Source organism: Martes martes, assembly GCF_963455335.1.
Source record: "Martes martes genome assembly, chromosome: 15".
In the NCBI taxonomy this organism is placed as follows: domain Eukaryota; kingdom Metazoa; phylum Chordata; class Mammalia; order Carnivora; family Mustelidae; genus Martes; species Martes martes.
In genome coordinates this window covers 33,768,568-33,839,946 of record NC_137903.1, presented here as the reverse complement: position 1 = coordinate 33,839,946, position 71,379 = coordinate 33,768,568, and the positions used below count along the sequence as shown (strand labels likewise).

The 71,379-nt window shown below is 45.6% G+C and overlaps 1 protein-coding gene and 1 long non-coding RNA gene across 4 annotated transcripts; one reads left to right on the top strand and one right to left on the bottom strand.

The window, feature by feature from the left end:
* Positions 1-33,716: 33,716 nt before the first annotated feature.
* Positions 33,717-42,604, bottom strand: LOC308355835. The gene is made up of 4 exons (XR_013968019.1): positions 42,545-42,604; positions 40,475-40,635; positions 36,359-36,522; positions 33,717-34,401 (listed from the first exon to the last, which is right to left on the bottom strand). It is a non-coding gene; the product is annotated as an uncharacterized lncRNA (long non-coding RNA).
* CD34 (CD34 molecule) lies at positions 42,483-66,279 on the top strand. Of its 3 annotated transcripts, none has more exons than XM_080824371.1 (8): positions 42,483-42,867; positions 52,919-53,101; positions 53,751-54,004; positions 55,226-55,306; positions 63,138-63,288; positions 63,524-63,576; positions 63,885-64,049; positions 64,754-66,279. In XM_080824371.1, exons 1-8 carry the CDS (start codon positions 42,789-42,791, stop codon positions 64,937-64,939), a joined length of 1,152 nt encoding a protein of 383 aa, XP_080680497.1. In that variant the 5' UTR covers positions 42,483-42,788; the 3' UTR covers positions 64,940-66,279. The 3 variants fall into 3 exon arrangements, with proteins under 3 accessions (XP_080680497.1, XP_080680498.1, XP_080680499.1); XM_080824372.1 differs by having other exon boundaries at positions 64,614-66,279; XM_080824373.1 differs by lacking the exon at positions 42,483-42,867 and adding an exon at positions 48,371-48,526 and having other exon boundaries at positions 64,614-66,279.
* Positions 66,280-71,379: the final 5,100 nt, after the last annotated feature.

Sequence of the window (71,379 nt, the reverse complement as noted above, 5' to 3'; positions counted from 1 at the left end):
CGGGTCCTTCTGTCCCCAGCATCTCACCCATTTCATCTGCAATGTGAATTCTTTTTTTTTTAAAATATATTTATTTATTTATTTGACAGACAGAAATCACAAGTAGGCAGAGAGGCAGGCAGAGAGAGAGGAGGAAGCAGGCTCTCCATGGAGCGGAGAGCCCAATGCGGGGCTCTATCCCAGGACCCTGGGATCATGACCTGAGCCGAAGGCAGAGGTTTTAACCCACTGAGCCACCCAGGCGCCCCTGCAATGTGAATTCTTAACCACAGATGAGAAAGTTGAGGCGCTGCCAGCCTCGCAGGGGGTCCTGAGACTGAGTGAGCGCTGGGCCACCCAGAGTGACTTTGTGAAAATCCTTGGGCTTCTAACCTTGAACATGGGAGAAAAAAATCCCTTTGCCCAAGATTGTGGGGGGAAGGAAAACTCCACAGTAGTGAAGCTCATCCTGCCTCTCGAGGACATAGAGCAGTCAGCTGGATGGGAAGAAGGGTCACCCCCTAGTTCCAGGTGGGGTACGGAGGCCAGGCTGTCAGGGGTCCCCTGTCTGAGCCCCTCCTGTTCCCCAGCTGTCCTAAGGAGGCTCTGCTGTGAAGGTTAGCAGGAGGAATGGTCATGCTTCTGGCCTGGACTTCAGGGCCTGGCTGAAGTTCGAGTCGGAAGAGAATGGTATCCATAATTCTTTGGATGCCATCCACATCCTCACAGAGCCAGCACTGTCTCGGGTTAGAGACAGTTTTGGGTAGTGGATCCCAGATCCGTGGTCTAAGCTTGACAAGTCAATTTGCCTGGATTCCACTTCCTCTGTAGAATGTGGGTAACACCTATTCTGCAAATCGTTGAGATTTAAAAATTAAATATGGAAAATAGGAAGCGCTCAAATGATAGCTATATTATTTACAGTCAAGCAAAGATTTCTCAAAGTTGGCCAACTGGTAAGTGGAACCAAGATCCCGTCTTCAACCCAAGTCTTCAGTTTCTCTTCCAAAGGCCCATTTCTCGGAGCGTTCTGTGGCCCAGCGTGGGACCCCCAAGACAAAGCTTTCCCGTCCCGGCTCACACACAGAGCAACAGGGGCTGCTTCTGGGCGCGGCTCCCACCCAGAACCCGCTGGAAGCCGAGCGCCGCACAGCTGCACACATCTGGCACCCCGCCCGGCTGGAGCCCCGATGGGCGCGCCGCGACCCGAAACCTCTGCTCGGGGAGACGCCTGGGCGGCCGCGTGTGTCTCCTCCTTGCAGCCGCTGCCCCTACCCCTGCCCGGGAGCAGAGGGGCCCTGAGCCGGCGGTCCGGGCGGACCCCGGGGCGGCGCCAGGCACTGCCTAGCTGGGGACGCTCCCCGCGCGCCTCCGCTGGGGGTGCGGGCTCTTCGAGCGGGGCAGCCCAGGGTAGCGGGGAGGGACGGGGAGCGCGGGGAGCGCAGGGAGCCAGGGCGCTCGCACGTCGGCCAACCCTGAAGCAAAGCCCTCGCTCTGCAAGCGTGGCGGATCGGCACGAGGCCCGGGCGGGAGGAACCCGGAGCGGCCCGGGGAGGCCCCGCGAAGACGGCCCCGGGCGGCCGGGAGGCGACGGGAGAGGGGCCTGGCCCGCCGCCCGCAGGGTTCAGACGGGGCCAAGGCAGCCAAAAGGCGGCCGGCTCGCGCCAGCGCCCGGAGCCAAGGCTGACGCGGGGTGCTGAATAATGTTTGGCGGGCCGGCGCAGCCCCCGAGCCCGGCGGGGACGCGCGGCAGGGGCGGGCGGCCTCCCTCGGCGCCCCTGCCCTGCCCGCGCCGCCCGCTCCAGCGGCGGGACCACTCCCGTCCCGGGCAGCACGCGCTTCCTCCCGCACTCAGCCCCTGGGGCTCCGGGCTCGAGCCTGGGAATCCCTGAGTAGACGGTGGGAGGCGAGGAATTGCGGGCCCCAGTCTTCACGAAAGCAACCCACACGCCCCACGCGTGCTCCCGGGTCGGGCTGACCCGGAGCGCAGGGCTGAGATCGGCGTGCGCGCACAACTTCCAGAAAGTGGGCACCTGCTTGGGGGGGGGGGGATCACAAGCACAGGAAACCCTGAAATTCATCTGTGCGGAGCCCCAAAGGGTTTAGTCCCCTGATTTAGTCCCCTACGGTCCTTAGGGGATTTAGTCCCCTACTGTGGACCTAGATGACCTGCGCACTTTCAATTCCTCCCTCGTCTGTTTCCTCACAGCTGCCCGCAAAGCGGGCAGAGCCGGTACCTATTCGTGTTACAGGTGCGGAAGCACAGGGGTGGGAAAGGTCCCATTTGTGCCCATTTGCCCCGCTAGGCTCTGTCAGCCGAAGCTAAACCCCTACCCTCTTCCCCCTCCCTCCTTCCCTCTGTCCCTCAGCGGGAGGCCAAGTGTTCCTGAAGAGGGGTGACCTCTATTTCTCTGGGAATTATTAGGCCTTCTACTCACTGCTGCCTGGGAGGTGGTGATAGCAAGTGACAGGGAAGAAGGGTCTCCCTCCTTCAGGACAAATTCTGCAGTGGCCTTCTTAGAGGCTTTGGATCCTTGTGCTAGAGCAGTGGTTCTCAAAGTCTTGTCCCAGACTGGCAGCAGGAACATCACTCAGAACCCGTAAGAAGTTCACGTCCTCTGCTCCACCTCAGGAATCCTGAATCAGACACTCTGGAGGCAGAGCCTGGCCATTTTGTTTTCAGGAACCCTCCGGCCAGTTATGTGATATTCGAGAAGTTCTAAGAACCACTAGAAAAGCCTCTATATAGGCCAGAAGCAGATTCTACACCCAAGAGGCCGACTGCCACACTGCCAGGGAGGCCCAAGAGGGCGAGGAATGAGCCAGTCCAGTGGTTAGCAGCAGTGTGATAGGTCTGTTCCTTGGATCCTCTTGTGTGTGTGTGTGTGTGTGTGTGTGTGTGTGTGTGTGTAAACCTTTGAGGTCACATACGGTATTGGAAAGTAATGGAGGCTTCTAGGACCTCATGTAATATTGCATTCACATACACACGTGACTCCCAAACACTGAGTGCCCCTGCTGTGGACCAGTCCCTCAGCTCTCTAACGATGATCTGGGTGTTCACTGATTGTTTGAGTTGAAAGAAACAGATGCAACCAGGTCATGTCATGAAATGGAACAGTATTGTTGGGTGTGAGGAAGTAAGTAGAGCAGACACAGCTGTTTCATTCTCCCTGGCTGACGGAAAGCTGACCCTGACCCGGTTGGGGTGCAGAACCAGCCTGTGCTGGGGCGGGGGGGTGCTGGGAGGGGTTCAGGCTGTGCTCCTCCCAGCTGGCCCCAGTGATTGATATAGGAAGAAGTACCAGGTAGGATTTGAACCAGTGACATGGCCGGGAAGCTTGCTGGGAAGTCAATGGAAAAATTTCCTCTCTTTTTGAAAGGGTACAAGAGACACACATTTTCTCTTTTTTTGTCTCTAGATGTCATCACCCAGAACCACCACTGTCTTTCCGAAAAGACAATGAAAGAGATTAGACTAGAAGAGGGGACAGCATATTGAGGGTGACAGCGAAGAAAGTCAGGAAACACTCAGGATCTTCAGGACATTGTTAAACCACTGAGTTAATGGACCTGGAGAGGTGGGGACGGGTGTGTCATTTGGGGTCTCTGACAACTCTAGGCACTAGATCATTTGGTCTCCCGCACCTGTCTCAGGAGTGCCCTGTCCCACCACCGATGTGGCTCTGTTGCTTTTGCTGTCCACCCCTTTTTGTGTCTGTCGCCTCCACTTTCTATCAGCTGACTGGTGCTCACTGCGGTTTCCCATCCAAATTTTCGAGAAGGAGAACCTGGTTGGCCTCATCAAGCACCACAGCTTCTGATAGGAAAGAAGTTCTCACTCCAGGCATCCTCAAGGGTCACCAGTAATCCGTGGATTGGCTGTCATTGAATCAGGGTCCCACTCCTCATCTGATCATCCGTGGTAAGGAGAGTGGTCGCAGATCGTGGCCAGCCCCACTCAGCCTGGGGCGGAGGCCGTGGGCGGGGAAGGTTCCCGAGTAAACAAAGCCCTTGGCAGGTACTGAGACTGACGCCCCAGCACTGACCTCGTGGGGAGCAATAAAATGGCAGTGCCGAGCCAACCAGGGTCAGAGCAAAGGAATCCGTTGCAACCACAGCCCCTCTCTGCTGTTGATCTGTTAGACACACAAGAGTCAGGGGGGTGTCCAGCCAGAATGTCTGCCCGGGTGCCTCGCTCTGCCCCCAGACACACAGTCCTGCTGCTCAGACACTGTCCCCCTCCTTCCCAGGTTGTCCCCACAGGAAGCAGACACAGCTGCTGTCCCAAAGGCACACAGCACACGCGATTTTTCCATACGGCTCTTCGCGGCAACTGTTTTCCAAGTTGTTTCGCTGTGTGAGGCGTTTGGGGAGCCTGCAAGGCAAGCCTGGTGCCGGGATGTGCGAGCGGCAGCTGCGCCGATAGGGCTGGAAGCAGCCGTGACAGCGAAAGGACCGCCGCAGACGGTTCCCTAAATCAAAGCTTTTAAAAAGCATATGGGATACAAGCCACGAGGAGCCGACGTGGGAGACCGCGACGCGGTTTCTGCTGTGTTTGTGGCATTCTGAGAGTGTGTGTTACTCTTTCCTTAAGAGTGAGCAATCACAGGAATGGAAGAGGCGCCAAGTGAGGTGTTTCTGTCGCTTATTAGTTCTATATCCTCAGGCAAATTGTTTGAACTTTCTGAGCTTCAGTGTCTTTGTTGGTAAAATGTGTCTAATACGACTCCCCTTGCAGGCTTGCTGCATTCTTTATATACGGTAAGGCACCTGAGAAAACGTTGAGCACATGCCAGGATGACATTTTAAAGCCGAGACTCTAAACGACCCCTTCCCCCAGGGCAGGTGGGCTCTCGGGTCACTCTCAGAGGATCATCGTCCAGACCGTGGTATTGACTGAGCCCTGTGATGTCTGTCACCCGCCTCAACAAACAAGCTTGGAATTCACTGTGCTCATCCGATCAGAAATGAGGAATGGCTGGGAGGTGCCTGGCAGACAGGGCGTCTGGGGAAGAGGACATTAATTGATGCTAATCTGACCGGGACCTGGAGAGGAAGCCGAAGTAACTTCGAGAGCTGAGCCCGGGTGTCATTCATCTGCTTATGTGACATGGGAAGTGAGATAGGACCCAGGCCTGATACCGGCTAGGGGTTCCGAGGGAAGAGTCAGAGGCCACTGTCACCAGCCAGCAAATGATGCTGAGGCAGACCACCCTGGGCACTAAGAGAGAGGTCAGCAATAAGAATGGGACTTGCCGGATTTGGGAGCCAAAGGACCTTTAGGGGAGTGATATGTATATTTAGGAATTCTCGGGACCAGAGTCAAGAAGGATCCACTAGACATCTAAGAGTGAGCACGCGGAAGTCCAGCCACACTCAAAGAGAAAATCAACGAGAGCCGGAGAGGTTTTAGGGATCCCTGAAGTCCTCACAATAGGGGTACGAGACACTGTGGTATTATTTTCAATGATGAGGAAGAACAAAACATTGTGGAAAACAATGTTTCCTCCAGAGGACGGAAGGAACTCTAAAAGGTGTTTCAGCCTCCAGACCCCGCATGCCCCTACACATCCTGCAAAATCCTTAGAACTGCGGAGTTGGTGGACTTTCCTGCCATCATTAGGTTGTGTTAAAATGCACAGTTGGCCTCAAAATAGGAAGAGTATCCAGGTGGGTCGGACCTAATCCTCAAAGCCCCTTCAAAACATAGAGTTTCCCTTAGCTGGTGACAGAAGGGGGCGTCAAGGATCTCAGGCAGAAGGATTCAAGACACCGCTGATGGCTTGAAGATGGAGGGGGCCGCTCGTCAAGAAATGTGGCGGCTTCTAGGAGAAGCAGCTCTGGTGGCCCCCAGGAAGGAAAAAGGATCTCAGTCCTGCAACCACAAGGAACTGAACTCTGCTACCACCAAGAATGAGCTGGGATAGGTGTTCTTCCCCGGAGCCCCTAGATGAGAGCCAGGCTGGTCAACACCTGGGTTTTAGCCTTGGGAGCCTCTGAGCGGGACCCCAGCCTCTCCGTACCAGATTCAAACCCTGACTTGTGCCATCCTAAGCGGGTGTTGTTTTAAGCTGTTAAATTTGTAAGGATTCCGTATGCAACAATAGGAACCTGATACAGATCAGTGAGGAAAGATATAGTTCAGACTCAGGGCTTAGAAATGTGTCCATCATCTAATTTATACTTTGGTTCTTCCCACCTTTATTTCCTTTTTGTTTCCTATTACCCTCTTTATCGTTTTTTCCTGTGCCAATTTACTATCTGATTACTAGGAATCAGAAAGAATTTGACTAACCTAAGTGCTGATAAAATATAAGAAAAATGTGAAGTCTGTCCCTGTTTCTGCCCCTTAGTTTGTGCGGTTTGGGGAAATTTATTTCAGCCTCCTTCTATCTCAATTTCCCATCTGTAAATAGGGTTTGTAAAACTTACTGCACTGAAGTTAGACTCAAGTCACATGATGTATTTCAATGTGCCCTATGAAGTATAAAGCTGTCTACAAGGGTGAGTGACTATTTCCATGAAGCCAGAACAACCAACGGGCTGCCTGGGGCAGCCAGGTGAGCCAGCAGCGGTGAAAGTCCCCGCTAAGATACCAAGAAACCTAATAGAGAGGAGAAAATGAATAAGAAGAGCCCTTGGAGAAAGCGTTGGGGCAATAGTTGCAAGGACTCTCCTTTTGAGTGTCTTCATTCTGTAAGTAAAAAAGAGCAGACTGGGAAGCTTGTGAAATTAACTCTCAGTATCACCGATAAGAGGGTTTAAAATCCTAGATGGGGGGGGGAAAAAAAGGTAATATGACCCCCAGAATGGCCGACCCAATTGTTCAGAAAGCTAAAGAGAAAAGGCAGCCACACTGCGATGAGGACATTGCATCATGAGGACATTAAACAGGACACATGAATGAAATCGAACACCTATAAAATAGAGGAGAAGCAGAAGGAAATTTCTTGGGGGAAATGTTGTCATTGGCTAAAGACAGAACACGCCTATGTTTCACAATAGTGTATGAACCATCTTAACACAGTAAAGAGCTGGAAAGGAAGGCTACAGGCACTGTGGGGCAGCATGTGGAAATTCAATCTATAACAAAGAAAATCAGACAAGAGACGGCTGCTAAGCACACCCATGACGGACAAAAAGACAGATGTAAAAGTCTGATGAGTTCTCCCCACGACTAACAGCACCCAAATCAGCAGAATGTTTATCGTTGATCAGATTACAATAGCTACCCAGAGAAATACTTTGGAGAAGATTCAGCAAAGGAAGAACTAGCACCAATGCTATATTTACTCAACAATAACAACAAAGTGTTTTGTTTCCTGACTGTTCCATTGTTTATTGACAAGGAAGCTGCATTTTAAAAACATGAACCCAGATAGTATGAAAACACGCACACGCAAAAGATAAATTTACAGAAATAATTAAAAGCTTTCGCTAGCACACTAAATTTTGTGATCATCCTAGAGATGGCCATAACTGAGACCCAGTTCCAGGAAATACCCTTGTGCCCCCAGAGGAGATCCGTGTTCAAGACCTTGAGTGTACTTGAGAAAAGGCACAGGCTTGAGCTGTACTATTTATCCTTTGTGTAATACTGAGCATTTAAAATCAGCCTCTCTGAGCATCAGTTTCTTGGTCTGTAAAACTGACACCATGGGGTTTTGGAGAGGACTCCGTGGAATATTATATGTAAATGTCTGGCATACAGTCAACGATAAAAAATGGTGACTAATTTTTAAACTACTAACGTCTTCTTAGCTAAGTATACTCAGGATCCTTTTCACCTTTAATGTCTTATGGTTCTACCCTTTACATTATTGGTAGGAATATAAAATGATTCAGTTGCTGCGGAAAACAGTTTGGAGGTTCCTCAACAAGCTATACATAGTCTTATCAGACACCCCAGCAATTCTCAAAAGAAATGATAGTGGGGACTTACACAGCTACCTGTACACTGGTGTTTATTACAGCATTTTTTAAAGTAGCCAAAATGTGGAAACTACCCAGTATCCGTTAACAGATAAATGGATAAACAAAATGTGTGATACCATGTAATATCATTCAGCTGTAAAGAAAAATGCAGTTCTGTTACGTGCTAGGACACAGATGAACCTTGCAGACCTTATGGTAGGTGGAATGAGCCAGAGACAACATATATTGTATGATTCCCTTCCTATGAAATATATAAACCAGGAAATGTCATAGAAACAGAAGGTAGAGCTTACCATGGGAGGGGGAAGCGTAAGGGGGAGTTACTGCTTAATGGGTACTGCGTTTCTGTTTGGAATGATGGACGTGTGTTTGGAAACAGATTGTGGTGATGGTTGCATACAGTATGAATGTGATCGATGCTGCTGAATTGTACACGTAGAAATGGTTAAAGTGGCATCCTTTATGTTATATACATTTTTTTCCCCACAAAAAAAAAAGTGTGGTTCTATCTTTCAGACTCTTTTCCTGTGATATGGTAACATCTAAATTAGATAAATGAATGCTACCTGCCTTTTTTTTAAAGATTTTATTTATTTATTTGACAGACAGAGATCACAAGTAGGCAGAGAGGCAGGCAGAGAGAGGGGGGGAAAGCAGGCTCCCCGCTCAGCAGAGAGCACGATGTGGGGCTTGATCCCAGGACCCTGGGATCATGACCCGAGCCGAAGGCAGAGGCTTTAACCCACTGAGCCACCCAGGTGCCCCTGCTACCTGCCTTTTTACATTCCCTACAGTCATAGGTGTGGGCTCTGGAGACAGCTTGCGCAGGTTCAGACCCTCCCGTCACTTTGGCGAGCTGCTCTAATTTTTTGAGCTTCAGTTTTCCTTTGAAGTAAAATGAGAGAAAAATAATCCCTACCTCACAGACACTGCTCACATCGTCCCTGCTATGAAGAAAGTACTTATGAAACACAGTTTCTTACTATTCCTTGATAAGTACCACTAAAGTGGAAGGTAGAGAGTGTCAGAGTGGGGTGCCTAGGGGTGCCGGGGCCAGAGCTCCTATCCTGATTTTCCAAGACGCTGCTCATTGAGGTGGAAACACTTGGCTCTAGTCCCCAGATGATCAGAAGACAACATAGTGCTCCACGAAGCTCTACCTCAAGCCCACTCCTGCCTTCCCACTTCAGGCAGAGATCATTCTAATCCTTCAGTAGGTACCATCTCCCAGCTCTTCTGTCCAGTGCAAGCTTGTGAATACCCCTTTCTGCTCCAACCATAGTAACCTGCTTACAGCTCCACCCGGAAACCTTCTACCTTGCCACCTCCCCTGGCTCTCTGCTCCCCATCCTTTCAGTCTGACTCACTAGGGCTGGGTTAGATGTTTCTCCCATGAGTTCATGTCATGCTTCTTCCTCTATCCCTGCCATCGCACACTCACTCTGATGTTATTATCTGCTTTCTTATCATCTCTTATTAAGCTCCTTGTGCTATTAACCCTTTTATCCACAGTGCCTAGCACAGCGCCTGCAGCGCCTGGCTCATGGGAGTGCATGCAACTTGAATACATGAATGGATTCGAATTGATGGAAGAACAGACGGCTGCATGACCCGGCATTGGTTCTATAAATTGCATCAGGTTGTAACACGGCAATATCAGCTTCTATAAACCGTTGGCCTCTTTCAGAACTTTATCAGACCATTACAGACCCTTGGCATCATGCCAATATTAATGGGAAATAATAAGTGACAGCCCAAGTCCCAAACAAGGGAGGTGGGCAACTGCTCGGGTTTTTTTGGTTTTTTTTTTTTTGTTTTTTTTTTTTTTTTAGAATTTACTGCCACCTACTGTCTATTTTCAAATAGATTTCTACGGGTGGTTTCAGTCCCTCCACCATCCAAACCGACCTGGTTCTTAATTTTCCTACTTCTCCTGGCGGTGCCACCATTATCTGAGCTACTAAAACTTAAAATCCTTTTATCTTTGACTCTCCCGTAGCCCCTCAGATCTCTGCAGTCCCTCAGCCAACTAATGTGACCTCCTATCTACACCCACTTTCCTATTCCTACTATTACTATTAAAAAGTGCTTTGTATAAGGACAAAGCTCTATTAAAGACTGTTTTCCTCTACATTGGGAAATCATCAAGGACACCCGGGCCACTCAACGTCATTTAATACGTAACACTGACTTGAGGCTAACCTCCGTTTCTCTAGCACCTCTGGGAAAACAGCACTCTTAGACTAGTTAGAGTCTCATGGCAGAAACAGTACCAATTTTACATGGCACCAAGTGGGGCAATGACCCAGCACAGCTCCTTTTTTAATCTTCGTAATACTAGGAAAATTAGGGGCATGTCCCTCTGCCTTAGGAAACAGGAAGGCTAGCCTTTCTCCTTTGAACCAGGGGCATTGTTTTATTGTCTTTGACTAGGAAAGGTCTTAAGCAACAATTGAATTTGTACTTTAGCTATTGCCAGAAGGAACATTAATTAATATAAATTACACCATAATTAAATCATAGAAATAAGTAAGCATTCATCAAAATTTAAAAAGAGCAATTTTATTTAATCTTCTCCAACTGTTTAAATCGAATCACTCGACTATTTAAGTTGCTTTTTCACACTATTACTTATTTGGGTCGCCTAATAGACACCTTCTTCAGCAAAAAGTACAGAATGATAGAGAAGTTTGCTTTGGGAAGGTATAGACACGTGATCACAGCTGAAACCAGTTGTCAAGGGAAGTCTTGGTTTGCCGAGTAGTACGGACTAGAATTCCCGAGTCTATCCATTTAGTACCGCTCTCTGTTAAGAGTAGGACCTCCACGCTCAAGGATACTTATAGGTGACCTCTGATCTCCCTGAGCTTTCAAGGTCCTTATCTGAAGAGTGCAGGAAATAATGATGTCTCCTTCACAGGGTTATTTAGAACAGGGCCCAGGACATTATCCAAGTATGATTCCAAGCCCTCCCCGCCCTTTGCCCCACCCTGTGTGGCTCATGCCTGTCTGCAGGGGTCAGCCTGTCTGAGAAAAGAGTTCAAGTCCAGCTCTTACTTACTATTAACAGCACAGAAGGACATGTTACTTTCCCGTCTTGTGTCTGAATTGGATAGCCATCATTCTAACAAACAGTTCAGAAAAGTCCGTATTGTTCAGAGGCTGTAGTTGTTACTTCTAAGTATTTAGCATGCACATGGGGGATTGGAGAGGGTCCAAGCTTGTAAACCACTCCAGGTTCTACTCATGGGATTTTAGGCCTGGAAGGAAGGACAGGATCACATGTTTTCAGCCTGCGGAGGTGCCTTACCAAGTAGCAGGTTAGATGTGAGGGCAGCTGCTCTTCTTTAAGAACAAGATGGGAACCAACTGAGGGACTCTTCTGTGCCACATAAAACCAGGGTTAGGTACCTTCCATGGTGTTGCCTAATTCCCTTTATTTAAAGGTCCCTACATTAATTCTGTCTTGAGCTGTCTAAGGCTGAGTTTTAGTCTTCTTATTGTCAGAAAATGGAAACTATGTCATCTAAATGTGTTTGGCATTTGTGTTCACTTCCAGAAAGCTGATAGCCAGCTCACTGCCCACGCGTGCCCATCCGTTCAACGTGAGCATCTGGTTGGCCACTCTCTTTGCATCCTTTGACCGTACTCTGCAGGACTTTGCTGTGAACTACCTTATCTTGCACTGCATTTTCTTTCCGACTCCGTTCTGAAAATAGGGTTTTTAAGCTTAAATGAAAAAAACGAAATAGCAACATCAATAAAAGCAAAAATACTAGGTATTATAAGCAAATGTGAGTAAATCACTGGATGGTATTCAAGATTTCTGTTCAGAAGGTATTAAATAGAAGCAATGAGTAAAAAATACTGGAGATGTTTTATATAGGCACATATAATATATAGATAGAGATAAAGATGTATCTATATATGGATATATACACAGGTATCCTATATTGATACATATCCAATAAATCATGTATTTTTATGTAAATACTATATATGCATATGCAAAGTTCTCAGATTCTAAAGTCAGACTGTCTAGGTTTGAAATCCTAGCCACACCCTCCACCAGCTCTATGTTCTTGGGCGAGAGATTTATTGTCTCATTCTCAGGTTCATCATTTCAAAATAACAGATAAAAATACTCCCAATAAATGTTGCTTTGAGGATGAATGAGATAGTTATGATGTGGCAAGGTTTCAATAAATACCGGGTTTTACTCTTATAACTCCCTTTTACTCATTTATAATAACAATGTTCCTGACAATGTTTGCAAGTCCAGTATCCAGAATTTAAAGAACACGCTAGCATGTTTTAAGGCGGTATCTTCCCCAAATGCTAAGGGTTGAAAAGTCCTTAACTGTACTTCCTATAAATATTGCCTCACTCAAACTCCAGTAATCTATAACATATGAAGATCTTTAACAGGCACAGCTGGCTAGGACAGAAGCAGCTGTTATTAGGAAAGAGGGGCTTAAGGCTTAGTAACCCAGAGCAGCCCCCTTCCTTCTGCAGGTCTCTCAGGATACACAAGGATCATGGTAGAGGGAAAAAGATTTTTTTTTTTTTTTTTGCTTCCAGAACAGTAGCTGCATGAAGACTTGCTTTGCTGTTTCCTCCGACCTCACCAGGGTCGGGTCTTCCACTCACTGGCCAGCCTTCCAGGTATATGTGGTCAGAGGAGGGGGCCTAGCAAGATAGCAGCCTGGGATGATGAGCTCCTATGCTGAACAAGCCTCACACCCTGACAGTCAGAGACAGGGTCACAGGGTGGGGTCGGTGGGCGGATGTTGACAAGGACATCTGCTACCTTACAAGCCCAGGCTCAGCTCTTGAACACCCGCCTTGGTCCCCACCTCCCACATCCACCCCAACAGCCAATGCACAACACCCCCAAGTCCTTTTGGCTCAAAATCATCAGCAATCAGATGACACAGGGAAAAAACAAACAAGTGGGTTGCTTACTATGTTTTATTGTGTTAAATGGTTTAGGTGGAACAGCCTATTTAATATAATATGTAATAAACAAAAATGGGGTGGAACTTGTGAAAGCTAGGTTTCTGAAAGTTGTTTCTTTCTTTTTTTAAAGATTTTATTTATTTATTTGACAGAAAGAGTGAGAGAGCACTAGCAGGCAGAGCAGCAGAGGGAGAGGGAGAAGCAGGTTCCACACTGAGCGGGGAGCCCAATCTGATGCAGGACTCGATCCCAGGACGCTGGGATCATGACCTGAACGGAAGGCAGTTGCTTAGCCCACTGAGCCACCCAGGCGCCCGAGTTTTCTTAATTCTTAATTTATATTGTTATTTCATCACATCCTTATTTAAGGAGCCACATAAATTACAGTGTAATTATATTTTTAAAGAATTGGTTCATGAGTGGTTTTGAATATTCACTGAAGGGAATGGAATCCAAATCCCCTGCTGGAGGGACTGGAGATCCAGCTAGGAGTCTGCCAGGGCTAGCTACTACATAATCTGAGACTGTACTATCCAGTCCAGTGACCACTGGCCACACGCGGCCACGGCACCCACAATGCGGCTAGCACCACCAGGGCACCACATCTTTTATTTTCCTTCATTGCTGTAATTTGCATTCCGAAAACTGAAGTAGTACAAAATATTTTTCTAATAACACCCCTTGATCATTTTGGCAGGACCACACTTCACGTCAACCATTTCTCTGGCGTGATGGCGTACATGGTAAGCACGTGTGCTGTTTCTAGTATTACTTGTAAGCATCTCCCTGACCCTGCTGGTGGCCACCTATGGATTAAATTAAAATGACTTTTTTCTGGGGCACCTGGGTGGCTCAGTGGGTTAAAGCCTCTGCCTTCGGCTCAAGTCATGATCTCAGGGTCCTGGGATGGAGCACCACATCAGGCTCTCTGCTCAGCGGGGAGCCTGCTTCCCCCTCTCTCTCTGCCTGCCTCTCTGGCTACTTGTGATCTCTGTCTGTCAAATAAATAAATAAAATCTTTTTAAAAAATGACTTTTTGGGGAGCTGGGTGGCTCAGTGAGTTAAAGCCTCTGCCTTCGGCTCAGGTCATGATCCCAGGATCCTGGGATCGAGCCCCGCGTTGGGCTCTCTGCTTGGCGGGGAGCCTCCTCCTCCTCTCTCTCTGCCTGCCTCTCTGCCTACTTGTGATCTCCGTCTGTCAAATAAATAAATAAAATCTTAAAAAAAAAAAAAAAGAAAATCTTAAAAAAAATGACTTTTTAATGTATGCCAGCAGAATATTATGATGTGCTTATTTGAATGTTCTGTGTAGACAGTACAGGGATACCCATAAATCTAATTGGTAGTTAAATCAAAAATATTATTTTAGTTTTAACACAATTTTTATTTTTTAATTCAAAGTGAGGCTGTACGACTGGTGCTGCATTGCTTAGAGGTCCAGGAGTTAGTACTGTCATGGAAAAGATCTGTTGTAAATGTCACAATGAATGGCAATCATCATTTACTGAAGTGGTACAAGATGAGAAAGCTGATTTTTGCATAAAAGTTCTTAAAAGATAACTAAATGTGCAAAAGTAAGAGACATTTTCACCAAACATGTGGTGAATTTGGTAAGTTTCCTCTCAGTATTAAAAAAAAATTGTTGAAATTATACTTCAAACTAGAATCAAATATTTAAGATTTTTTTTTTCTTTTTTCCCTTTGTAGACAATCTATTTTCTTTCTTTAAAGTTTTTAATTTGGGGGGTGTCTGGTAGCTCCACCAGTTACGTGTCTGACTCTTAATTTAGACTCAGGTCATGATCTCAGCGTCATGGGATCCAGCCCAGGGTCAGGCTCCCTGCTCAGCAGGGAGTCTGCTTGGGATTCATTCTCTCTCTCCCCATTTGACCCTCCCCCACTCACACTCTATGAATAAATAAGTAAATAAATAAATAAATCTTTAAAGTTTTTAATTTTGTTTTTATCTGATGAATTTGACATGTTGCAATTAAGTATTTAAGGTGTACGGCATGTTTCTTTGATACCTTTATATAGAGTCATATGATTGCTGTTGAAGCAATATTTATCACATTCTGTCATGATAGTACAGCATTACCGACTGTATTCATTATAGCGTGCATTAGATCTCTATGGCTTATTCACCACTGGTTATAAGTTCATACCCTTAAGCACCGTCAATCTCCCCAATCCCCATCACCTGGTAACCGCCATTTTACTGGTTTGACTTGCATAGGTTCCTCATATCTTTTTTTTTCTTTTTTACAGCTTTATTGAGGTATAATTGAAATTTTTAAAACTGCACATACTTAAATGTAAATAATTTGATGAATTTGGTTGTATGTAGACACCTGTAATATCACTACAGTCAATGAAATAAACATATTATCACCTCCCAAAGTCTCCCTGTGTCCCTTTGCTGTGTGTGTGAGTGTGTTAAAAACACTTAACATGAGATCTATCATCCTAATGATTTAAGTGCACAATATTGTATTGTTAACTATAGGCACAATGTTGTACAACAAACTTCTAGAACTTACTCATCTGTTAGAAGTACATTTATACCGTTGAACAATTCCCCATTTTCTCCTCCCTGCACCCACCGGCAACCAATATTCTCTTTTCTGCCTCTTAACTTTTCTGCTTTCTTAAGTTTAACTAGTTTAGATACTTCCTATAAGTGGAATCATGCAGTATTTGCCTTCCCGTGACTGATGTATTTCACTTAGCATGATGTCTTCCATGTCTATCCATGTTGTCACAAAATTTTAAGAATTTTAAAGAGGATATAAAACTGCTCTGATTCTCACATACATACACACACATGCATACATTTTTAGATGGAGACATGGTAAAAGAAACTATTATTTCAGTTATAGAAATTTTATTGGAAAATTATGAGGAAAATACTTTAAAAAGTTATCTCACCAAAAGAACTTCAATTAAGCTACCAAACAATTGCTTATAAAATACAAGACCTTCTTAACAATATCAAAATCTGAAAAATTACAAGTTTTCGTTTTGTTTTGTTTTAGCTTTAAATGAGTCACAAGATATAAAAGACACTGCCCAATGAGTACTTGGAGTTTGTTTTGTCTCCGAGGGCGTCTTACTTTATAAAGAAATATTGTCCGTTCATAGCCTAAAATATCAAACTCATGGCATAGATATTTTTTATTTTATATCTGTCAGGGAAGAATTTTGGCTAGCTTTTAAAGTTAGTTTCTAACACAATAAACAATCTTCCAGCTATGTTAACTCAAATCACAGATTTATTGGAATTTTTAAAAAGGAACTGATGTTTCCTTTCTTTCTTTGTTTCACTGTATGATACAGCTTACAAATATTTATGCCCAATTTTCTGAAGCAGACTCCATGAAATTTGTCGTGGAAATTTGTCGTTAAAATCATTCAGTGTATACATGCAAATGCAGTGAATCATTATAAGTGAATAGAAGTGTTGAAAGAAGTAGAAGACAGTGAATTTAATGGCCTCATGACTTCTTTGCCAATACTCTCAGATTGAGTGATGAAAAAGTTTTACAAGCATTAATGTACTGTTAAGTCCAATTCCAATGTTCATCCTTGAAAATAAAGGAATATCTACCAAATATCCAATAATCAGAGATAAAAAATGGCAACATGATCTATATTTTCACACCAATATCACATTGCATATAAATAAGCTAAATTTGGAGCTCCAAAGAAAGGAAAAGCTTATCAGTGACCTACCTAGACAGATGCAAGACTTGAAATTGAAATCGAAGCTTTTCATAATAGAATCAATAATAATAATTTTTATACTTTCCTTTCATGAGTCAATATGCAGAACATTTTCATTGTAACTGAAAGCACTATGTAAACTGGCTGCAAGAACTATAAGAAAAATATGAAGAACTCGAAACTGACAGCTGCTTTTCAATCTGTCAATACTATTTTGAGTTCAGTGTTAATACTGAATTAACACAAGAATTAATGAATTTACTTAGGCAGTCATCGATCTGAAGATGATGCCTTTTGTTTTGAAGTCAAAGCTATTTTTTTCTAAGAGATGAATCGGTTTTATCAATTGTGGACGTGCTATTGAAGGACAATGATTTTCAGTTATGAAAAGTAAGTAGGTTTGGAACACCTTAGGTATATGAATATACTTTTCTAACTATAACATTTATAAAATCATACACTGCCTGTGCTAGAGTTGGAGGGGTGAGTCTTCCAGTCTTCTATTCCCCGTAAAAACCAAGCCATCCGAATTTGCTGTGCAGTATGTATAAAGTACACTTAATATGAAGAAAAGATTCTAAAATATCACGTTATTATATTATATAGCGATTATACGTTGAAAGGTAGTATTTTGAGTACATTGTGTTATATAAAGTATATTAGCAGAGTTAACTGACCTGTTTATTTTTACTTTTTAAATATGGCTGCAGGAAAGTTTTAAATGACATTTGTGGCTTACAGTGTGTTGCTCTCAGACAGTGCTGACCTGGGGGAGCCTGTGAAAACTGTCTCCTCAGTAGACACTGAACTTATGTATCTTCAAAGGGGAGGAGAGGAGGGGTGGGGGAGGTCAGTCTGGGTCAATGACAGCTGCCCTGATCACTGGGAGAACTTTTTGTCCTGTTGGGTGTATAAGTGTTTGTCACTGCTTGCCATTGTCTTCCTGATTTTTCCTTTTCTGACTGTGAAAAGAAAAGAAAAGAAAAGAGGAAGGAAGGTCAGTTCTGGAAGCTTAGAGCCAGATTTCCTCTGGAAGTCTAGCCTGCCAGTTAGCATACGTCAGAATCTATTCAGAGTACCAAGGAGTGAAAGAGAATGCCTTTCTCTAGTAGTGAAGGAAACAGCTTATAGGATTTTGACCCCAGAACCACAAGAAACGCTGAAGCAGAGAAAAGAAGAGAATGAGCTTCTGGGACCCTTTGAAGATCTAGGACTTTTTGACACTGGCATCTTAGTCTAAGAAAGTAAAATATTTTTGCAAAATAAGGAAAGTGGGGTTAGGAGAAGAAGAGGTTATGGCTAAAAATGGAAGTTTAATGGGGAAAGGATACTTAATTTGCCCCCTTATGTGTTTTACTGCTTTCGATTTTTCTCTAAAATATACAGGAATCACATGCAATGATTTGTGGTCTAATAATTCACGTTCTTATTTTAATAATCACATTTTGAATGAATGAATGAGTTTGAATGAATGAGCATGAATGATCCGACTGTTTGCTGCTTTGGTCATGGTTGAGAAAAGGTTCTGTTTGTTTGGGGAGGTGGAGTGCTATGGAGAAGTAACCCACTTACCTAGTGGCAGATACATGGAATCCAGACATGGAAACTGGGAGCAAACAAACACTTTCTGGAACAAGCTTATGAATTCAGCCGAGGTACTCCATCTGTGTCATAAGCAGCTCTTTGCCTGGCCTGGTGCCTGCCACCACGTAGGCGGCCAGCATCATTTGTTGGATTGAGTTGTAAAATGAGGTCATTTCCACAAAAAGATTTGTTGTCTAATCAGAAGACAGGGTGCAAACCATAAGGAATTAAATAAATATAATTGGTTTTATTTTTTTTTGTATTTTTGTGCTTTGGATTTATTTTGTTAATTATAAAAACATTTTTCTTTCTTTTTTTTTTTAAACAAAAAGACAGTGGGTTCACAAAACACAATACAGACATCGAATTTACTACCTGAATCACACTCTCCAAATATTCTCTGTAATGACTTGGAACCATTTTTACCCCACATGCATTATCCTAATTGAAATTCTGCTATAAAATATCTGCATGCTGGGACCAGTAAAAACTCATCATTTGAACACAAGTCTGGGCAAGAGATCATGGGGCGCCCTGCGGTCTATCTTAGCTGCTTCCCCTGTAAGATGGCTTCTCTCTTGTTTGCTTGTTGATTGGGTTATTTAAACTTGTGTGTTATCGCCATCATCTTCCCCTTCCCCCTACTGGTGAGTGAAAATGCCTTCTAAGAATGTGGAAAAGCCTATGAAAAAAGTACATGAAGAGGTCTAGAAAACCTTATAACTAAAAAGAGAAGAGAATAAAAACAACATTTTGAGAAAAGAAAATGAATACAAAACCGTAAGCAATAAGAAAGGACAATGTAACATGTATCAGCTACCAAAAAACATGGTCGCACAGATCATTTGTCCACTCACTACTAATGAGTTCATTAAATGCAACTGGTGTTTTAAATCCATTATAGCTTTCCGAAATCCTCCACAGATAATTGTGTATGTTCCTAAGAGTGGTTTAGTGATATATGGGAAAACTGATCAGGATTTTAAGAAATGCTTTTTTAGGGGCACCTGGGTGGCTCAGTCATTAAGCAGCTGCCTTCGGCTCAGGTCATGATCCTAGGGTCCCGGGATCGAGCCCCACATCGAGCCCCACATAGGGCTCCCTGCTCGGCGGGAAGCCTGCTTCTCCCTCTCCCACTCCCCTACTTGTATTCCCTCTCTCGCTGTCTCTGTCAAATAAATAAAAAAACTTAAAAAAAAAGAAATGCTTTTTTATTCTTCTACTGAAAATAAGAAAATACAGTTTCAAGCTATTTGGAATTTCAATATCCAAAATATTTCCAGGTCTATATTGGATTTGTACAACACCGGATGCCCGAGGTCACAGAGTGAAAACGCAATTAGGTGGTGTGATGAATAAATCTGTTTTAAACTTTTCATATCTAGAAAGGCCTTTCCAACTACAAAGAACTTAATATTTTTATGTCACTTAGAGATATTTGGCAAACATATGACTCTAGATAATGTTCCATACCAGAACTTCAAAGTAGTTGTGTGATGTTGAAATAAACTTGGAATCCTAAATCAAAATTCAAAAAAGTACATTTGAAATGTTAGAGATCTTCATAAACTCTTTTTTCCTCAAAAAAGAAAAACAAAATTGAGTATGGAAGCCATAGTCCATCCACGGACTGTTGTGGTCATTCCCAGCTGGACTCTCTGCCTCTAGTTATCTCTATCCCTTCCTGTCCCAGTAGTCAGCATGAAGCTCTCAGAATTTTCTGGTGAAACACTATTTGGTCATTACAGCTTCTGGTTGAGGAAACATTCCCATCTCTTTTTGTGTCAGATTGAAATGTCTCTTTCCAAATGCCAATATCTCTTTCCAAAGGCCAATGATCAATGATCAAGGTCCAGCCACATTACCAAGTTTTCTTTAACAGTCACCATCACTCTGTTACCCTGCCCTCTTTTGTGTGTTACTGGGTGGTTCTTTCAAACCTCATGGTTTGGCAGACCCTCTTGGGCTCAGTTAGGAACCCCATGCACAACTGTCTTGCTCTGTTCCGTTCTCCAATAATCTTGGGCACAGGTACAACAAGGACATATCCACAAGTAGCTTCAAGCACAGCTCTGAGGATATGGGGTCAATTAATGTTTGTTAAATGAATGAATGAGTATGACGTTATCTGCTTGAGTAACCATTGCCAGTCTTGAGAGACTAAAAATCTACAGGAGACTTCCATCTTTAATTATAGGCTAGACCAGATACCCTAAAATTTCCTGCTGTAAAACAAAATAAAATATAATTGGCATCTGTTTAAATGCAAAGCTGAGCTCACAAGATAGAAAGAGAAATCCCTACAGAAATAGGAAAACAGTCGTAAATCTGCACTCATGCCAAGCTACTTAGAATGGCTTTGCAATTGATCAAGTGAAGGTTTTAGTTTAAAGGACCATAAGGAAGAGAAGATATAAAGCCCATTCAATGTGGAACCTGGAACCAAGACCTCTGGAGAACACTACACGCTTGGCAAAAGGAGGATAAGAAAGAAATGCACTCTGCTTCTGGACATATATGGAGAATGAATACATCATTTACTGACACCCTTTCAGAAGCCCCACTAAAATCAGAGCAAAAATATATATTTTTTAATGAACAAACCATGAGAACAGATTGCAGGAAAGAATCAGTAGTGGTAAAATATTGGAAACTTAAAAACCTATGGAAGAGTAGTAACTGACTCAGAAGATAACTTAGGGCACTTAATCCTAAGTCTGCAGTAGAGAAAGCTAAGAAACAGCAGAATTTTGACTGCAAATTTCCTCCCAAACTCACAACTGGCATGAGGAATCTCTAGGAGGTGGAGGTAAATTTGAGGGTAAAAATGAAATGATTGGTTGAAGGTCCATTTGGTTGAAGAGCAGTTGGTCCCCCAGTTTCCACCCTGATCTCACTTGTCCCATCCCACCATCCCACAGGTGACTGCTTCTTTCAAACTGCAGCAAGATGACAAGAGTTAGTGGCTGATGGAAATAAAACACAAAGGCTCTAGATTGTCAGATACCAGCCCTTGTTTCAGACAGGTGCATCATTCTGATAATAAGGGCCCAAACTGAAAGCTAGGATTCCCCAGCCACTTCCCAGATTATAGGCATCTAGGACTAAATCCTCTAGGGAAGACAAAGGAGAATGTTCTGGGGCCTCTGGCAAGCACAAGAGGAAGGGTTAAAGCTACTGATGCCAGGAGTCCCTCAAAGATACATCCCACCCAGAACACCCCCAATGCGGAGACCACACCTGGCAAGCCAAACCCCTTTCTCAGTGCTTCCAATCAGCTTGCTAGCATCCCATTCATACAGATGAGCAGATGCTGAAGGGTGATCACATGGCAAAGAAAGCCTCTATCGTGAAAGACACAGACCAAAACAAAAAAGTAAATAAACAAACAGGAAAAAGAAAACCACTTGGAGAAAGTGGAGACCATATAGGAAGAAGAATATTTAGGGGGGAAAAAGGTAGAATTACAAACATCCTCAGAGAGATTTTGTTTTATTTCCATAAAACAAAAATAGAAAGCCAGAAACAACAACAACAAAAAAGAAAGAAAGAAAGAAAGAAAGAACAAACAATATTTAATAAACAAATAAAAAAGCACTCTGGAAATAAAAAAGACTGTAGCAGAAATTTAAAATATAATGAAGTCATCCAGAATAGAGGAAAAACACATGATAGAAAATATTATCGAAAAGATAAAGCCAGGGCACTGGTTCAGAAAGTCCAAAATCCAAACAGCCGTATAATTCAAGATATTTTCCTCCAAACGGGCAGGTATGTTTTTCCAGAGAAAAAGGATGTATTGATCACCCAACATTATAGGTGAACATAACCCACACCAAGACACCTCATGGTTTCTTGGAACACTAAGGAACAAAAGAAAATATCCCACAAGTTTCCAGAAAGAAGAGATCACTTCCAAAGATCAGGAATTGGAATAACAAGACTCAGACCCAACAGCGATGCTGGGACCTAAATGAAATGGAGTAATGCCTTTAAAATTCTAGAAGGAATCAATTTATAAAAAATAATTCTTTTCTTAGCTAAACTAAGTGTGAGAATAAAGACAATTTCAAACATCTAAAGTCTGAAAAGGTTTGCCTCCATCCAATACATTGATTTGTAAAATGCTGGTGAAGGCTGCATTTGTCACAAATAGGGGAGGAAGCTCAGAAAAAGGAAGATGGGGCACAGAAAACAGGGGATCCAGCCCAGGAGAGAAACAGAGAGACTCCCTCGGAGGAGGGTGAGGGAACAGCCTAGGATGAGACGGTGCTTCAAGCATTAGATGGCCGCCAGTCCCACGTGGAGCACATTTGCAGGCTGCAAGCCATCTTTCTTGAAGAAGTTGCAATTGACAGAATGTTTGGTGTACCTGAATGTCTTGAGAGAAGAATGCAATAATGGTGAAGAGTTTAGGGTTGAGTCAATGATAAATGCATAGGAACTTATGCAAACAAAACTTCAGGACTCTAGTTATTTCCAGAAAAGATAAACAAAACTAGTTCAGAAAAGGGAAAAAATATTAAAGTTGCTTGATTCATCTATAAATAGAGTCTGCATAGTTATAAAACAGCTAGTGCCGAGCATAAATCTTATAGGCCTATATTAAGATATAACTACATGAAATGAACCACTTACTGTCTTTCCTGGAGTTAACCTTGTGAGGATAAAGGGAGTGAATGGGATGATGGAGGAGGTGAAGTGAAAGCACAGCTTCAGGTGCCGACCCAGGGGATTTACACGCAATGACTAAAATGAAAAGCCTGGAAGTAGTAATGTAAGCAAGTTATTTAGAAATCTAGAAGTAAATCCCAAAAGAATTAGCTAAAAGAGAGGAAAGAGGTGATCTGAAGAGGGAAAACAAGAGAAAAGATGTTTGTTTTTCTTTTTTCTTTTCTTCTTTAAGGTTTGGTGATAAAATGTTATGCAATAACAGGAATCTTTAAGCTGTGTAGAAATACATTTTGAAAAAATTTGTGTTTACAGGTACATACACAAGTAGGTATGTATATATATTTATAAATGTGTGTGTGTATAGGCAGTTTGATCTCTTTCAGTTTCTACTTATCGGCTTATATACAAAAATAAATCACAAAGGAATTTTTCTATTTCTGCCTGGACTTTGGGTCTTGTGGTGAGACAAAGAGGAGAAACAAAAAAATGTTTCCCTAGAACTCTTAACCCTCATAAAGGTATTGGGTAAGAATTCTTACTTTAGAAGACTTTTCTTACTATATATATTTTGGAAAACTTTGCTTACTGATGTATCCCATGCTACTAGCACAGTGTTTGCATATAACCAGCACTCCATAAATATTTGCAAATAAGTAAATAAATGTATGAAGATAAAGTTAAATTAGTGGTATATAATAACTTGTATGACAAAAGGGGAAATACTTATTGGTAGACTTTGTTAAAATTAATATACTTATTATTAAAAATTTAAAGTTAGTGTCTATAATAATTGAAATGGAATATAAAACTTCCAAATTATTATAGGGGAAAAATTGAATTTAAAAAAATGACCAATCTAAAAAAATGAGAAAAAAGAAAAAAGAATAGAAAACATAGGGCAAATAGAAAACATGTAATAAGATATTAGAAATAAATCCACATGGATAAGTAATCACAGTAAATGTAAGTGGACTGAAAACTTACCAATTAAAGGACAGAGATTATTAAAATGGATTTTAGAGAATTCAGCTTTATACTTTTACCACAGACATATCTTAAAGTAAGGATACAGAAATGTCAAAAGTGAAAGGATGAAGAAAGATATTTTAGGCAAATACTAGTAGAAAGAAAGCTCATGTAGCTACAATAATATCAAGCAAAATACAGTTTAACATAAAAAAATTACTAAAGATTAAGAGTATCATTAAATATTTATAAGTTTTCTTTCACCATAAAAAATAACAATTCTATCCTTTTCTATATCTACTAAAATAATTTCAGTATATAAAGCAAAAATTGATAGAACTACAAAGAGAAAATAGCAAAATGCACTTACTCAGTGGTAAACTTTAATGCAATTCCCTCCAAAAATGATAGATCAAGCAGGCAAAAAATTAGCTAGAAATAGATTTGAGTGACGTAATTAACACATTTATTCTGGAGGCTATATATAGACTGCTGAACCCAGCAATTGGCAAATACACACTGTGTTCAAGCACACATGGAACACTTGTGAAAGTTAAGTTTATATTATTAAGTCAATTAAGCAAGTCTCTATAAGTGGGAAAGCTACCATATCACAGACACTATCTTTTCTGACTAAAATGGAATTACACATTTCTTTAAAACAACATTTAAAAAAACAAGAAATTACACATTTCTTTAAAACAACATTTAAAAAAACAAGAAGATTTTTAAACATATTTCTGAAATATCTAGGGGTCAAATAACAAATCAAGTTAGGAACATGTGGGTATCTCAGGTGGTAGAGCGTCCAGCTCTTGGAGTAGGCTCAGGTCATGATCTCAGGGCCACGAGATTGAGCCCTACCTTGTGGGGAATCTGTTTGGGATTTTATCTCTTCTCTCCCTCTGCCCTTCCTCCCACTCACATGAGTGTGCACTCTCTTGCTCTCAAATAAATAAATCTTAAAAAAACACACAAATGAAGATAGCAACTTGAAAATACATTAATTTCAAGGATAATAAAATAGTACATACCTGATATGTGTAATGAACAAAGGTGACATTAGAGGAAATTTTTAAATGTTTATATTAGAAAATAAGAAAAAATATAAATTAGGGAGCCAAGTGTCTTAAGAAGTTAAAAAGACAATAGATGTACACAAAGAATGAAGCCAAAAGTTGATCTTTTTAAAACTCTTAAAACTGTTTAACTAGTTTTTTTAAAGAGATAAAATAATTCATAGTAAGATTTACAAATCAGTTACAACTATAAATTTAGGCTATGTTTTAAAATATTAAGAAAATAGGGACTCCTGAGTGGCTCAGTTGATTAAGCATCTGATTCCTGATTTCTGCTCAGGTCATGATCTCAGGGTCCTCCTCTCAGTCCCATGTTGGGCTCCCTACTCCCTACTCAGCAGGGAACCTGCTTCTCCCTCTCTGTCTACCCCTTCTACTCATGCTGTCTCTCTCTCCCTCTCTCAAATAAACAAATAAATCTAAAAAAAAAAAAAAAAAAAAATCTGGACCACAGCAAAGATGTCTTGTATCACTGCTTCCACTGAATATCGTGCTTCATGTTCTGGCCTGTGCAGCAAGTCAAAGAAATAAATGTTAAAAGAAATGTAAAGAGGGGCGCCTGGGTGGCTCAGTGGGTTAAAGCCGCTGCCTTGGGCTCAGGTCATGATCCCAGCGTCCTGGGATCGAGCCCCCGCATCGGGCTCTCTGCTCAGCGGGAAGCCTGCTTCCTCCCTTCTCTCTGCCCGCCTCTCTGCCTACTTGTGATCTGTCAAATGAATAAATAAAATCTTAAAAACAAAACAAAACAAAACAAACAAACAAAAAGAAACGTAAAGAAAGACATAAAACTGTTATGTGCACAAACTTACCCAGAGAGTTTTTCTGGGTAAGCTGATTCTAAAATGTATATGGAAGAATGGATGTCCAAGAATAGTCAAGATGTTTTTGAAGAAAAGGAATGAGGTGGAGTGAATTGGAGCTGCCATCTCTACATCCAGATTTATTTTGAACTACAGTAAATAAGACAGTGGGATATTGGCACAAGGATAGAAATATGTGACTGGAATAGGCCAAAGAGCACAGAAATGTGGAAAATGTGTCTAAGATTAAAGTGGCATTTAAGATTGATAAGGAAAAGATAGACTAATAATTAATAGACTAATAATTAATTAGTTCTGAGTTCATTAACTTCATTAAATAACAATATTCCATCCCTGCATCATGCAATGTCCATATCAATTCCAAGTAGATTAAAGACTCAACTTGAAAAGCAAAAGTTAAGATTTTTGGACAATATTATGGGAAGATATCTTTAAGACTATGATACAGAGAACTTCTTATACAAGATATAAAAGTCACAATTCATAAAGAAAAAGATGGATAAATTAAACTACGTTATAATTTAAAACTTCTATACAACAAAAGAAACCATTAAAAAAAAAGAGAAGTCACAGACAGGGAGAAGATACTATAACATACAACTAATAAATAATTGATATCCCGAAAATATAATGATTTCTTAACACCACCCAACAGTTCTGTATGTGTGATATGTTTTGCAACATAAACATGCAATTGACATCTCTACTGTATAAATGTGTGTTTTAAATCTATAAATCCACATTGTATAGATTTGAAATAAGATGTGGCTAGAGAGAGAATTAGTGGAATTAGTTGAATGATAAAATAGAAATGAAGAAATTATCTGAAATGCAGCTCAGCTATTCAGAGGTAGAAATTATGAATAAGAAATGGAGAGACATAGAGGACTGATTTATAAGTTCTAGTAAGTTCTAATCAGAGTTCCAGAAAGAAAAGACCAAGGCAGAGGAAATATTTGAAGACCTAATAACTGAGCCTTCCCCAAAACTTATAAACAGGGGTGCCCACGCCAGAGAACAATGTGTGAATACTTCCTAAAGTTGAGTGTGTGCATTTCCCAACAACCCAACAATCCCACCCCTAGGTAGGTATACATACTTTCTTGCACATGTGTACAAGGTAACATTTACAAGAATATTCATGGTGTTAGCATTTGTAATTGGAAAATACTGGAAATAGTCGTCAATATGAGAGAGATAAATTACAATATATCCACATAATAGAATACCATGAACCACTAAAAATTAATAAACTGGGGCTACATATGTCAACATAAAGAAATCTTGGAAAAATATTGAGGGATAAAACAAAGTTAAAGAAAGCATATGGTACGATGTCATTTATTTAAAAGTCACAAATGCATAATACAATAAATATAACACAGAGATAAATACAAATGTATTTGTATAAAATATAAGTATAACGAAATACTCAGAAATAAATAAACACCAAACTTGGATGGTTATTTCCTGTGGGCAGAGCGGGGAGAAGTGGAGTTATGATCAGAAAAGGAGCACGAAGGGATTTTTTATTGTATCGATGACACTGTTTCTTAAAGAGAGTAAAAGACTCACAAGTTCTTTACATGACTCTTTATAGCCTTTTTATGCCTGAAATATTCCAAAATCTATTTTTAAAGCAGCAAAAAGTCCTTTGAGGAGGCTGTCCAAGAAGTGGGGCTATTTTAACTGAAATGTTAATATGGAAGTTTCTAGAGACATCTACAGATTCATAAAATACAGTTTATTCATGGGTTATCCTTGACTCTCCATCTTCCTTTCTCCCCTGGAAGACACTGTATTTCCTCTAGACCCGCAATATCTGTCATCTTCACCGCACCCAGATTCTCCTTTCTCCTCTCCGCGTTCACTGTGTCCTCAGCTTATAAACATTCTCAAGCCTCTACTGTCCTCCATAAATAAATAAGGACCTCCTGTCCCTTACACCTGCTGTGAACGTCTGGCCTTCCCTCTCGCCCAGAGTTCTTCGAGGAGCAGCTTCCACTTCCTACCTCCGGCCCATCACTTCTCCTTCTGTAAACCGCTCCGATCTGGTTCCTGTCCGCTTGGCTGCAAGAGCTCACCCTTGGTTACAACAGTCACGTGAAAGTCAAATTCTAAGGAACTTTTCAGTTTAACAGACGCCGGCTGTCCCTGACACTGCGGGTCTCCTCCTGCTCCCCGAAGCTCTGTCGGTCCGGCGGTGCTGCGACCCTCACCGTTTCCTGTTCTCCTCACGCCTCTTACTCCTCTTCTGTTTGCTTCATAATCTCTGGGTTAATCACTTTTGTCATAAATCAGGTGACCAAATGCGATGGGTGCGTTTCTGAATTCTCTGTTCTGTTCTGTTCATATCCTTGTTCCAGAAACACACAACCTTCTTTTTTTAAGATTTATTTGAGACCTGGAGAGAGCGTATGAGCGGGGGGGGGGGGGGGGGAGGGGGGGGCAGAGGGAGGGAACCTCCAAACTCCGCGGGGCGGGGGAGGGGCGGGGGGGCGGGAGAGGGGAAGAGTAGGTGGCTCAGCCCACTGAGCCACCCAGGCGCTGCCAGAGCCACATGATCTTAAATTAATTACTATATCTTCATAATTGACCTTGATATAGGAAATACAAGATCTCCAGCTTTGTTTCACATCAAGATTGTCTTGGTTGTCATAGGCTCTTTGAAATCTTTTTTTCCCCTATATCTGTCCCCAAAATTTTTTGGAAATTTTTGAAATTCTAGAGTCTAAGAATATCCAATTTAGCTATTCTCACTCATGTCAAGGATTAATTTAGGGGACAGTTTCTTCAGAAACCTGCCTATCTTCCCGCCACACATGGCTTAAGGTCCCATCTCATATGTACTCATGATTTCCAGGGCTTGTTTTTTCCTAGAGATATATTTGGGAATCATAATGATTATGTATGTGTTTATGATAATTTTTACTCAATCTCTCCTGCATCCCGTATGCATTAGATATTATTATCCCATTTAATAGATCAGAAAACTGACATAGAGAAAAGTAAACCTACTTGCCTTTCACACAACAGGTAAATTTTAAAGTTGGCATTCAAATTCAGGTCTGTCTGATTCCAAAGCCCAGTTTTGTTTTGTTTTTGCTTTCGCTATTTACTCCTCCTCTTCCAATGACACAATATAATAATCACAGAATTTGAACTTAAGTTGTTAGAGGTTTGATGTTTACTTGTAGGTTATTAAACTTTACAGCACATAATATTCAACATTCGTAAGTAAGGGCCCACGACATTCTCTAATTCTAAATAAAAAATACTGCTTATGTTTGAATTACTTATTGCTGAGTAACAAATCACCCCAGAACATACTGACATCAAACAACAAGCATGTCATCACATTCGAGAAATCTGTGGATTAGGGCACACTAGGAGGGGTTTCTTCTGTTCCACCGCTGTGGGGACTCTGCTGGGGAAACTGGGATGGCTGGAGGCTCCTTCATTCATACTCCTGGCACCTGATCTGCACTCTGAAAGGCTGGGCTCAGCTGGGGCCTTCAGCCAGGGCGCCTAGATGGGGCCTTTCCATGTAGCAAGTGACGGCGGGGTTCCAGGAGAGGGAGAATGTCTGGAGAGCGTGCCTTCCCAGAAAAAGGAGGACACTGCAGGACCCTTTCTGATCTAGCCTCTGAAGTGCCAGGAAGCGCTGGCATCATCTTCTCTTAGTCAAAGTGATCACAAGCCAGCTCAGATTTTTTTTTAGAAGATTCTAGTTATTTATTTGAGAGAGAGAGAGAGAGAGCGCGAGAGAGCGAGCATGAGTGGGAGGCGCAGAGAGAGAGGAGAGAGAAAATCTTAAGCAGACTCCACACAGCTCAGAGCCGAAGGCAAGGCTCGGTCCCACAACCCTGAGATCAGGACCTGAGCCGAAACCAAGACTCAGATGCTTAACTGATTGGGCCACCAAGGTGCCCCAAGCCTGCTTAGATTTAAGGGACAGGGACATAGAGCCTGAGCCTGCCTCTCAGTCGTAGGAGTCTCAACAAATTTGGGACTATATCCTAAAATCACTAAGGTTTACAAAAACATCAAAACTTTAATCATATGGGTTTTTTGTTTGTTTGTTTGTTTGTTTTTTAAATTTCTGCTCCCTAGTTTCTCTCTATTTATGGCTCGTATTGGGTCTGGGAGTGATATCTTCACAGTGCTCATGGGTCTGTAGTTTCTCACAATATCCACAGTTAGATATATTCTTCAGGAGGGATATGACATTTCAACAGGTCCCCATGACTCTGCACCTCAAGAGGATGTGAGATGGTACTAGACACAAATTCTATATCTCGCATTCCTCTCTTCTGGAGTTTTCCTATTGTCATGAGCCTTGAAAAAACTGGCAACATATGGTACCCAAGAAATGTAACCAGGAGTGTTTCCCTGGCTTAAGAAACTTTCTTTTAAATTATGATAACAAGTAATATATGGGGAGATACTTAAATGAAAATAAATATTTTAATATTTCATTCGAAAGGTAATAGGGTACGTTTATGGAGTACTTAACTCACCACTCATCAGTACCATGCTCAGCACTTCTTTGACCTTTTAAGATTCTGTGCTCTTTCGCCTCAAAGTGCGGTCCTCAGACCACAGCATCCCCATCACCTGGGAGCTTGTTAAAAGTGCAGAATTCTGGGTCCCAGCCCAGACCTCTAGAACCAGAATCTGAATTTTGGTGGTTCGTGTGTCCTTGAAAGCTTTAACATCCTGCTTCATGAAGTAAGCCCTACTACCATCTGCCCATAGGAACTTGCTGAAGGAGCACAATTTTGAGTTAGCCAAGCCAGAACCCAAAGCCAGGTCTGACTGGCTCCAAGACCCCTAAGCTCCTGACAACTACTCTCAAAGTCTTCCTAGTAAATTCCATCATTTCTGTTAGTGAGGGTTTTGCTCTGTGGACAACTACTGTGTGTTTAAAGGGAGGTTATGGGGCGCCTGGGTGGCTCAGTCATTAAGCGTCTGCCTTCAGCTCAGGTCATGATCCCAGGGTCCTGGGATTGAGCCCCACATCGGGCTCCCTGCTCAGCAGGAAGCCTGCTTCTCCATCTCCCACTCCCCCAGGTTGTGCTCCTTCTCTTGCTGTGTCTCTCTCTGTCAAATAAGTATATAAAGTCTTACAAAAAGATAAACATAAAAAATAAAATAAAGGAAGGGTGTCAAAGCCTTCCAGGATTCTGAAAACGAGGCTCTAGAACAGGTTTCTCCAGCAGAGCAGCATTGTTCCATCACCTTCAGAACTGTTTGGCCCGCTGTTTTCCCTGAATGATTGAGAGTACCTCGAAGATGGGACCATTGCCCTGTTCGTTTTTACATCTCCAAAAATCAGCACAGAAGCTGGCACACAACATAGGATTCGCTCCTTATGTGCTCGTTAATGAACCGACAGTAGACCTGTTTGTTCAAGGGATCTGTGTAGACTGCAGACAGTTAACTGGAAGCTGATGTTATTTTACAGTGAAAGAAGGCACAGGGGTTTTCTCTGGCATTTGTTATGAGCCCAGAAGTTCAGCAGCAGAAAACCAAGGAGAGAAGCTGCTCTTGGCTTGTCCGCCCGGCTTATCTCTCCACGCAGGCGGCCCCCAACCTCAGCCAAGCAATGCAACTTCCTGAGAAACGTGCTCCTTTCTTTCCCAGCTCTGGAGCACAGCTCCTCTGGGGTTATTAAACTCCACCCGATTTATGAAGGACAGGACCTGTGACACGCTGGGACGCTGGATCCCCACACTTCTGGGGGGTCCTGCCATTTCTTGTCTTTTCCTCTTCTTTTCTTTAATCGGCTCTATCTCATCTCTTCCTATGGAGAGATTGAAGGAGACGAGAACATGGACACGCAGCCACGGTGTGTGGCTGGAGCAACCAGACGTCCTGGTTTGCCCAGGACAGACTCTGTTTATGCTTGCTGTCCTGGCGTAGTTATTAAAAACATCCTATTTTGCTGTCAAAAACGTCTCTGTTTGGATGATAAATGAGGGGGGGACCGGAGTCACTGGGACCCAGTGATGGTTCTGAAGTCAGCTCCGGAACCAGAACAGGGCCTGTCCATCACGCAGGTTTCTACTTTCTGGAATGGCCCATCATCCATGGTTTGCCATTTCTCCAAGTGTGGTCTTCAGGCCACCTGCCTCGGTCAGTTAAGGAGGTGCCCGGGCCCCACCTCGGTCCTGCTCAGTCAGAAGCAGGAGCTTCCTGTCCCCCAGGGCCTTGCTTCCCTTAAAGACCCCTGAGGACCTTCTCTTCCCCCAGCCCACATCCTCCTGATCCCGGACCCTCAAATCCTCAGTTTTCAGTCTCAAGCCTTCCAGCTTCCCACCATCCTTCAGCGGGGGCCTGAGGGCCGCCCTTGTCTACACACCACGGTGCTATTATTAGGTGGTCGCGTCAGATGCCCGGCGGCCCTTTGATCCCCCCAGCGGAGGAGAGAATCGCCGGAAGGGACAGGCCAGCCTGAGGTTAGATAGTCCCGCACTCCTTCCTCTGGGCTCCGGGTGACTGCCGGCCATCAGGAAGGAGCTGAGCTATTCTTAGCCAAGGTGTGGGAGCCTGGCAGGAGCCGCAGGCGCTGCCCCAAGGGTCAGAGACAGGAACTGGCCACCCACTTTGGCTGCTCCCCCACCTCCTTTGACTGCTCCTCACACAAGGAAATGACCACCACACTCCCTCAACCCAGCAACGACTAGGGCTCAGGCTTGGGCCACCCCCTGTGTCCCCTCAGCACCAAGCATGGCTCAGGCTCCCTCTTCTGGGTCAGGGTGTAGGCACAGTTAGCCACCAGCTCACTTCCTTCATGGAACCCTCTCATTCCACAGATGCCAAGGCTGAGCTCCTGAGCGGGGATGTGATTTGTCCGGCCCTCCTGCCACTCTGGGTCTGACCCAGAACTCTGACCAGTGCCAGGCAGGGTCCTAGGTTATGGGAACCCCAGGGTTGGGTTAAGGTTTCCAAGTGCCAGTCAGAAGGCATGGGCCATCTGTGACAACATCCTCATTAAGTCCTCAGGAAAATGATGAAAAATAGAATAAGATCACCAACCGTACTTCTGTAGAAAGGGTTTTCTTTTGAGTTTATACTCTTCTCAACTTGAAGTTGTAAAAAAAAAAAAAAATGACCTTATTTTCATGAAATGACTACACTAGCATATGGTAATCTTATGTCGGCCCCTAACATGAAAACATCTTTTACTGATGTGTGAGGTGAAAACGTATCTGCAAACCAATAAAGCAGAGAATATGGACAAAAAAATAAAGCCACAGTTCATTCATTCATTCAGGAAATATTCAGGGGGGGTCTCCTCACTGGCCTGCATGGCTCCAGGACACAAAATACACACGGGTCCCCCCTCATGCTGCTTACAGCCAAATGGGGACCACAACTGACCAACAAATAAGTGTATGACTGTCAAATGTCACAGATGCTGCGAATGAGGTTTTTAAAGGACGATGCTGTCAGAGAGAAGCTTCGTTTCAATCCGGCAGTCAGGGAAGACCCCAAGATGAGGAGTCAGCTGACAGAAAGCAAGCAACGAAGAAAAGCAGTCAGGCAAAGGGATGGCGCGGGTGGAGATCTGAAGTTGGAAGGGACCTTGGCAGGATTTAGGAGGCTGACACAGCTGGTGAGGGGGAGAGTGAGCGAAAAGACCAGCCTCAGAGCGGAGGCTGACAGGCAAGGTGAAGCCCAGGCCCTGCAGATCTGACTGGCCACGGTGAGCAGTTTGGACTTTATTTCAGAGCAAAGGGAAGTCACTGAAAGGTTTTCAGCAGGGGAATGAAATGTCCTAGTTTTAATTTTAAAATTTTATTTCTGCCTGCTGTGTGAAGAATGAACAGGGAAACTCAAGAATGGTCAGAGGGAGACCAGATTAGAGGCCACAGGAATTTCAAGTGAAAAATGCAGGAGATACAGAGATGTGATACTCTTTCCTCAAGATTGTGTTCTGTTTGTAAGCAAACACACACACACACACACACACACACACACACACACACACGATGAGTCAGATTATTAGGCAAATTCAATAAACTCCAATGTTTGGACACAGATTTTTGGAGACAAGAGCAGAGAACACTCCAGGACCTTCCCACTCCCTCTTCTGTTCTCATCCTCTGGCTTGACTAAGGGGTCTTCGGATGGTCACCGTGCTTGCTCCCCTAGGTCAATACATCCTTGGAGACACTGTCTCTGCTGTACCCAGCCAGTCCTCCCAAAGTTCCTTAGTTTGGATGTGACCATCTCTGGAAAAAACACACATCTGGAAAGCAGCTGCCTGGCCACTCTCACAAAATGCTCGTCGAATCCAGTTGAAGCTGGAGCGGAGGGAAGGCGTGGAGAACTGAGGGAAAACATGAAGCCTGTCCAAGATGGGATCTGGGTAGAGTGTCAGGGGCACCACCCCAGCTTTGGAGACATGCCTCTAGGGTAGCCCTTGGGATTTCAACTGGCCTTTGTGCCTTCCTCTGATCCCTGCAAAACCAGATGTGTCCCACAGCTGTGTACCATCTGCTACCCTCCACCCCAGAGGAAGCTAGAGTTTGGGGGTTAAGGAAGTGAGGCAAAGACAGTGACTCTTCTTTGGCTCTGGAGGGTGGATTGGAGGATTGAGTCTAGACTTCCCACGAAGTAGGCAAATGTCCTGGAATCCATCTGCACAGTGGCTCCCCCAAAATTCTCCGCTGGCATGGAAAAAAATGTTAAAGGAAACTCAATGTCCTGGGGCTTCCAAACTCCTTTCCTGCTGAATGGTTCATAGACTCTGGCTTAGAGGCTTCATCTTTCTCATTCACTCTACTTCCTGCCCCTCTTCCTTCCTCCACACCCCAAGCACTTGCACCTTGAGTTTCCAAACCTGGATCATTACAAGTCTAGCAGCATCTAGTTGGGCTGACATGCAATCTTCCCCAAAGGAAGAGAACTGAACACCCATCCAGTAGATGATGTTATCAACCCCCTCCCTGATCTCAGAAGTTTGGTGCAACCCAGACATATGGATCTTTTTAGAGACTCATGCAATTTGGCAGCCCTGTTTCACACCCTCTGAGCCCTGCTGCTCTGACAGTGCTCTGCTGGGAGTGCACCAGGAGAGGGAATGAGCAGATCTGTGCAAGCTCTATTATTCTTGTTCTTCCCAGCCATTTCCCCTGCCAACTCTCCACTCAATCTGGAAAACAAAAATTGTTTCTTTCCTGGTTCAATCTTTGGCTGAAAACAGAAAGGAGAGAGAAAGAGTGAGAGAGAGAGAGAGAGAGAGAGAGAGAGATGAGAAAAAGAACACAGAACTGCACTGGTCAGTTTTCCAAGACAAAGGCTCAGAGCTCCTCACTAGCTGTATTCTCTACCTTGCTCGTCTTCCTCTTCTCTATCTCTAGTCACTCCAGGGAGAGCTATTCATATCCCGCACGTGTGTGTGATTGGTGCTGCTGAATTGTGCAGTGCACAGCCTGAGTACTGTCTACTTCATCCCTGCCTCCTCCATCAGGTAATCCATCCTGAGCCTCTGGTGAGTAAATTCAGCCTCACTCTATATGTTCTAAAATGATGAAAAATGCTTCTGTGGAGACAAAAAGAGGTCTCTGAACCTTTGCAGATTCACATTTGCTCCCTCTCCCCAGCCAGACACATAGGAGACTGGCCTGTCTTGAAGGAAGGAGAATTTTCTTGCTGCCCCTAGAAGAAAGAACGACTCCTCTGCTTGGAAAGCAGCAGCCAGAACTGCCAAGGGAAGTATTCTGACACTCAGAGGTCTTCTCCCAGCATGAGACCTCTGGTAACCAACCCCTCAACTGGGGAGTCTGTAAATTTTGAACCCTAAAGGGTGAGGCCATCTTGGATGAAGGAATTCACAGGAATCACAAATTCACAGGAATCAGGCCATTCTTGAGCCATTTTCCCCACCCTCTGCCTCTAAGGTGGTCTCTTCTGGGCCCACAGAACCAACGCAGATGATGAGAAGCGGGAGAAATGAGAATTGAGGAAAGCTTTGCCTTTTTCTTCCAGAGCCAGGCCTGGACCAACCACCTTATTTTATTTTTGATGGTTTCAAGACAGAAAAGACCTCTACACGAAGCATACAAGTCAATAGCTTGGGACAGATGTTTCCTTTCCAGCCACATTTTCCTGCCCCAAGTTAAAAATAGCCACCCTCTTTGCTTTGGCTTCCATAAGATGTATGTTATTAACACTCTCCAGTTGGGTTTGCAGAGACGAAGACTGATGGGTCCCCAGATTTTAAAGCCTATTGGCCTATGAACTAGATGCAATATTGAGTGCAAGAAGATCCAGCCCCTTGAAGGGGGTTCCAGGACCCCTTCCTAAAGGAAATCCCAACCCTATACTAACCTTCAGGTAGCACCAGACAGAATTTCCAAGTGAGGAAGGCAGTTTGCTAAGTGGCGCCTCTTGTTTATCCATAAATCCTTCATCTTGGAATTTTCCTGAATCAATTACATGCTGACCCCCCAGGGCAGCCTGGACCTGCTTTGATACCCTGGCTTTAATGGAAACATACATGCTATCCACTAGCATTTGTGAGCAATGAAGATAGGCCTGCACGGCCAGGAAGATTTACTGAAGGCCTAGAACAGACACAAGGGAAAGCAGCAGAGACAACACTGGAAGTACAGCCACACTCACAGTCACAAACGGTGGAGGTCTGACCCATTCTCAGAGCGCTGCTTCCCGGGACTTAAAGGATGTTTATCCAAGTTGGTTTCATCACAGACACATTCACCCTTTAGCCAAGCTGTGTTCAGAATCACGAGGCAGCTCCCAGAGGGACATCCCAGGTCCTGACAAAGCTAAAGAAAAGAACTATAATCATGAATAATCGCCACACTTCTCACCTTCTCCAAATGAAAATGGCTTTGCTTATTATTTTTGTTTGTAAAATTAATGCACAGCTCTTGCAAATACCAAATGCACAGGATGCCTACAGGAGTGGAGAAAAAAGTGAAATTTACCCATAACTTCACCATCAGACACAACCCTTGTGTATGTGCTGGATACACGTTATCACTTCACACAACAAAACACCATCACACTGTGACATGCTTTCTTCTCACTTACATATTGCCAGCTCTTACCAGGTGCAGCAATGCCCAGAGAAGCTGTGGGTTGTGAAAAAGTCTAGCCGGAATGCCACAGCCTTTCTCTTGGACTCAGGAACTTGTCCCTTAGCAGCCAAACTGAGATGGTGGCCTGAGGCCAGTGCTTGGAGGGGAGGAGGAAATGAGACATTACATTTTATGCCTCTTTTCTAATCATCATTACATTTTTGCCTTTAATGATATCCCAAGGGGCCTGTGAAAGATGCCAACAGATTTTCTTGGGCGCCTGCATTGGGTGGTCAATCCAAGCTCACTCCCTTCTAAGGAACAGCCTCACCCACTCAAATGCAATGAAGGGTGTGATCCCAACATGTAATTCCTGTATACACACATAGACAACCACGAGTAATTTAAAAACTCGTATAACTTAAAAATTTGTAACAAGTTAAGACACAAATTACTCACGAACAAGTAATGATCTGGATTAAAAAGGGGACATACTCCAGATAAAGAACAGATTAATGAGACAGAAGGAATTTTATCAATAACAATTTGAAAAGTTTGATAAATACGTAATTGCCTAGGAAAATAATAACATTTGCTCAAGAAGAAATTTTTTTTAAACTGAGAAGTCATAACAATGAATGGAATCAGTGTTTTAAAATGGTCTCACACTAAATACTGGGCCCAAATGGTTTCGTAGGCAAGTTCTAACAGATCTTTAAGGAAGTAATCATCCCAATCTTATAAAAACTCTTCCTGAGGATAGAAAAAGAAAAAGAAAAGAAATACTCTCCAACTCAGTTTATAAGGACTTTATAACCCCAATACCAACATCAAACAATGACATAGTGATGGAGGAAAAAATACACGCTCATTTCATTTATGAATACAGAAGTAAAAATCATAAATAGAATATTGGACTTGCAAATTAAATTCTACAGTTTATAAAAATGATAATAAACCATGACGAAGTTGGGCTTAATGCAAAGTTGGTTTAATGTTAGAAAAATCTATAAATGTAATTTACTGTACTACCATATTAAAGGAGAAAATATGTATCATTTCGATAGATCTAGGTAAGACATTTTTAAAAATCATAGTAAGTTCATTATTAAAGAAAGAAATCTTTCAGCAAATGAGGAATAGAAGGGAATGTGTTTAGCATAATACAAAGCACATATAAAAAATTATGCAAATGTAGTCTTAAGTTGGGAAAACACTAGAATATTAGCCTTTAAAATCGGGAATGAGGCAGAGATGTTTAGGATCACCACATCTTTAACCCTTGCAGCGGACATTCTTGCCAGGACATTATCTTAAAAAAATAATAATAATCATTCAGAGGGAGAAGGACTGGAAATAAGAAATAAAATTATTACTATATGCAACTGATATGATCATTTATATAGAAAACCCAAGGAATCTACAAACACTTAGGAATAATAGGAGAATTTCACAAGGGAGCTCAATAGAAGATTAATATAAAACAATGAATTGTTGTTTCATACCCCAGCAACAAAAATAATTAAAAAGAAGATCTGATTTACAATAGCCTTAGAGGACATCCATCATCTAGGAATAAATCTAACGAAAGATGAATTACAACCACTGCAGGGAAAATCAGAAACTTTCAGGAAGACCCAAACAACGGAGGGCTATGCCAAGTTCACTGAAGAAAAGATTTGGTTCTCTCCAAATTAATCTACAGAGAAGTTCTGATCGAAATCCAAAAGTCAGTTTTGGGGGAAGAACCTGATAAACAGATTCTAATACATATGAAAGAGTAAAGAGCAGAGAAGAGGCAGTCCACTTTTCTGAAGAAAATTAGGGTCTTCCCTTGCCCTACCCATATCGGGACTTAGAAGCTGCAGTAGATGAGACAGCAGCAAAGGCCCTGGGGTACACAGGGTGCCCAGCAGACAGAGTCCAGGAACAGGCCCACATTTATACAAAATGTTGGCATATGACAGGATGGCATTTCAGATCAGAGGGAAAGCGGAGGCTACACGGTAAACAGAATGGGAAAGTGGTTATTTGTGTGAAAAATATATGACATTGGATCAGTGCCAGTTACTCACCCTGGTCTCTAAGTTCCAACCCCACACTTCTAGACTCTTCTCTATAATGCTGGGGAGAGTGTGTGTTTGCTCCATTATGGGCAAATATTCAATTCTTCTACAGAGGCCAAGAAAAGCAAACAGGATGGGCAAAATTCATCAGTTGTGTTCACTATAGATAATACGTAAACAAGTCTTGCGAGACACTGGCAGAATTCAGATAAGCTAAAAGTAGGTAGCCAGTTTTTAATCTGCAAAGACATGTAAAAATAAAATAAATGGAATATATTGTAAAAACAATGGAATGAGCAAGAGTATTACTTAAGGTGGAAAGGGATAGAAAGATTAAGTCACCATAGGGTAGAGAGCGCACCACCTCAGGGCTGACAACCAGGTCATTATCTACCTAAATTGTCTGCCTGTTGGTGACACCATTCTGGTCCCTGTATGCTCTGTCCCAGAAATGCTAACAAAGGGGATAGCTGCACAGAACACTGATGAACTCTGTGAGGAGTAGACCTGGGACCAGGCCTACCTGCCCTTGCACCGCCCAACAGAGCAAGCGGTGGCGGCAACGTTGGTTCCAACCATGTTCCATCTACTGATCGCTTACTTAACTTCAGTTCTGGTCCTCACAACCATACCATCGGAGCATAACGGAAGACTGGGGTTCTTTCACCGGGCTTGCTCCCTATCCCACGCAGACTAACCTACCCCAACTCTTTCCTCTTCTGTCTGGCTGTATGTTTTAAACGGATTCAATAACCTTTGTGACCTGATCATCATAATTTGGCCCGAGACTTCTGGCTCTGTGGTCCCTAGAGCTGGTCTATGGCATAGCCAGAAGCTCCTGCTTCATGGAACTAATGTCCCACTAGACACTGGGGCCCGGAATTCACATGCCATATTTCCCATACCCCCTTTCCTGTGGGTTTCCAGTTAGGTTCTGCCAAGAGGAGGCACTGGAGAGAGACTGGGAGGCAGGAAGAGGAAGGAACAGACTCACTTCTGACTTTAAGTCCTCGTGGCCTCCCTGTGGCATCTGAACACCTCTGCCACCAAGGCTACCTTCCTTGCTCAACTGGGATCCAAGCCCTGAGAGTTTTTAAAGAGCCCAAACAAGTTTGCAACATGGGAAAAGGGTGTTGATTCTATAATATGAAATCGGAAAATCAAAATGAACAAAAGTTGTATTTATTATCCATAAAAGGTAAACTTAGCCAACTTGTAAGCCACAACTCAATTCTAACAGTTTTATATAAATGTAATAAAGTCTGAATTACAAGAACCAAATGAAGTATACACTTTAAAACTCAAAAAAATTTTTAAATCATTTCTTTTTTTTTTATATCAGAGAAGTTATATTTAACATGGAATGCAAGTCTATTTTAAATTGCTTGATGTGATGTGCGTGTGTTGAGGCTGAGATGGAGCGACGTGCTACAGTAAGAATGGTCATGGCCTAGAGGTCTGTAAAGGGCCTGACAGAGCCCCTCACTCTGGACCTTTCTGTGGCACCCTCCACTATGAGCAGTGTAGCCACCGTCCTCTTCTAGCAGCAGATTAAGTGATGAAGTAGGGGGCAGAGACACCAACAGGGCAGCCACGAAAGTCTAGAGCTTTGAGGAGACTTGAGAACTTACCTCTTTCTGACCGCGAGGAAACAGGGGAAAACAGGAAACAGGAAACAGACCGTGAGGCAGGGGCCCCAGGACGGACTCCTCTCCAGTGGTCGGACCGAACCAGAGTGTGTGAGTGGTGGGGCCAAGCTTGTGTGTGCTTGAAGTGGTGCGTCTCAATGACTCTGGAAAATAGGAAGGGTAACCACTTATCCCCTAGTGGCACAGGTGTGGTGCAGACCAGAGAACAACAGCTCTGGTTTCTCAGAGGCAGGGAGGTGCTGGTTTCCCAGCCCTTTACTCTTATTTTGCCTCCCGGAAGTCTGCCCTCCACTTCGCACCCAGCGTGTCTTCTTTCTAAACTAGGGCTTCTTGAACTTAGTGTGCATAAGAATCCCAGACACTGCCTATGAAATTGCAGATTCCGGACCCAAACCTTGATTCTGTGTAGACCACGCTTTGAGAAGGTCTGCACCAAAGCTAGTTGAGAAATTCAGGTGCTAGAGACAAGTTCTTTTCTGTCTCCTGTGGGCCAGCTAGGGCAGACAAATGACATTTGAAGTAACCAGAAGAAAAGGCAAAGAGTGAAGGAAGAGCCACGTAAGCATTAGAGCCCCACATTTTGCTCAGGACCTCTCACTGGGTATGAAGCAGCCCCAGCCCCTGGCGCAGAGAAAGTTGGGGGGGGGGCGGCTAGGAAGGGAAGTGGGAGAGGAGCTCTCCTCTTTTCTTTATTATGGGGAGTCCCAAGGACAAATGCCTGATTTTAAAATGCATTTTTCAGCCGTTTCTGTCTCTAGCTGCAGGCCTTTGAGATCACAATGTGATCAGATCTGAATCACCGTTTACACTTTGAAACAGATTCATTCCATACCATTGTGTTCTATCAAATTTGCATCTTAAGCCTTTGGTTTTATTGTGTGATGAAAGGCATTGTTTCCTACTTAAAGGAAAATTAGCCAACGCGATCAGAATAGAGAGCTTTGGATTTTGTTTTTAGGCCTGGACTAAAAAAATAAAACAAACCAAATAATAGTAGATCAGAGAAGGACTGTAAAGATTAGTCTACTTTCATGATGCTAGGGAGTCTGCAGACCAGTAAATCAGGAAAGATCAGAGGGAGCTGGTCTGACCTTCCTTCCCCCCCTGCTCTGGCTATGTGGCGCCTGCATCATGGAAGACAGCAAACTGGGTATTCCTAACCCTGTGATTCCATTCGGGACCTCAGAGCACATTCCCAGACTGTGGCTTATCTTATCCCCTCCCTGGTGCCATCATCTGCTCCTACCTCGCCCTCTGTCCTCCAGCCTCTACCTCCCCCACCCAAACCAATCTGCGACTAGGCTGACTGCCCAGCTCAGTTTCTGTAGTTCAGTTTACCAACCTCTAGAATAACTAGTGAGGAATAGGGAGCTCCAGGATCAGTCAGGTAGTAGAGGGTGGGGTCAGGGGAAGTCCTTTTCCTGAAGAAAGAGCAAGATAAAGCCTGCAGAGCCACAGACCCAGGGCTGGAGAGGGGGTGCCGGACAAAGAGCCTCCTAGGGGTGGGGAGAGTCCTTTGTCTTTATGATGATGGTGACCGGCTCAAACTATGTGGGAAATTAGGGACGGTCACAGGAAAAAGCCCTCCAAATTAACACAAATAGACAAATCCTGCAGGGGGAAAAAAAGTGAGAAGAAAATCGACAAGGATGCTTTGGGCGGGTGAAATGAATGACTGCTGCATTTATGCGTCCTGCTCCGTCTTTATGCTTCCTCACCATGCGGCACAGTCTCTGGTGTGACAGTCACGAAATGCAGCAGGCATGTGCCGAGTTTTACCTAATTTTCAATATGCTCACACTTGTAAACTCAGCTCCTCACAGCAAAGTCCTTCAGCAACACTGTTCTCGGCTTAAAGTTGAAAATAAAGGAAAACAAAAAGGAAAGAACACACACGGAACTCCGAGGAAACCTGCCCGGGCCACCGGCCCCCCGCCACCGGCCAGGCTGACACAAAGGGGTTAAAAGTTAAGTGGAAGTCGAGCTTGAAGGAGTAAGACGGGCCTCTATATAAAGTTGAACGAGTCGTCTGGGGCCCACACAAACCTCCACCTTTTTTGGCCTCCACGGCGGCAACCCCGGCCCCTGCTAACGTCCTCCGCCTGTGAGACTGAGCGGGGAAGCTCACGGTAGTGGCGGCCAAGGAGAGGGGCCGGCCTTGCCAGGAATAAAGAGGGAGGGGAGGGGAAAAAGCCAGCTCGCCCACCCCGCTCCCGGGCGGAGGGCGGGGGCAGCGCGTCCCGCGGGCCCAGCGCGTCTCGGGCTGAGCGCATCTCTCCAGAGCGGCGCGGGAAGGATGCTGGTCGGCAGGGGCGCGCGCGCGGGGCGCGGAATGCCGCGGGGCTGGACCGCGCTCTGCCTGCTCAGTCTGCTGCGTGAGTACCGGCCGCGCGCCCGGGCGGCCGGGGTGGGTCCTCGCTCTCCCGCGGCCGAGCGCGCAGAGCCCCCGGGGCGCTGGGGGGAAGGGACCCCGACCCCCACCCACGCCCCACGCCCACGGCGGCTCCGGGCTCCCGCGCGACCGGGGCCCTTTTAACCGCGCCCCGCTGGGAGCGGCGCGTCACCTGGGAAGCGGCGGGGTTGACGGGCAGGGCGGGGGACCCCCGCCACCGGGGTCAGTTCCCCCAAGGTGCGCGCCCTGGGCTTCCCGGAGTCGGAGCCATGAGACTCCTTGGAGTTGTTTCTAAAGTAAAGCGCTTCGAAGATGCCAGAGTCTGTTCGCGTGGCTAGAGGTGCGGAGCGCAAAGTTGGAGCCAGAGCCAGGAGAGGGGAGGAGAGAAGCAGGAAAGTTTTGCGTCTGGGAGTTGATTCCGAAAGCCCAGGCCTGAGAGGCTGCTGGGAAAAAAGCGCAGGCGCCCCCTCGACCACTGGGACAGGGCAAGTCCGAATTGGACCTTTAAGGAACGGGATCGAGGCCAGCCTGGGAAGAAGCCCGGCTCCGAAGCCCTGGAGGCGCAGGAGTCCCTCTGAGTTAGATGACCAGGGCAGTGTGGAATGAAGAACAGACCTTGAAATGATCCTTACCTTTAAGATGGGAAAGCTGAATTACAACTACCTCTTCCCACACCCCCTCCCAATCCGCTGGAGAGAAGCTGGTGGCAGATGGAGTCTGTTCTGCGCCCTGCCTCCCTCTCCCCTGGCACCCCCAACCCTGGCACCAACTGAGACTTGTTACATTTGGGGGCTTTTCCCCCCTCCACCCCCCCACCCACGTTCTAAAACTAGTGAATAGGTTAGCACGCCAGTGGATGCCCTTCCACTCACCCACGCTTGCCCCTACTCCTTAAGCTCTCGCTCTCACTTTGGTGAAGAGGTAATAGACGCTCAATAAATATTTATTCTTAATTGCTTTCATTTGGGGATAACGTTCTCCATCTCATCTCATTGTGTTTAGAAGCTTTTAAACTTTGTTGGTTGTTCTCCCTTTTGCTCAAGATTCTGCTTCCAGCCCTCTAGGGCTCCCAATTCCCTACTCTTACTCCATCTGAAAGGCCACCCACCAGGGCCCCACAGAGTGACCTGGGCCTGCCAGCTAGGCCCCTTTGCTCTCATTGTCGTCTGCTGTCCCCCTCTGCACCCACCCAGTTGGAGAGAGACTCCGAGCTTGAGAAAGCTCTAAGTTAGGCTCTGGGTTGACTAGTTTGGCAGCCGTGGACCTGTTGGGCAGGGGAAAAAGCTGTCACTGAGCTGTTGAAGCCCTAGACCGGGGAACTCCCCTGGGTGCTAGAGAGTGCCCTCCCAGCAGGGGGGAGTTGGTGAACAGCTGATCAAATGTTCCCCTCTCCTTTGGCTACACAGCTTGTGATGACCTGGTCCCCGGGCCGAGTGAGGCCCACCCTTTTTTTATTTCCTCAGCTGGCCAGTTTCAGTCTTGCCTTGGCCCGTAGCAGGAGGTGGGGAGAGCGGCTGAACTCTGGCAAAATCCGGGCCAGATATGCTGAGAATTCCCCTGTCTCAGCTTTGGGGGTGACAGCTGGGGCATAGATCCCTATTCGTGATCTTGCCAGATGTCTTGGGCCAATCTGGAGCTTTATGTCTTCCCTGAGAACTTTCTAGGGTTTGTTTATTTTTTTAAATGCCAGGAGTTATTTTCTGTCCTGGTATACATCGTGGGACAAATGAGTGAGTGACCATACCTTGAAATGCTAACAGAGGAATATTGCAAGAATTTCGTGTTGTTACTGCAAATTTTAGGGCACTGAGGGGTTGGTGGGTTTTGTGTCATGTACACTGACAGAGAGCTTTGTTCCGGGAGGTCTTTCTGTCCCCATGAGAAGTTGGCATAAGGATGAGCACAACAGCCAACCAAAAGTAGACTCCTCGCGCTGAGGACGGGCTGCTCTGGGCAGTGACCAGAGTCAGAGTGGGAGCTCAGAGGCCACCAGGTAGCACTGCCATGCCACCAGCGGGGAGGAGAAGCTTTTCAGGGGATTAGGAAACCCCGTTTGTCAGGCTCAGGGTATCTGTTCCCTCCAAGACCTCCAGGGCCTATCTTTCCTCTCGCCATAAGGACACCCCCCTACCGTCCCGCCCCTTCACATTCCTCTTCTTCCTTTGGGTCCTTCGTGCGTGCTGACCCCACACCCATATCCTGTCTGGGGCTACATGTAAGAGGGGAAAAAAGAAAAGGGAAAAGAATTTTATCAGATATTTTCCAGAAGAGAGAGGACTCCACCCTTTGAATCTCTGCCACATGGCGACTGAGGAGGAGCAGCCCTGGGGACCTCTGACTAATTCAGTGGCCCCCAGTGGTCCCCCTTGGAGGGTCGGTCCATCTGGCAGCACCTTTGCCAACGCGAGTCTCCAGCAGCATTCCTGTCTGACTGAGAAAACACGCCTGGGCATCTTTGTTCTTATCCCTTTGGCTCCACCTCCTGGGCCTCCTTGCTCGCTTGTCCTCACCTCTTTCCTTCTCTGAGTCTTTTGTCTCCAAGAGCTCAGGGCAAGGAGTGCCAAACTGCAGCAGATAAAGTCGGGCGCAGAGTCTTACAAAAACAAATTTTAAAAGGAGGAACAAATTCCACTTTGCGGGGCCTCGCTGCCTGATTTCCTTTCGAGCCCGGGCAGGAGGGCCTGGGCTCACTTTCAGGGCTGGATGGTTACTCAGCTCCACTGAGGGCGCCTGGCCTCCCTCTCTCGTTGACTTTGCCTGATCTCACGAAATGGTCCTGGTCCCGAGTGTGGAGAAGTGAAAATGTGAAGGTGTGGAAAAAGAACAAAACATCACCCTCCAAAAGAAAACGCTCGGAGTTGCCAGGGCAGAATTTCCTATTTTTCTGGATCTTGACTTCTCTAATGAGAACATTCTCTTCCCTTCTCAGCTAAGAAAAACACATTATCTATGATTTTTCATCCCGACGGCTCCTGACTTTGCTGAGGAGAAAGGGGCATGCATCCTGGGGGAGTGAGCTGCACACAAATAGGGATGGACCGAGGCGTCCTTCGTAGCGCCTGTACTCTGTGGCCTCCCCACCCCCATTCCAGACCAATCTGCTTCCGTTTGGATATAAAGGAAAAGGCCTTTTGGCTTAATTGGGAAGTCTGCTTCTTGATCTGTGGGGAAAAGACACTAAGAACCCACAACTGATACATTGTAGCAGAGCAGCATCTCTAGATGGCCAGTTCCCTTGTTAAAGAACATGCCTTGGGGCTCCTGGGTGGCTCAGTGAGTTAAGTCTTTGACCTGAGTCTTTGGCTCAGGTCATGATCTCAGGGTCCTGGGATCGAGCCCCGCATCAGGCTCTCTGCTCAGCAGGGACCCTGCTCCCCCCCCCCGTCTGCTTTTCTGCCTACTTGTGATCTCTGTCTGTCCAATAAATAAATAAAATCTTTAAAAAATAAAAAAAGAAAGAAAAGAAAATGCCTTAACGAATCTCTGGGTGAAAAAAAAAAACCAGGCCCTGGATGTGCAGGGACAGACAGGAGGCTGAGATGCTGAGCAGGATAAAAATAAAGTGGAACTTTGTGTTTAACGGGCCCAAGAGACACAGGCTACAGGGATCCAGAGGCCGGAAGAAGAGAGTGAGAAGAGGGGAGGTCCCTGGACCACCAAAGAAACAGTGGTGCCCGAGGGTAGAAAAGTAGCTTCCAGGAGAAACTCTCTGGTGTGACAGGGGTGCTTAGCATAGTGACGTCTAAGGAGTTCAAGCTTATGCCGTTGTCTCTTCTGGGTCGGGCTGTGAGCTGGCACCAGGCTCTGAAACCTTTGATAGACACACAATTGCCTGGTTTAGTGTGCTCTGGAAGAAAGGACTGGGTGCTTGGTTGGCACCAAGGAGAACGGTGCCCGAGGACAGGGAGGCACAGAGCTGCGGAAAAGGAGTCAGTGGAGAATGAAGGAAGAGGGGACTGGGGGAAACGGCGGGCCCCCAGGGAAAGCTCGGAGCCTGGGGTTCCAGGGTGAGTAGGTGGAGGCCAAGACCAGCTATTTTCCTGTTAAAGGGGAGTCCCAGTCCACTGGTAGCCCCAGGCCACAGACACTTGGTTTATGCTTACTTCTCAGCTTCGATTCAGAGGAACCATAGGAAGGTGAGAGGCGGGTTCTTTGTGCCAGTCCAAGATGTCCAATCTCAATGAAACACCTAACAAGGACACTTCCTCATTGCTCCCGGAAAAGGCGGTGGCACTTCCCCAGTTCATTCCATTTAAAAACAAAACAAAACAAACAACAACAGCAATAAAACGTTGTTTTCAGCTTTTCTTTGTATTACAATGAAGTTAGCTTTCTTGTATCTTCTAATCATTAACTTTAAATTCTGTTCTTAATCAGAATCAGTTAATCTTCAGGAACTTTTTTTTTTTTTTCAAGATTTTATTTATTTGAGAGAGAGAGAGCACAAGCAGGGGGAGCAGCAGAGGGAGAGGGAGAAGCAGGCTCCCCCTGAGCAGGGAGTCCTATGTGGGGCTGATCCTGGGACTCCAGGATCCTGATCTGAGCCGAAGGCAGACGCCTAACCCACTGAGCCACCCGGCGCTCCGGTCTTCAGTAACCCCTAATCTAATTCTATTCTTGGAACTAACACAGAACGAATGTGATCTTTCTTCCTGATAATCCTTACAGATCTGTCTGGCCCAACTAGATGATAAACTCCCTGAGGACAGGGATTATTTAAATTGGCATGACACCCACCCCACACCACAGGAAGGAATCTTCTCTTGTTCTGTGCTCCCCATAGCACTAAGCATGGTCCTTTATACATCACTGGTGCTTAGGACAAAAAATAAGTGTGACTAAGTAAGTGAAATGAGTCTTGAATAAAGTCTTAAGTAAATTAAGTTATTTATTCTCCCTCCCCAGATTCTTCTTTTCTGGATCAGAGGTTGGCAACTTTTTCTGTCAAGAGCTGCATAGTAAATATTGTGGACTCTGGAAGCCATATGTTGTCTCTGATGCATATTCTACCCTGTTTTATGTTACAACACTTGAAACATGTAAAAGCCCTTCTTAGCTCACTGGCCATACAACAAACGGCCTGTGGGCGGTTTGGGTCCAGCAGCTGTTCGCCAACCCCCGATCTAGATGAAATAACTCCAGGCCCTCAACCATATGAGACTTGGTTTCTAGAGCTCTCCTGGTTCTGCTTATCCTCCCAGGGTCGCTCCCTAACTTAATAAATTCCCTCTTCAACTAGAGCCCTGAATGAGACAGCTCTCCATCGAGGGGGTGGGTGTGAATACGCCTGCCATGGGCACCGCGCCATCTGAGGGCTTCTCCCGAGCTCAGATGGTCGTGCTTCACGCCCTGAGTAAAACCGATGAGTCCAAGAGACGCTTCCGACACTAAAGAAATTAATAATGTAACTGAGGCGACAAGACCTATACTCAGGAAGCAGCGTAAATGATTTTGTGCCAGATAAGTGGCGGAGAGACGCGTCTGAAGGCCTCTGAGAAGCAGAAGGAAGGGGCCCCCGACTAAAGATAACCGCTGTTTCTTGAGCGTTTACCAGCTGGGCTAACTGCTTTATGCCCCTTCTCTCCTCTGCTGCTGCTCAAAACAACTAGGACGTAGGGGCGGTTTTTATTCCCATTTCACAGGTAAGGTTTAGAGTGTTGAGGAACCCTCGTCCCAAGCCCTGACGGCAAGCACAGGGAAAAGAAACCTCGGTACATGGTCTGAGGGCAGAGCCCACCCTTTGCACAGAGGCTTTACTGTCTTTCAGAAACAGAGGCTGGGGGACACCTGGGTGGCTCAGTCAGTTAAGTGTCTGCCTTGGGCTCGGGTCATGATTTTGGGGTCCTGGGATCGAGCCCCACGATGGTCATGGAATCCTTGCTCAGTGCAGTCTGCTTCTCCCTCTTTCTCTCTGCCCTTCCCTCACTTGTGCTCTCTCTCTCTCTCTTTCCCTCTCAGATAAGTAAATAAATAAAATCTTAAAAAACAAAATAAAAAAAGACCAAGTATAGTCTCCAAGAGCATGGGAATTTAGCTAGTTAGGGAGCAGAGTTTTCTGGATCAGAGGAGTTGTACACCCTCTTTCAAGATGAAAAGATTCTCCATTTTTCTTGTAGGTAGAAATCTCTTAAAAATGTAATATCTTGGGCCCCTGCTTCCTTAGGGTGTCCCTCAAAAAAAGGACTTTAACTTTTATGACTCAGTTGGGTTAGGAAAATAATTTGGTTATGGTGCAACTCAGTGACTTTGTTCATGCTTATTAAGGTGTATGTATTTATTAACTCCTACCCTAAATGATTCCAGACTGGTGTGGTATTTTAATACTCACGTCTGTTTTTCATTTATCTCTGTTTCTTCTTTTATAAGCTGTTGTTTCTCTTTATTGATTGCTTCTAAGAGTCTCTAAGTTTTAGCTTTAGCTAGGATATCTGATAACCAAGCTTGTTAGAACCACATGGAAAACAAGAATAATCGCCTCGGAATAAGTACTTATAAGTTAAAAGTATTACTTTTACTACATGACTTTCGTGACCTCTATTTGGCCATTTTGGCTTCTTACCCTCATTTTGCTAACTACCTGATACCTTGTTTCCTCCCTTCGCCCCAAGATCAAATAGGTTACCTACAGTCAAATGAGGTGCTTAGGGAGACACAGCTAATAAAGGTAGAATCAGAAGTAAACAGCAGAAGATAGCCTTTTGTTTGATTTTAAATTGTACTTTTGTTTGACTTAATCTGTTTGATTGTAAATTTTAAAATGCTCTGTTGGGTTGGGGCAAAGGGCTATGTTTCCAGAAGGCTCCGGTCAAGAATGCAATGGGGTGGTGCTTTCATGATTGTCTCCTAGAATCTAACTGGTAAGCTGCTGTAACTCCCTTATGGAGTTGGGGGAACGGAAGCTCAGATAAAGAAGGCTCAGCATTTGATGGTTTAATGCCATGGACATTTGTGAGAAGATGGGATATAAAGAGACCTGGGGCCAGTCTTGATTTGTGTAAATTTTATTCCTGTAAGATGCAGTCTTCTCATGGGACCCTTAGAAGCTGGGAAACCACGAGGCTCCCTCCCGGCCAGTCCCTCTGCTGCAGCCCCGAGGTTGGATTGGCTTCCAGGGCCCCACCACTGGGATCCCTCGCTCTACACCAACTCACAACATACCCCGTCACTGAGCCTTGTCTTTCTGGTCTCCATCTTTGATCTGTTTCTCCAGGCTCTCAACAGGCATCCCTGCCCACTCCAGGCTCAGGGACGTGAATCTGAGGTTGGGCTTTCATTCTCTTTTCTGATGGATCCTGCTACCTGTTGTACAGAGTTTGGCCAGCTTGGGGGGCGAGAGGAGGCTGCGGCCACCAGGAGCCTGACTCTAGTGGGTCAGTAGCTGGCCTGGGTCCCGGGTTGCTTCACTCATCTGGCACAGACACCTCCGTCCTCAGAACGAGCAGCAGGTCTCTGCTCACATCTGGAAAAGTTCAAAACTGTTTGTCTGGGTGAAGGAGGCCCTGGGGGAGGGGATTCAAAAGCATGACATCACCTCAGTCAGACCCAGCTTTCTTTGGAAAGAGAAAAGGGCTGGGCCAGGCTGGGCCGGCCTGAGCCAGATAGGATTCCCAGGAATTGAAGTGTTGGAAGGAAGAAGAGGAAAGGGTGGGAAGGAAGGATGATGTCAAGGGGGAGTTCCAGCGGTGCCTTGGAGTGGTACCCGGGGAGGATGATCCTTCGATGCCTCGGTTCAGTGACCACGTGTCCCCACCCCATGCCCCCTTCAGTGAGTTCATACTTTAGGGGCAGATTGCTAAACAGGTCCTATCTAAGGGCAGAGGAAGACTGGATCCGCTTCCCCATCTATTTTGTCTTGATAAGCCCACCTGACCCAGATAGGAGCCCATTCTTTTCTGTCTGGAAGGGGGGGAGGATGTATCCTGATTCTTAGCAGTTTAGACTCCCTGACCCTCTTGCTCCTTCCACTCAAGTGTCCGCTAAACCTCAGAGGCCCCATTGCTCTCTGCCCCACGTAAACTACGGCTTCCCCTCTTGGCCAAAACCTTGGTGTTTCAGGTCCTTATCTCTAAAATGGAGATGGTAATATCACTTCTTCTTCCTGCTTACCTGAACATAATATTAAGATATGATTACTGTCCTCACCATTCATATCAATCTACTTGTAGCAGGTGGGGAGGGAGGCAGATATGGGAGCGTGAGACTGCTCACCATTTTTAAGGGCAGCATTCTTGGTCCCAAGTGAATTACAATGAAACAAAACCCGAATTTCCCTCTTGATGCTGAGAGAAAGAAGAGGCATCATTCTACATTGCTATTTACCTGGAACCCCCCAAAATATAGACCTAAATTTTCCTCAATCAGGAAAATTTAAAAATAAGCTTTGGGTGGCCTGGGATCCTCAGGGGTCTTTCCTTAAGGGTGGTGCTGCTAGACGCTGACCTCTGGGTACCAAGTCCATCCCCAGCGTTCCTAGAGCCCAAACCAAGGGTAGAATAGAGGCCCTCAGTCATATCTAAGTACTCCCAAGTTGTCAGTTAGCTTATAAATGAAATATCCTCTAGCCCCTTACCTCAAAAAACATACCTTCAGGGCCTTCTGGAAGGCCAAGTTTGAATTTGGGACCCTGTCGGTCTCTGAATTCAAGGCCACAGTGTGGCTGAGCAGGGAGAGACGGCCTTTGGCCCCAGCATGTCCTTCTGGCCTTTTCCCCCACAAATCTGGCACACATTGTGGGGGATCTTGCATGCAAGTGACACACACATCACCCACATGCTTCACGTGTCCCCCTTCTTCCTGGAACAGCCACCTCTTGGCCACCCTTGCGCCTTGGAGGTGCGTTCACCCTCAGAAGGACGGACTGGGAGAAAAGGCCCCATGAAGATCCTCAAGTGGGCAAAGAGCCATTTGGGCAAGAAGTTCTAGGAGTTCTGGTCCTCACCGTATGACCTAGAAGAGAGGGTACATCTCTTTTGGGTCCCTGGACTCCTCATGGTTTGGGGCAGGGCGGTAGAAGGAGGAACAGAATATAGACCTTAAAGCTCAGGGTCCAGTCAGGAAGCTTCTCCTCCCTGGGTGTAAGGATGGCACTGGGAGGTGCCCCAGGAAACACGGAAGGGCAAGGACCCTCAGGAAGATCTTCAGAGAATAATTAAATCCAGGAACAGTATACCAATTCAACATTTGTCATTAATTTTCCCAACAATCCATGGAGGGAAAGATACTCACTTTTGAGATGGGTAAACAGACACACACACAGACACACAGGTACAAGCATTAAACTACGTGGTTATTGGCAGAGCCAGAACTAGGCTTTCTTCCCACCCCATTTGATGGGCAACCAAGCCTTATGTTCTCTAATCCATCCACTGGATTCCTAGGTTGGAGCTTCTTGAAAGAAATCTTGGGGCCAGGGGGTTGGCCTACTGAGTTCCTCAACAAAAGACAAGGAGGGGATGGGTTTGCAGACCATAAGGGAAAGAATGGAGGGAGTTTGGGAGAGGGAAAGCCTTAAGACAGAGAGAAGCTTTTTAAGGGGGTTGCCTAGAGATGGCATGACTCTGGTGATTATTCCAAGACTGCATTACTCTAGGGGATAGAGAGTGACAGAAGAGAGGAAGACCCATTAAAAAGGAAATAAAGGTACTTCCTCTCCTATAGTTTAGATCTCTGTGATATTTATTCAGATAGAATTTGATATTTTAATATTTTATTTAACATGTTACAAACATGGCCTTGTATTCTCATGTGGCTTTAGTTTTTTTTTTCACAATTTTTTATTTATAATGATTATGGTATGTGAAATGCATCTAGCATTTATCCTGTTGTAATTCATTTAATTGCTTTCCACTTTTCCCTCCTATAAATAGTACCATATTAGACACTTGGTGCATGCAAGCTTTTCCTTCCTTATTTTCCTAGGGAAAATCTAGTAGTGAGAAATTAGTCACCTGTCCAGAAGGATATTCTTGATGTCATGATGTCATGAGGCTCCAGGATGATTTAGGTTCTGACTTGTCCTCCTTGTTTCTTTATAGCCTCTGGGTTCACAACTATGGAAAACATAACTTCTATTACCACAAATTCAACCTCCCAAGAATTAACTTCAGCTGTTTCTGCAAATGTATCCAACCAGGAAACCACCACACAAAGTCCTCTTGGAGATACCACCCTGCACTCTGTCTCTCAGGACACCAGTGGGACCACAACAGCCATCTCAGGTAAAGTACTTGTCTCAGGCCCCAGAGGGATGCTGCTGGTGCCTGGGTAAAGCATTAGGATATTGGTAGACCACCCCCAGGCCTGCTTTCCCCCACAGATGGAAATACACAAGCCCCATGAAATACGATTTGTGCGTCATGCTTAGGGGACCCTGAAGTAAGTTCCTGATGATTCTCCTATAGTGACAGCTTGCTCTCGGGCAGCTTTGGCAGCTAATCCTGATCAGTCATTCTCCTTGTACTCTGCACTCGTGCTGAGTTCAGGTTAGTGATGAAATAAGGATCAGATGAGGACTCCCTAGAAATCTCTAATCTCTTCAGGTTCAAAGTGCTTTTTGACTTCTTTAGGGTAGATCAGAATCCAGTTCAATGTTAGAATCCCGAAAGAACCTCTAGAAATATTCTCAATTATAGCTGTGGTTCCAACAGCTGGCTTTAAATCAGTTTGGTAAGGGTTAGGACATGAAGTAGCTCTTAACTTCCCAAGTTCCCTTTTCTGGGAAGTCCATGCCAATATCATTCTCTATAAGGTTTTAATTCAAGACGGTGAACTGAGATGTGTGTAGGGGTGGGTGTGTGTGTGTGTGTGTGTGTGTGTGTGTTTATGCAAACATGTGCACATGTACACTTGTGTTTTTGTCCATTTCAGAGACTACAGTCAACATCACATCTACCTCTGAGATCATCCCAGTGTCTGGGACTATGAACTCTACCGTCCAGTCACAGACCTCTTTAGCTATCACAGTAACTTCCATCCCAACCAACTTTTCAACTTCAGCTATGACCTTGCAGTCCAGCCTCTCACCTGGAAATGTTTCAGATCCTCCATACAATAGCACCAGCCTTGTGACATCCCCCACTGAACACTATACATCCTTTTCTCTTACCCCAAGTACCATCAAGGTGGGTGAATTGGGCCAAAAGTGGCAGGTTGCCCCCTCACTTCATATTTATGCAGACCCTCTCTTCCTGTCAATCCTTTTCATCCCAACCAGTGAGATTTGGTTCATGTATCAATTAATAAGGAAAATATGCAGCTTAGGGGAGCCTGGGTGGCTCAGTGGGTTAAGCGTCCAACTCTTGATTTCGGGTCAGGTCATGACCTTGGGACTGTGGGATCGACCCCCATGTTGGGCTCTGTGTTCAGCAAGGAGTTGACTGGAGATTCTCTCTCTCCCTCTCCGTCTGCCCCTCCCCCTCCTCAATGCTCTCTTTCTGTCTCTCTAAATAAATTTTTTTTTTAAAGATAATAGGCAGCTTAAATATTGCTGGAAAGGATAGATGGGGAGGAGAGGAGTAGAGACAGGTAGCTGATCTATACTGTGGGTGTTACATCTCTAGGGAGTAGAAAGTAGGGGGCCATTCTTGGAGGTCTGCTGTGGTTCTTGCTAGTACCCTTGGTCTGGGCTTTGACCAGGGCACCATCTCCCTTTGGGTATATTTGGAAACCATATTCCATTTAATGGGGTGACTTTTCTAAAAATGTTTAGGACAACTACCATTTCCTGCATGTGAGAGGGTTTGACAGTATGCCAGGAATAGAGAAGTCATGAAGAACTGGGCAGACCAAGGATGATGCGCTCAGTGTTGGGGTCCAGGAAGGGGAGAAAACATGGGGGCGTGGAGCCTGAAGGCAGGCATGAGGAACCTGCCTGGGTTTCTGTTTTTAAAGGAACCAGATGAGGAATCTGGAGAGTCCTAGGGGCCAAGAGGAAAAAGAATGTCACCAGGTTCTGCCTGGCCACCCCATTATCTGTTTGCTTACATGGCCTTACTTGCAAGTATATAATCCATTGCAGGGAAAACAGCCCCAGTGGGAAAAGTTTTTCCCTTCTTCCTTTTCTGTACCATCCAAGCTAATGTTTACCAAGACTGCAAATAGCTACTTGCTGGCAAGCCTGGGCTAGTAACACAAGTTTTGATTATCTGATGGGGATGAGAGTGAGACGGAGGAAGGGAGGAATACCATTATATAGCTCTAGTCCCCTAACATCTTTAAATTTCCTTTTTCCTAAAACCCCTTAAAAGAGTACCTCACAGAAATTAAACTGGAAAAGAGGTAGGGGGAGGGAGAATGAGGGGCAAAGATACTGGCTTATTTACTTTGTTTTTGTTTCAATACAGGGAGAAATCAAATGTTCCCAAGTCAAGGAAGTGAAATTGACCCAAGGTATCTGCCTAGAGCTAGATGAGACCTCCAGCTGTGTAAGTCAAACTCCCTTCCATCTCACCCCCATCCCTTCCTCCTCCCTCTTCTCCCACAATCCTTTCTGAACGTTCTTAAGCCTTCTTGGACTGGACAAGACTTTGGTGGGATGGGGAGAATTTAGCTTGGTCAGGCACTTTTCAACACTGAACTTTGGGTTTAGGGAGTAAGAGGCCCCCTCCGGTGGGCAAAGAAGGCAAAAACAATTTTATTTAAATTTAGTTAAACTTTTTCCCTCCTCTTGAGTACATTGAATAAATACATTGTCAGATTTAAGTTTGCTTTTGTGTTAAGAAAGTCTTTGGTGAAATATAAACCAGTAACTTAAAATACCAATTTGTTTATTATTATAATTGACATATAATGTTTTAATCCATATAGAATGTCCTTATGCTGTAATGCTGTATTTTCCATGTAACTGATTTTCCTAACATTTATTGAATAATCCCTTCCCCTTGGAATGCTGTTTTTTTTTTTTTTTAGCTTCTATTAAGTTTTTATATGTACCAGGGCATATTCTTCAGAGGTATTTTATTTGTTTGATTTGTCTTTTTTGCCTATTTAAATTTCTAAAAATTATCATACTTTTATGTTATACTACTTTAAATATCCATCTAGGCAGGCCGTTGCTCACTACACTGTAAAAAAAAATGGATTGTTTGTCTATTCTTTTAGAAAAACTTCAGAAACATCTTATCAAAATAAAAAAAAAACCAAAATTTTAATTGGAGCCACTATAAATCCCTCTATATTTTTCTAGTCTCCTCTTATATTTTTCAGCATATTGACTTTTTAGTTTTTAAAAACTAAAAGCTCTGTTTTTTCCCTGTAGGTTTTATGAACTTTTTAAAGTTATTTATAATATAGATTCCCCATTAACTATTCTAATTGATCACTGGTGGTATATTAGAAAGTTGAGTTCTAAAATTTATCTTGGGCTTAGCCATTTTCTTTAAGTTACTTGTTACTTACAAGAGCTTTCTAGTTGATTCTTTTTTGTTTGTAAGGCCAGCTGTCATGTTACCTACCACAGCAAGTTGTTTTTCTCCTCCCTCTTAGGAGTTACACTTTGTTTCAGTTTCACGTCTTATTGCATTGGTAAGACTACACAGTATGGCATTAACTTTTAATGGTGATAGCAGACGTCCTTGCTTTGTTTCAGTAATCTTTCCTGACAGTTACAATTTCCTCAAGGAAGAATGGAATGACAGGACTCTTCCTATTCACTTGTAGGAAAAAACATTTCCTTGCTGGTTGGGAATCCATTTAAGGGAGCATATATGTGGTGTGTGATTGCATAGATTGGAAAGGACCTGGGTGGACTGTAGTCTGTAGAAAACTTTTGGTTAGTTATTTTGTCCATTCTGACTACCCCTATTTTACCTGTGATTATCAGTTGGGTCATTCTGACTCACAGATCTTTTAAAATTATACCTAAGGTCTTTATTTAGCCTAGAACTTTTAAAAACAATGGGAATTGCAAAGACACAAGTTCACACAATAGACTAACAAATGCAATTTGCAAAATAATGAACTTACACATGAATGTACAATGTACAGGTAATACTGTGTTTCTGATACTGATTTTCAACTCTACTTACTTTTAAAAACTTGCCAAACCCTTTGGTAATTATAGCTTTAAAAAAGTGACTTGTGTGTGTGTGTGTAATGTCCTGGTTAAGCACTTATTTTCCTATGCCAGAATGCTGCTTCTTTGTCCCACCGATTTAGAACTAATTGCCGAGCATTCTAAGGATCTGTCCATTGCTCTTTTTTTTTTTTTTTTTAATATTTATTTATTTATTTATTTGACAGACAGAGATCACAAGCAGGCAGAGAGGCAGGCAGAGAGAGAGGAGGGAGCAGCTCCCTGCGGAGCAGAGAGCCCAATTCGGGGCTCGATCCCAGGACTCTGGGATCATGACCTGAGCCGAAGGCAGAGGCTTTAACCCACTGAGCCACCCAGGTGCCCCTGTCCATTGCGCTTTGAGGTTCACATTTAACTAAGGTCATCATTCAAGACAAGTGCCGGAAACTTACTGCTACTCCAGAAATAACCCCTCTTACTGTGCTGTGGTTGCTTTCTCTCTGTGTTCTTTACTGTCTTGTCCATTCAAGCCACAGCTGAGAAGGTCTGTGCTCCCTTCTGAGATCTGGGGAGGCTCTGTGTAGGGATGAGGAAAGGCAGCAAGCCCTCTGGCATCCTGAGGAAGGCGTCTGCGCCGCTCATGATGAATCAGCTCTACAGTAGCACCTGATCCTGCTACTGGTTCCCTGGTCCCTTTGCCACTGCTGGTTCCCCTTTCTTCCTGAGGGCTCTTCTGCCCCAACCCCTAAGCGGCAGTACCTCCTAAGCTCCCCAAGGTAACTTTTCCCCAGTCAGCAATCCTTGCTTGGAAGCATGGGCCAAAGCTCCCGACTGTGTTTCAGATTCCTTTTCCTTGAGCCCCAGGGCGCTCCTGTCTATGATCAGTCTGTTCCGGGGGCTGTGAGCGGCCTGGTGCCTGCTCCTTTTCCTTGGATTGCATTTGTACTCTTAGCATCAGAGGGCCTCAAGGCACTGGTTCTAACCGTGGGAAACTCAAGTCCTAGTCACAGCCTAATGAGAAGCATGAAGGACTTGAATTCCCGTAGCATCGTGTCCTTGAGTACTTGGGTCACGTTGGCTGCTTCTGCATCGGGGGTAGTGTTGCCCATGACAGAACTACGGATGCCTGTTCTCAGCCCTCCACACGCTCGCTCTGCACTGGGCCACACGGAGGATCTGACCTGGCAGTGCTCACTGTGTGATCAGACAGGCCTATCTTCTGTCCGTGTGTCTGCAGACACTTATTTCTCAAGCCACTCTCCTTTTGCTCCCCAGCCTTCACCTTTAGACAGAAATCACCTCTACCAGCCGGGGGAGGGAAGGCAACCCCATGCTCTTCTCAGGCACCTGCTGCCCCGTCTTCGGGTCCTCATTAGCAGCCTCTGTCACTCCGAGTCTGACTTTCATTCTCTCTGCCACGGCGCCAGGGCAATTAGTTTTTGTGGTTATGGTTTCCCAAATACTTACCAAGACGTGAGATGACTTTGTTCTCTTAGACTATACCTGTTTATCCAGGGGGAATCCACCAAGAAAATTTTTAATGGCGGCAAAGTACACATAACATAAAGCATTCCACCTTACCCATTCATAAGTCCACATACTGTTCAGTGGTATTAGGTGGTATTAAGAGCATTCACATTGTTGTGCCATCTCCAGAACTCTTCATCATCCAGAGCTGAAACTCTCCACACATTAAACCATTTCCCGTCCCCCCACCTCCTAGGTCCTGGCCACCATCATTCTACTTTCCATCTCTATGAATTTGATGACTCTGGGTACCTCACGAGAGGGGAGTCATACAGCCTTTATATTTTTGTGACTGGCTTTTATCACTTAACATCATGTCCTCAAGTGTCAGAATTTCTTCCCTTTCAAGGCTGAATAATATTCCATTGTTTGTATAGACCACATTTTGTGGATCCTTGCATCTACCAAAGAATTCTGAGATTGCTTCCACCTTTTACCACGGTGAATAAAGCTGTTGTGGACGTGGGTGTACAAATATCTCTTTAACACTCTGATTTCATTTCTTTTGGGTAGGTACCCAGAAGTAGAATTGCTGCATTATATGGTAAATCTATTTTTAAGTCTTCTAAGACTCGCCATACTGTTTTCCATAGCAGCTGTGCTGTTTTGCATTCCCACCAACAGAGCACCAGAGTTCCAATATGTCCACATCCTCACCGACATTTATCGTGTTTTTTTATACAGTGACCATCCCAATGAGCAGGAGGTGGTATCTCCTTGGGATTTTGATGGGCATTTCCTGATGATTGGTGATGCTAAACATCTTTTCATGTGCTTCTGGCCATTTGCATATCCTCTTTGGCGAAATCTCTATTCAAGCCATTTGCCCAGGAATTTGTTTTTGAGAACTACCTTTCTTTCTTCCAAGCCACATGTGTTTCTATGCCGAGGCTGTACCTACTCAGCCAGCTCACATCACCCTTATTCTGTCACATTGACTCCATCGAAGGCAGTTTGCTTCCAGCCTCCAGATCATCTCCCCCAGCCCACGCCTTCCTTGCCCTCTGCCCAAACACTAAAGGTCAGTTTCCATGCAGAAAAAAATAACTTACAGATGGAGGACAGATGAAGACAGTCTCTCTCTCTCTCTCTTTTTAAGAATTTTATAAAGGTTTTTTTTTTTTTTATTTATTTGACAGAGCGTGAGAGAGCACAAGCAGGCAGAGTAGCAGAGGGAGAAAGAGATGAAGGCTCCCCACTGAGCAGGGAGCCCGATGTGGGGCTCAATCTCAGGACCTTGGGATCATGACCCTAGCCAAAGGCAGTTCCTTAACCAAGGGAGCCACCCAGGCGTCCCGACAGTGTGTCTCTTGCAGAGAGCCTGAGATCTAGAAACAGCCTAACTCCTTGCCCTTGGCCCGCTGCCCCCTTGTTGTGTGACTTGTAGCAGGCTCTTCACTCTCGTCTCTAAATGAAAACAAGGTTTTGCCTCCAATGTCAAACTCACACCAGAATAAAGTGGGAGAGAGAGAGAGAGAGAGAGAGAGAGAGAATGAGAATTGATTCTAACATCTCAGCACTGGGAAAAACCTTAAGGCTCATTTAGAAAAATACCTGTCCCTCTCCTCCCCACTCCGGTGCTTAGCATGCTTCTTTAACATGTTAGAAGTCTTGGCAGAGTTTGAGGATGCTACCCAGGAAAGGTTAGATGGCTTTATTATTGTCGGTATTATTTTTGCAAAGTACCATGTGTGAGCAGATGTGGCTAGGGGCTCACAAATCTGATTCTCATGAGCAAAATGGCAAAGACTGTGGCTTCCTCCTGCCCACTCTCCCATGGTATCTGCCCACAGCCTCTCTGGGGGGAGGATGTTTATTTCAAGCTTCCGGAGAAGCATTGTGCTTTGTTCAGGATCCACCTGCTCCTCTCTGGGCCCTGACACAATTCACTGATGCCGCTGGACTCCAAAGTGGGAGGCTGGCCGCGGTTATTCCCTTGAATTTAGTCCAAGAAACTAAGCAAAGGGTGGAGGGACCCTGTGTGGAGGCCAAACCAGTTGGGACCTTAAGTTGAACAACAATTCAGTGAGTTCTTTTGTTTGCTTGGTGCTATGCTTAGGGCAGCCTGGGTTCAAAATGATGGAATTATGTAATGTACACCCACTCTCCCAACTAAGGAGCCTTACAGTCTAGCCAGAGTGAAATGACTCTGACAGTAAGGCAGAATATAATCAAACCTCAAAGTGTGGATTCTGAGCGATAGGGTGTGCGTAGTGTTGCTGTTATGAATAGTAACCGTACTATGCGGTTTGTCCAGTGCCCCCTTAGGTTCTACACACTTTGTGGGCCGCTCTTCCTACAACATCTCCTTGGTCACAACTCAGTCTTCAGCTGAGGAAACTCACACTCAGACTAGTTGCATGACTTACAAAGAGCCTAGTCAACAGCAGAGGCAAGGTTGATGCTCAGTCTAGGCAAGATAGGACCACTTCACGGAGGAGGTGGGAGTCTTGAAAGATGGGGAATCCAAGGGAGAAGGCAGTGTCCTTCCATCTTCTCATAGCCAAGGTTGTGAAGGTCACAGGCTCTCACACACTTGGGCTTCCCATGTGGTACCCCACCCCCCACCCCGCCATCCGAAGGTCTTTCCTTACGGCTTCTCTAGCACATTTTCCCCATTCTCCAAGGCGTAATTTCACACATTTCTGCTAACCCCAGACCTGATGTGTGCTCACCCTCCTCTGAATGTCCACTTTAGCGGTCCCTTTGTCGTGGTGCCTACCATGGAACTAGCTCTGTCACCTGTCTCTTTGTGCCTCAGTTTCTTCATCTGTCAAACGGGGAGGATGATAACACCCGTCACAGAGGGTTATCCAAAGCCTAAGTGAGTCAATACGTGGAAAGCACTCAGAGCAGCGCCAGAGACGTAGTAAGCGTCATGTCTGTTCATGGCCCGGCACGCAGACTGAGAGCCCCGACCCTGGGGAGTTCATAGCTGCCCTCCCCCCACCACCACCACCCCACCACACACTCGATACACATGCAGAGATTTTCACACAGCGTCTTACAATCCGGGCTTCACACGTGTCAGAAGAGGTGACTATGGTTGAGGTGCAGCTTCTTAAGATTCTGTGGTTTGAGGAAGTTTGTGCCATTTTGTGTGGCTTTGTCTAGATTGCGCAGGAGCCCTTGTCCCTCTGCCTCTCTCAGGCAGGAGACGTACCTCAACCAGAGACTCCAGAAGCCCGGAGTCACCCAGGGCAGGACTTCCATCCTCCTCATCCAGAAGGCATGGTTGGGGAGGGTGTGGTGCTCACAGGGGAGCAACATAAGGCTCCCCAAAGAGAAAGGGGCCTAGAGAAGGAGGAGACCGTTGATCACATCCAACCGCGCCCAGACTGCCCACGGCAAATGCTCTTTGTAAGAACCAGATTTTTCCAGAAACAGAGGCTCTATGCAAGTACTTCCTTGAAGACCTTTCCTCAGGGGTGAAACAGTAGTGGCCCGAGAATTCATTTTTCTGTGACCTTGGCTCTTGAGGGCCTCCTGAGGCTCCCTCTGGACTCCTCTCTCTGAGACCTGGAGGATAGTTGGCGCCGCTCTCCTGGCCTCATCCGAGCCCAGGGAGCTCCTTCTCAACTCCGTTAATGCCCGCTGAGGGAAGAGAGCTGGGGCCTGGATCCAGTCCCGACTCTGCCTTGCGCGGGAGCAAAGGAGCCTGGGTGTTCCTGCCGCGGGCCGCCGCAGTAGGAAAATACCCAGGCTGCCGTCCAAGCCGCGAGGAGCGGCGCGGCCCCACAAACAGGAAGCGCGGCCCTCGGCGGGGGCTCGGGCGGACGCCCCTCACACGCGCCGGCAGTTTTCCCCGAACAGGAAAGCTGTCGGAGCTGTTCAGGCATTTCCTCCTCGCCATCTGCCATCCGGACGGAGCAGAGAGTCTTGGTTTCGGTTCCTTTCCTGTGCGGGGCGGGGTGGGGGGCGCCCTGACGGAGGCTGCTGGAACCCACCCTGGGACGAGCGAGAACAGGGAGCTGGAAGGGCACAGCCGGTGTTTGCGATTCATCCCCCGCCCGGGACTCAGCTGCCGAAGAAGCACGAGGATGGATCTTCCGGGGGCTGAGTTCCTGGGTCCGAGAGTCAAACCCGCAACCCGGAGAACTCTGTGAACCTCATGGACAACTAGGTTCCGTGCCGCTAATGAGGAAAAGGGGTGGTAGAAAACCCGTTTCAGTCTGACTCGGGCTCTTGGCGAGCCCCCTGGGGGGTGGGAGGGAAGGGCCCGAGGACGCCACTGAATCTGCAGCCAGAGATCTGTACTCTGTTCCTCACTTCCCTGGGGTTTTCCTCCAACATTTGGGGCTGTTGTAACCGTGAAACAAAGGATTTTTCTCTTGGTCAGGAACACACTGTTCATATTTTCTGGTATTGGCAATTTCTTCTGAATTTAATTGGAAATACTATAGGTGTGCAGGGGCGGTCCTTAATAATGTTCCCTAAATTCGTCCCCAGCCCCTTACAGTGCCACCTACGACACTGATACATAGATGTTTTGGTACTGCGAAATTCCGGATGTTTTTTCTTATTATATTTTCCCGTGTATACAGTTCACAGGATTTTTTTTTCTCTAGTTATAATTGTAGGGGGAAGAAAGGGTCCTTCCTCTTTAGAGAGTAACAGTGTGACTTTAATCAGGATTATTGCCTGACACTCCGGATGCAGTTTGGGGTGCGTGAGTAACTTCATCTTCTGCTCGCCATTTCTCTCTGTCTTCCCAGGAGGACTTTAAGAAGGACAACGAAGAGAAACTGATCCAAGTGCTATGCGAGAAGGAGCAGGCTGAGGCCGGGGCTGGGGTGTGTTCCTTGCTTCTGGCCCAGTCTGAGGTGAGCCCTCACTGCCTGCTGCTGGTCTTGGCCAACAGAACAGGTAAGGGGTGCCTCTGTCTTGGGGTCTGGGGAGGGAGTGGGGCTGAAGTTCGAGGTTCCTGAATAGAAATCTAGTATTTGAGCTTAAAGAGCACAGGTGCTAGGGAGAAGAGCTAACTATGGGAGAGGCTCTCCTGAGATGGACCATCCTGGCCATCAGACCATCATCTGGAACATCACAGGAGGGCACAGCTCTTCCAGCTTCTAGGTTCAGCCGCCCCTGTTTCTAATTCTAGAACGTTCCAGTAAGTTCGAGCTTCTGCAAAAGCACCACACTGACCTGGAAAAGGTAAGTTCTCTAAGATGATGGGAATTCTCAGAGGGAGAACTGGGTCAGGGGAATTCACTCGAGTAGGGGAGAAAGCAATTCCCTTTTCTAGACCCGTCTTTCCTATCTCTCCATCCTTCCCTGACGGTCTTTACCTTTCTGTGTCTGAACTAAAATTTTATGGTGCAGCTTAATCAAGAGATGTCAGTCTTAAACCCTGTTTAGAAAAATCCCTGAGGTCAAAGTCTTGTTTTTCTCTACTCTTTGGTCTAGCGTGGGCTCCAGAACTGACATCCCACACCGTGTCTTTTCTGTGTCTGCCCTTCCAGCTGGGGATCCGTGGCTTCACCGAACAAGATGTTGGGAGCCACCAGAGCTATTCCCGCAAGACCCTGATTGCACTGGTCACCTCAGGGATCCTGCTGGCTATCTTGGGAACCACTGGCTATTTCCTGATGAACCGCCGCAGCTGGAGCCCCACAGGAGAAAGGCTGGTCAGTTTGGGGGTCCAGGGCGAAGAAATTGAGGAAGATAGTGGCCTTCTGGGGCAGTCCACAAATGTCATGAAGTGGGGGGAGGAGAAATCCCAGAAAAGGTACTTCTGTGCCCTCACGCATGGACGTGCTTTCACGCACATTACCATGTCAGTGGATGAGGCTGAGTGGTATGGAACATATTAGGGAGGGGGCCCTGAGGGGGTCAGCCCACCTGCTCACTGGGGCAGCGGAGGGCTCCTGTCACCTGTTTCTGATTTTGCCTGGCACAGTTTAGCTGGGTATGACCAGAACAGGCTGCTAAATCAGCCACGCTTATTTGCATGCATATTAAGTGCCCATGGGTCCCATCCAGCTCACAAGAAGGGGACACAGAGTAGGAAAATCTACTCTTGAAGTGTTCTGGACGAGGGAGACAAGGCTGGGGTTTGACTCTTGGCCTCAGCCTGCTCCCTACTCTGGGGAGGTTATCCCAGCCTGGGGACTGCCTGGTTGCTGGCGGGAGCTGGTGATTGAGTCGTGGTGGCACGGTGTGGTGCCTCTCCTCTGTCCTTTCTCCTCTAGGAGCTGGAACCCTGACTGCTCTTCAGGAAGGAAGGAGTCTGCACATGCAGCTGCAACCCCCCTCTGTCCCTCCCCCTACCTTCACCCCACCTCACTCCCCTGCTTACCAGATAATGCTCCTTTATTTATACACTGTCTAGGGCGAAGACCCTTATTACACGGAGAACGGTGGAGGCCAGGGCTATAGCTCAGGCCCTGGGTCCTCCCCTGAGGCTCAGGGAAAGGCCAGTGTGAACCGAGGGGCTCAGGAGAACGGGACCGGCCAGGCCACATCCAGAAACGGCCATTCAACAAGACAACACGTGGTGGCTGACACGGAATTGTGACTCGGCTGGGTGGGGCGAGGCTGGGCAGGGTCTGGGGAAGGAACCCCTCCCTGCACCTGACAACAGGCTGCCTCGATGCTGGAACTATCATCCCTTACATTCTACCCTTTCCTGCCGCATACACCCTTGGAGGCTGTTCCTGGGGCCCCACCCTGCACCAGGCTGAGGGGTTCTTTCCCCCTGGGGGACCGGGAGGTGACCCCTGCCTTTTCCAGGTTCAGCTCACTAAGCCTAGAATCTGATCTACTTTGAGCAAAGGTGTGAGGGGGAAATTCCAAAGTGCAGAGAAGCTACCAGGGTTGAGGGGAGGAGGGGACGATCTTGCATCGTTCACACATGAGCTTCTTCCCTCTCCCTCCTCTTTGCTTTATTAAAAGAACTCCCAGGAGAAGCATGGGCTTTTCTGGGCTACAGTTTTCTCCCAGGAGGCTTTGCCTTTTCCTGTTTCTTCCTCATGTCTGTCTTCTCTAATTTAGGGAAACCAAAGCAACCCAGTGTACCCAGTCCTTTGTAATGATATAACCTGCAAGACTTGTTGTCTTAAACCGTCTCCCTTATGCCCACGCCAAGTCACTGTGGGTTCAGGCACTGGCTTCCCTCCTGCTCTCCAGGCTCCTCTGAGCTCCAGGCTCCTCTGAGCTCCACACCTTCTACTCCCACATCTACGTACAGAAGCCCGCACTGTTTTCTGGCTGAGCCTGGAAGGAGGCTCCAAGTTTTGAACAACGTCTTGTGTCTGTGTTTGGGAGACAGAGTAGGGGTGCATGGACACGTGTATTCCTACTTTGGGGACAAATGAGGGAGAGGGAATGGCTCAGTCCGTCTCTCTCAGGGGCTCACGGAGTCTCATCTTGGGCCTCTGTTTCTCCCTGTGGGTCCGAGTGGACGGGAACATGGGACCAGATCTTTGAGCCAAGCCTTTTGACCTGTGCATCTCTGAGGAAGGCCCTTGCTTGGAGGCTGGGTCCTGGCCTTATCCTCTGGTCTGGATGGCTTCCTCCTTCCTCCCCCTGACTCCTGGGCTGAGCTGTAGACTCAGTCTCCCAGCAGAATCCTTTCTGTCTCTGCTTCCCCCACCCCAGACCCTCACTGCTCTGCACCCCCATGTAGTCAGGTCCCCTCGGCAACTCCAGAGGAAATTCATCACAAGCCGCCGCCTCTGTAGGTGGCCTGGGTTCTTATTTGCATTTTTGTTTTTTTTCCAGAGGGGTGAGCAGGGATCCTGGTTTCAATGACGGTTGGAAATAGAACTTTCCAGAGATAGGAAGATTGGGTGGATTTTATTTCGGAATACAAAATGGTGTGTGTAAATACTGTAATTAAAGTGATACTGAGACACATCTGTTCTGTGTGGCTGTCCCAGCCAGCTGTATCTGAATGCCACGGAGGTGTCTCGGTCAGACCAGGCCGGACTTTGCAATGATATGGAGCAAGGGGGGTGGGCAAGCTAGGAAAAAGGTGGGACCATCTCAGGGGATACAGGCAAAAATCAGGGTACTGTTCTTTGACCAAGTCTGCCTCCACAGGAGGAGTTGGAGGAGGATCATGGAAAGGCAAGATGTTTCTAGTCCTAGAAAGAAAGACCAGACCAGAGTGCAGCAGGGGCCTTCAGGATGGAGGGGGGTGTGGGGAGGCACAGGACCTGGGCCCTCTGTGAGCCAGTCTCAGAGAAGTGGCACACTTTGGTCCCTGTATGCAAAATACGCATGAGCAAGAGGAGGAGCCCCGTGCCCATGGATTACCCCACCCTCTCCACCCTGAGCTGGGAGCAGAGCAGGGGAGGCTGGTGTGGGCAGGTTCTGCTCTAGAGACCTGGGGGCCAGCTCCAAGAGGGAGTGGCTTCTGCCTTCAGCACTAAGATACCAGCCTCACTGCAAACACATCTGCAAAGGCAGCCCCTAGCCCCCAGACGACCCTCCCCCATAGGAAGTGGGGGAGGGAGCCCTGCCAGACACTGCACAGTAGCTTCAGGAAACACTCCCAAGTGTGTCAACAGTAGCAGAGGCAGTTGGGGCCAAACAAAGGATCCTTCCATTCTTATCTGGCCAAAGCCAGACCTTTCCCTTTAGCGCTCCCCCCACCCCAACTTCCCCCCAGATGTTCTCCAACTGCTCTCACCACAGGTTCCTCTGCAGGACTCAGGGGGCAGGGCCAGGGGTGGAGGGGCAAGGAATGAGATCTAGAACTTTCCCTAGAAGGTGAGGCTGACCCTGGGGGGTGGCAGGAAGGGGAGACAGTCATCTGGAAAGAGAAGCCATTTGACCTCCATCTAGTCACGTCCTGCCGTGAGAGTGACCCGATGGGGTCTGGCAGGTTGCGGAGGGCAGGGAGAAGAGGTGTACAGGGTACAAGCTCCTGGGAAAGGTGGGAGGAGGAGAAAAAGCACCTGGGTCTTTGAAACGTGTCCAGCCTCAGGCCCAGCAACCTGCTATCATTTTTGTACCCTGAGTCTGTCCATAGATGTAGGCTTTGGGAAGTGTGTGTGTGTGTGTGTGTGTGTGTGTGTGTGTGTGTGTGTAGAGGGTGCTGTGGCAGCTAGTTCTCCCCGGTGGCTGGACATCTTGCTCTGAAGGACTCCTTGCTCCTTTAAAAATCAAACTTTCCCACCTTTGGCCTGAGCACCGAAGTGCAGCAATGGCTCCACCTGCTGGCTATGCTGGGCTCCTACCACTCAACTCAGTTCCCTTGTTTCCTTGTGGGGGTTCTCTTCCCGGCTGCCCCACCCTTAAACAGCCTAATCCAGTAGATCTCATACACGAGGCTCGTACAACTATGAAAAATCACCGCTGAAGAGGATTTTAGAGACACGTGCAACTGAACTCCCTATGTCACATTAAAGACAAACTAAGGCCCAGAGACGAGACAGGAGACGTGGCTGGCTTGCCCAGATGCCCTAGAACTCTGGTGTCCTGCACCCGGAGCTCTTCCCTTCATCCTACTATCCCATACTTCACCAGGCTTCAGGGTTCCTCCAGTCGGATGTCATGAGGCTGGCGAGGGCAGGGTCAGAATAGGGTTGGGGCTTCACCTCTAGAGCTTTTTATCAACATGTGTTACCATGCCTGGACAGCCAAGCAGGTCCCAGGGTCTTGGGACAAAGGAGAGACTGAAGACCACAGGAAGCTGTGAGGCTCAGCTCGCACTGCTGTGCCCATAGCCAGCCCCAGGGAATGAACTGGAGTGTCACTCAGTCCGCTGTGGAAAGCATACCCAGAAGTGTCTTCTGCCCAAGTTGCATCTGAATGGATAAGCACAATTTGTCTTCTGAGTCTGAATACGTGGACATCCCCATTCCATCCCCTCCGGGTAGATTAGCCTCACACTTCCTTCACGCGCATCCAGTAGCAGGTAAGCCATATTGGGCAACAGGATGCTGCTTCTCTTCCAAAAGCCCCCACCCAAGGAGTTCACGGCCAACCTTGATTCATTCCAAAAGTCTCACAAAACACACCCTGCTGGGGATCGGCCCTGTTCCAGGGGCTGGGGACAGAGCAGGAACAAATCCATGCAGAGCTTACAATTCTGGTGGAGAAAAAAGACAGTAAGAAAACACATTTATCTAAGTAAATAAAGACCTATGTTTTCAGGTTGTACAAAGAGCTATGAAAAATAAAAAAGATTGAGAGGGATGGTCAGTACTTAGCGTATGGTGGTCACTCGCACGGAGATGAGACTTGAGAGCGTAGCTCACTCGAATGAAACGAGGGAGAGATCATGCTATGCAGGGGAGATGGCAACTGCAAAGCTCTGTGGTGCAAACCTCGGCCAAGTCTGAGAAGCCCCCCCATGAAGGAGGGCAAGAAGGTGGCCAAGGCAACATCAGAGCCAGTGTAGGGGGGCTCAGCGGTCTCAGTCACAGTAGGCCTTTTAGGCTTCAGTAAGGAGTTTGGCTCTTAGCTGGAGATGGGGAACCACTGGAAGGTTTTGAGCAGAGAAGTAATATGAGCTGACTTGTGTTTTTAAAGGGTGAAACTGGCCGCTGAGTAGAGAATGGGGGTAGAGAGGTGAGAGAACGGGAAGGAGGGGGGCAGGTGGGCTGATCGTAGCCAGAGCAAGGATCATAGTTGGGAGCTGGGTGAGAACAGTGGAAATGGAGCAGAAGAGGTCTTGAAAGTCCAGCTAACAGGGCTTGGTGTCTCTGTGTATTCCTTCAAATACCAAAATTTAAACAGTGTATTTTATTTAATATTCACAGAAACCCAATGAAGCAAGGACTCTTATCTCAGAAAACAAAACCGAGTTTTTAGAGTAACAGGGGGCTGTGCTCGAGGCTCAGGGGGCAGAAGCAAAGACGAGTAAGGTACAAGTTTATTGGAACCCACAGAGTTTTAAATCTCGAAGAGAATACGATCAGTACGTTTAGACAAACAACACAACAAAGTGCGAGGCAGGAAATGAGCAGTAACACAAGGAGTGCCGGGCCCCAGAGCCTAATGGTATTGAATAGGAAAGAGAGAACCACTGAAAAGTTCCCATTTATTCTTGATTTATTCGTTTATTCAACAAACCTTTTTTTTTTTTTTTTTTTGAGTGTTCATTATAAGCCAGATATGATGCCAGGCACTTGGGATAAAACACAGTCTCTTTTGTCAAGTTTTTAGACTGGTGAGCATGGGGGGAACAAATGACAGAACAATTAGCATTGAATCTAAGTGATATGGTGAAGGATACTTTGAGTGGAAGGGGCATGGCTACCAGGGAAGGCTTCCCAGAAGAGGTGACATCCGGGACAAGCAGGGTTTTAAAAGAAGACATTAGAGATCAGTGTTCCAGGAAGAGCGAAGTGAGGGTAGTCATTCTGGAAATGCAAGAGGTTCTTTTCAAGTCCAAGCAGAGAATATGATTCTTCTTTGCATCTTGTATTTCTGTGCTGAGACTTTCTATTTGTTTTTGTTTTGTTTTGTTTTGTTTTGTTTTTTTTTATTTCAAGCACGTTACAATGGCTCATGGAAGCATTTCTATGATAGCTGTTTTAAAATTCTCATCAGATAATTCAAAAATCTCTGTCATCTCAGTATTGGTGTCTGTTAATTATCTTTTCTCATTCAAGTTGAGATGTTTCTGGTTCTTGATATTACGAGTGATTTCAAATTGTTATCCTGGATGTTTTAGGTACAAGGTTACGAGACTCTAGATTTCATTTCCATCTCCTGTTTTAGCAGACCCCATTTGATACTGCCCTGCTGGGGTGCCTCCTCCTTCTCACCAGGGGGCGAGGACGGAAGTCCTGGCCCCCCATTCAACTGTTTGTTCCTGCTGGGGTGGGTGCCCCTTTATCCTTGACCCAGAGTGGGAGTTCAGGCTCCCTGCTATCCCTCTGTTGACGCCACCCTGATGACGCAGCATCCTTTGAGTCATGAGGTCCCTCCCCTGCCTCATTTTACCTTTCAGAGTCTTCTTACGTTTGTGTTATATATACTACCCAGAGTTTTTAGAAGTACTGAGCTCGAGGACTAGGAAGAGGTACATCTGCTTCATCTTGTCTGGAACCATGATTTCATGCAAACAAACACGAAGGAGGAGGAGCCCATCCCAGGCCGCGAGGCTGGAGTTGTTGGCAGGTTCTAGAAAGCTGTCCTCAAAGCCCTCTCACACGGTTTGAAGTTATTGAGGACTTCAAAGAGCTTTTGGTTTTGAGAGTTTCATCTATTGATAATTGCTCCATGAGAAATTAAATCGGGGACATTTTTAATTACTCAGTAATTCATTTAAAAATGATCATTTTCTCCTTATGTGAGCGGACAACTAACCCGCCCATTCATGAAAAATAATGGTATTTTCAAAATAAAAACACCGAGTGAGAAGAGGGATGTTGTTTTACACGTTAGCCCATCTCTTCAGTAACTGGCTCAGTAGAACACTCCTGACTCCCTTTGGGTCGGTGTTCAGTCTGTTGTCACGTTATGTGTCACGTGGCCTCTGGAAAACTTCCGTGTCTACACTTCAGAGAGAAGAAAAGTGGAAAATGGCAAGCCGCATTTTTTAGCATTATTACAAAAATAGTTTTGACCCCAAAGACCTCTTGGAAACTTCCCAAGGACCCCCAGGGGACCGTGGATCATACCTGGAGAGCTGGGGCTCTAGAATTATCCTTTGTCCATGGCCATGGCTGCTGAGTACAGAAGATGTGGCTCTTATGAATCAGGAACAGAACTTCCCATTTATTTCATCTTAATCAATTCAAATTTTAAAACCAAAGCAGGATGAGTTTTTTTGTTGTTGTTAAATATAATCTTCCTGTTTGGGTAGAAATACATTTCACTTTAACCCTTGAAGACTTAACATCTGCTTTGAGATGTGCTGTACGTATTAAACACACACCGGATTTCAAAGACCTGGGGAAAAAAAAGAAAAGAATGTAAGAGCCGTCTCATTACCTTAATTACCTTAATTATTTTTAATTAATTAAAAATAATTTTTTACATGGGGCTTGTGTTGCT

Excerpts from the sequence above, each read along its gene's own strand:
- CD34 (XM_080824371.1), top strand. The coding sequence starts at position 42,789 with ATGCTGGTCGGCAGGGGCGCGCGCGCGGGGCGCGGAATGCCGCGGGGC. Across the intron at positions 42,868-52,918 it reads CTGCCTGCTCAGTCTGCTGC|CCTCTGGGTTCACAACTATG; the intron begins GTGAGTACCGGC and ends GTTTCTTTATAG. Across the intron at positions 63,577-63,884 it reads ACCACACTGACCTGGAAAAG|CTGGGGATCCGTGGCTTCAC; the intron begins GTAAGTTCTCTA and ends CTGCCCTTCCAG.